Source organism: Homarus americanus, unplaced genomic scaffold, assembly GCF_018991925.1.
Source record: "Homarus americanus isolate GMGI-L3 unplaced genomic scaffold, GMGI_Hamer_2.0 scaffold36734, whole genome shotgun sequence".
Taxonomy (NCBI): domain Eukaryota; kingdom Metazoa; phylum Arthropoda; class Malacostraca; order Decapoda; family Nephropidae; genus Homarus; species Homarus americanus.
This window is the reverse complement of record NW_024733126.1, coordinates 11,454,810-11,526,898: the sequence shown is the minus strand read 5'-3', so window position 1 is coordinate 11,526,898 and position 72,089 is coordinate 11,454,810. Positions and strand designations below refer to the sequence as shown.

At 38.2% G+C, this 72,089-nt stretch overlaps 1 protein-coding gene across 1 annotated transcript; it reads left to right on the top strand.

Annotated features, from left to right (window-relative positions):
• The first annotated feature begins 23,262 nt into the window (after positions 1-23,262).
• On the top strand, positions 23,263-59,804 carry LOC121869354 (homeobox protein Hox-B4-like). The gene is made up of 3 exons (XM_042370686.1): positions 23,263-24,571; positions 54,115-54,135; positions 54,756-59,804. The coding sequence occupies exons 1-3, from the start codon at positions 24,073-24,075 to the stop codon at positions 55,331-55,333; spliced, it is 1,098 nt and encodes a 365-aa protein (XP_042226620.1). The 5' UTR covers positions 23,263-24,072; the 3' UTR covers positions 55,334-59,804.
• Positions 59,805-72,089: the final 12,285 nt, after the last annotated feature.

The window sequence follows — 72,089 nt, the reverse complement described above, 5'->3', positions numbered from 1 at the left end:
CCTCCGTTCCAAGATTCCTGATTCCCAGATTCCCAGAGTGCCGTCACGTCCGGCCTCTGTATTGGACAGATCCTCAGGGAGTGCCAATTAGGGTGCCAGCGAGGACCGAGGGAGGGCCAGTCCTTCCTAATATGGCGGTAATTGAAGCGGATCGTTCCCTCCTTGAGGTGGCCAGAGCAGTCGTGGATGGGGAGATTTGACATGGAGGAGGCAGGCTGGTCGAGTTTAAGGAGACGTGTAGTTGGGGAGTTGGTGGGGGTGTTTAGTTGACGAGGATGTGGGGACGTGTTGTTGGGGAGATGGTAGGGGTGTATAGTTGACGAGGATGTGGGGACGTGTTGTTGGGGAGATGGTAGGGGTGTATAGTTGACGAGGATGTGGGGACGTGTTGTTGGGGAGATGGTAGGGGTGTATAGTTGACGAGGAGGTGGGGATATGTTGGTGGGGATATGTTGCTGGGGAGATGGTAGGGGTGTATAGTTGACGAGGATGTGGGGATATGTTGCTGGGGAGATGGTAGGGGTGTATAGTTGACGAGGATGTGGGGACGTGTTGTTGGGGAGATGGTAGGGGCGTATAGTTGACGAGGAGGTGGGAATTTGTGGTTGGGAGAGGTGGTGAGGATGTGAGGCTTACAAGGGGATGAGGACGTGTAGTTGACGAGGTGTTTGGGACGTGTGATTGCTGTGTCGATGGTAACTTAAACGTGCTGGGGAGTTGTGGATGACATTGCATTTGGGATTTACTCCACAACATCATGCGGTTATCAAAGCAGCTGGTATGGCATGATCATTTTCGTAAATAAATAAATAAATAAATAAATAAACACACACACACACAATAATAACAGGAAGAAATAAAAAAAAATAAAAAATAAAAATATTTCCTCATAACTAAAATTTTAAATAAGTTAAACCTTGCAATGCCAGAGTAAAAAAAATTATATATATATATATATATATATATATATATATATATATATATATATATATATATATATATATATATATATATATATATATATATATATATATATATATATATATATATATATATATATATATATATATATATATCCTTAGTTTCTAATTCGTAAAAGTGTTATTATCCTATGAATATATTACGTGAATAATGGTGATATTTGGTGCTCGTAATGGCGGTGTTATCAAGCGAAATAAAAGATTTAATTACTGTAATAATTTATTTGGTTTATTTCTACATTCCTTGCAATATTTAAATACCTTATGCATAGATACATTTTCCTTTTATGTATTATCTCAACCGTTTATTAAGTGAACAGATAGAAATGAATAAAAAATAAAGAGGAAAATAAACTAAAAATTGTATTCACAGAGAAAATCAAATGTAACGTATTGTGTTTTTATTGCCCTTATAAACTACAAATAGTAACACGTGTTGGTGATTCATAGACATAGCTCCATTCTTACACCAGTTTAAATTTATTTTGTTAGCACGTTGTCTCGGGATGTAGTTCGTGATCGTTTTTTGTGTGTGTTTTAAATGTATGTGTGTGTTTTTTTTTTTGGGGGTAATTGTTCTGCTCACTGTTGGTGTTAATTTTATTCGTGTCTTTTATTTTGTTCTAAAATTTTAATTCTTCTCGATAACTGTTTTTTATCCCCCTCTGTTACACTCGCACTCTTCTTTGACACACTCTGAACTCCCACACTACCAGCCTTTCTCTTCTATGGTTCTCTCACACTCTCCATCACCCCCTCCCCCCTGCTATCAGACATACCTCCTCACTTTTCTCTAGCACTCACACACACACACACATCCCTCCATCACCCTCCCAGCTACTCCTACACTCTATACTTTTACCCTCCCTGCTATCACACACACACACTCTCCCTTCCCACCTCTCCATGGTACTCATACACCCCTCCATCACCCTCCCGTGCCTCCTGCCCCCTTAGTCCCTCCTCTTCTCCACCTCCCAGGCTGAACACTACACTAATATTTACACTTAAAGAGCCGGGCCGGAGACACACTATGATGGATCAGGGTCGACAGTGAACGCTTCGGCTTTCACTGACGCCCGCGTTACAAATTGGCGATGGAAGTACCCCGGCCTCCAGATGATGGAAGAGGTCTCGTCTTGAACCCTCTGATGCCCTGCTGTACTCTGCTTAAGGGCTGGTGGTACTTAGCATACTCTTGGGTTGAATTTGAGGCTATATATATATCGGTTGAGTCTTAACCTGTTTGTATTTCATTCTTAAGATTTATGTGAGCTGATTCTGAAGTTGAATCCTAGTTTATTCATGGAACAAATCTTGGTAATTGATATATGATTCTATGCGTATCCACGGGTTGAATTTTTTAACCTAATTTTGAGTTCATATAATTACTAGGGATTTGTCTTAATAATGTATGACCGAGTTTATTAACGTACTTGAATCGATTTTCTTCAACATAATTATGAACCAATGTTAAGGTAATTAATTCTCAGTACACTATTGATTTAAAGTCTCACTTGTAAGAATTTTATGCCCCGTTGCCTAATATAGACAGTGTTTGAGTCTTAACATAGTAATGGTCTTAATATATTCCTCGTTTTGTTCTATTTTTCTTTTCATAGGACGCTCGACTATTAAGGCTTCATTTAAACACTTGTGATGCATTCCTGGATCATATTTACCCACTTGAAGGTTAAAGTGCAATAAATTATCCTGACACTTCAAGTCACTGTGAGTAGATAACCGTCTTGATTATGTGAAGTTGGTGGAGATAAAAGTGAACGCTGGAGACATGAGCGCAAGTGTTGGCAGGCGGGCAGAGATACATCTATATATCACTTTTAAAGAAATGTGAATCTCGTAAATTTTAATTGTGCATGACTATAAAGTATGAATTAATTTAGGATATGAGTTTAAAGACCTTAGTTGTTATAGCACAGTAATGACTTATACTATAAACATTTTTATATATTATAATGGGAAATAAACACAATGAAAGTATATTATTGTTCATATTTGTTATACAAGTATGCTGTACTGTACTCAAAAGGATTTTTCGCGCACACACACATGAAACGTTCAACCTACCACCCACCACACACACACACACGAAACGCCCTACCTCACCCATCCACCACCACACACACACACACACACACTCTCATCATTAGATAGCCCGGCTCTAATTTGTGTATGTCAGTAACAACTACTTAACGAACCGTAAAATCGTGGGTTGGCTCTCAGCTGACACTATATGATGGAGTGCGTCACCGAGAAGACCTCACAGCACCCTCGACCTTGCCTCACCCTCCCAACTTATCCTCCACGAGATGTGTCCAAGACTGGACATTGTACAGGGGTATGTGTGGAACTGTACATGAACACTCTGTACAAACTGACATAATGACAAGACAGGAACAGGTTTATGTGTAAAACAGCAGATATGTAAGTTTTCTTCACTGAGATATGTACACACTTGAAATATATGGAACAAATGCACAATAAAACTGTCTACAGATAAGTGTGTCTTCGTGAGATACACGAGGCTGAACTATATTGAATTTTGGTTTGGTTCATGTTGTCTTCTTCATTAAACAAAGTAATAAAAATCAGAGTAAAGATAAGGTTTAGTTCGTGGTGATTTTTCAACATAATATTTTTGCGTTTCCTATTGTCCTGTTTGTTTACATGGATCAGCTGATTCATCATTCGAGAGCGGGAGAATTATTTTTTCTCGCACTACCGGTACGGTTGTTTTTGTTGCCAAAACGTTGTCCTACGGCGGTGTTCTTTTTATTTTGTCACTGGCGAGTTGTCCTACCTGCCTCCCCCTCCCCCCGGGCGGCAGATCAGAGGAGAGATGTTATCACAGCCACACCTGGGCCACACCGCATCTATATGTACTATCGTATTGTACCATAAGTCACTGTTATGACCTAGAGACACCGATCCTCTACCTTGTAATAAACGTTGTGAGGCTTGTATTGACTTATTGTTTGTTTTATCAAGGTAGATATTTATATATAGCGTGTGTGATTATTTTGCATACGGAACACACACACACACAAATGCGCACACACATACACACACATCAACACAAATGCGCGCGCGCACACACACATACACACAAATGCGCATACACACTACACACACATCAACACAAATGCGCGCACACACACACACACACACACCTTCAACATCACAACCACACAGTCCGACCCAAGATGACCTGAGTAAGCTGATCCACATGACAAAAACGATCATGCCCCATCACCCACATTGAACTCTAGCTGTCTCGCCTCACTCCCCTCCCCAGGACTTCTGAACTCCGTGTGGGTGACCCGACTATGACCTGGCTTGCTCACTGTTACTGTACCTCGCCTCTCCTCCCAGGGGCGTCTGACCTGCCTCTACTCACGCCCATGTGTTAATGAGGTTTTAATGACCCTGGTCGTGTCAGGGACAGGTGTGAGCGAAGGCTAGATGATGGTGGTGGTAAAGGAGGGTGGGTAGTAGGGTAGTAGTTGTGGTAGTGGGGGGTGGTGGTGGTTGTGGTAGGGAAGGTTGGATGACACACACACACACACACACACACACACACACACACGAAAAAGTCAAATTACACGGTGAATGTAACCGCGTCCTTAAAATATGCAAGCACAACAAGTGGTTAGACTCAGTAACGAGTATATTAGCTAGACTCTCCCCAACCTCACGAGAGCGGATATCCGGTTATCCAAACAAGCCAGTTTACCTGTGAATTATATCATCGTTCCTGTCTTAAAAGTGACGTCACGATCCGGATCCTCTCACACACACACACACACACACACACACACACCATCTGCTTTTGACCCGAACGGTGCTTGAGAATAAGGAATAAGCACCTGTAATGCTTCCTATTATAAGGACGATAGTTTCTACTAAGATGATAGGGAGAAAAAAGGTCCTATTGATGTTTTTAATTTAGTTTATTTAAGTTCCTTCCCGACCTACTCACGTCACTGCATCTTCAGTCCGTCTCTGCCTCCAACTGACTATTTACCACTAACCTAACCTAACTGATGATCAACTCTTGGTAACCCTTCTTCGTCTTTAGTGATTTTATGGATATATGGTTATTATATAATGACATAGAATACTTGATTACCCAACTTAGATAATGGCAGCTGTTATTGATCATTATATATACCAGGTAATGAAGATAATTTGATAAGGTGTTATTTATATTTTACCCACATGGTGATTGTGGGTATAATTGTAACTATTTAAAGTTGTTTACATAATATAATATAAACAGAAACAAAGTGTAATATAATCTCAACATGAAGTAACAGATCTTAGTTTAATCCCTTAATATTTTGTTGTTGAGAGACTTGTGTATATCTCTATATTGTTTAGTGTTGATGACAAGTGTATTAATACGCTAAAATACGCGCTTATCGCCTTCGTTATCGAGTATAGAAAAACATACTTCATTAGTGGGATAAATTTCTCTTAATTCAAACAAGAGAGAACAAAACCTCTTAAATTTGAATTATTTATGACTAGTGTAATTGCTAACTTATTATATGTGTTTAAGATCTTAGCTGTTGAGAAGGCGCATTAAGGCTTATACCATCAACATTATTTACTGTGCCTGTGGTGAACCTGGGGATGTACTTTATGTGCTAAGTACTCTCGAGTGTTTTAATAGGAACTTCTGTAATATAGCAATCTGAGTGTGGGAAGTTTATAATTTATGTGAACTTATATATTATTTAGCATAAGTCTTACGTTTCATAATTATCTGGACTATGTTATATTAATTTAATTATACAAGCAATTAAACCTTGTACTCAGGGTACAATGCTACTCTATCACAGTAACATAGTTCCCTCGAAGTATATATAACATCAAGAGGTATATTACAGCGGTTCATGAGCGTGTAATTGGACAGCGCTTTGTGCTGACGTACATTCGAACACATCAGCTTAATTATCGGAACAGTTTAGCATATCAACTTGCATGATAAAATTGCACTGCTTCCTCAAGTAAATAAAATACCAGGAATACTTCATATCAACAACTATTACCACACAACACTGTACCTTAATACAGCTAAATAATATCATACATTTAACGTCCAGCCGAATTATGTAATACATCAATATGCTTAAGTAAAGTTTCAACAGTGTAGAGTATCAATGGGCAATCGTAAAACGGAACATACAGGCATATCTGATATTCGTAAAGCGAGACAGGGTCCAATACACTCTCACACTACACCACTGTATTATTATAAGTCTTTATGAGGAAAAACGTGTCGACAAAACCTCCTTGTCTTTGTAACTCTTTATATATCCTTCCAAAGAGGAAATGGGAGAGGATGGAAGCGGTTAAAAAGGTCATTGATAATTATTGTGATTATGTCTCTTTCTTCTAGCTTGTTTATGTGTGCGTGTGTGTGTAAGAGAGAAGGGCCCCGAAAAAGCTGTTAAGTTGTTTGATAGTGTAATCTTCTGGATATAAGTGGATACCCGAGGCAAATTTCATGCATAAAGAAGATATGACTTAAGAAATGACTGGAATATGATAGGGAAGGTAAAGAGGAGTGTGGGCTGATAGTGTAGTGCGTTATGAGGGTCTCTCTCTCTCTCTCTCTCTCTCTCTCTCTCTCAAGCAGCTGATCTTTATTGGCTATTATTCCCAATTGACGGACGTAGGTGAGTGCCTTTCTTACTCCTACAAAAATCTATTCTTGTTCCGTATGAATCATTGGTACTTGAAATGTGATCACGTCGATAACTCAGGGTATAGTAGTTCAAGCACTATTCTCTCTCTCTCTCTCTCTCTCTTTATCTCTCTCTCTCTCTCTCTCTCTCTCTCTTTTTATCTGTGTGTGTGTGTGTGCGTGTGTGTGTGTGTGTGAGGTGAGTAGAATTGTGTGTACGTGATACTGATCAGGTTTTTTCTTCACCACGAGTCCAGTGACCATGTCAGGTCACTCTATCCCTCATTGGTTCACAGCAAGAGATGGTTACCTCTCCTCTTCTCCCCACCCCTCTCCTCTCCTTCCACCCCCTCCCCCCCCACACCGGTACCTTTACTCCCTGGTGTTTATGAGTATATCCCTCCCCTCTCCTCCCCCCCTCCCCTCCCCGCTACCGATACTTTACTCCGTGTTATTGATAAAGAGAGAGAGAGAGCGAGAGACACTCCATAACAAAACCTGGTCCCTCACCCACTAAATCAGGGGCAGGAAGCGGTGTGTTGGTTGCTGTTAATCAGCAGTTTGGTTCCGAGGATGTTGTGAACAGCCGTGATACACCGTCCTCAGGTACGCTAATGACAGTCTTGTCTGTATACCTCAGGTTCCTCTTTGTTTTGTTTCTCAAAGAGGTCATAAAATGTTATTCGCGAATTACAAGCACTGAGGTTTGACTGGTACTTTTTTGCGCACGTGCGTGCGTGTCGGTCTGTGGTAAAGTTTCTTAAATTGATGTGCCACAGTTTATATACTTTTGTAATTAATATCAAACTAGTTTTTGGGTGGGAACGGAGACAGACCGGGTCACCCACACGGAGTTTCGTTGCGTCAATCTTTTCCGGACGGCCAGATGAAACAGGTCTTCAGCCGTCAGTCATAACAGAGTGGCGCTGGACGGCGGTTCATTGCCTGTCTTGTCAGAATGTTCGCTGACGGTCAGGAAGACGTCAGGATGTTGAAGTTTTTCTAATATTTGCGGATCGTCAGAGAGGATTGTGATTTGTCATATTTTTTATTGCATTTTGGTGATTATCAGAAAATGTCATAATTCTTCAGTTTTCATTAGTCAGTTAATTTCAGAAAACATCGTAATTTTCTCTTTACTCTTCGCTTAAATCTGAGAGGTCCAAAAACTTCACATTTTTTAGAATTTATTGAAATAATAATTATCTGATGGACAAAGTATTTCCTATAGTGTTCGTGCGATATTAATATTATAAGCAATTGCCCTAATTTTATAGTTTTTCGTAAGTGAAAGATTATGAAAATATTGATACTCTCATGGCATAAAAATCCTTGATATATGATTGGTCTAAAGTGTATGAGTGAATAAATCATTAAGTTAATATTTACGTAGAAAAACAATTTGTTGATCTCAGATAATTTCGTCAATAATTATCATGTCTCTTAACTATCGATTCCCTAACCACTTACCATAATATAAATTAATAATAAGATTTCTAACACTAAACAAAAGCCAACCTATTACGACATTTTACACGGTAACCAAATTTACTTATAATAAAACCAATCCTCAATAAATAAATGTGTCTGTAACATGAACCAGATAGCATTTAATTCTTTTATTTTTCCGTTATAATTCCCTTTACTAATATCATAAATTCTCCTTGTAAATAAAAATTCCTGTAACTTTAACCTAAGAGCAATTCATTCTTTTTTTTTTCCATACGATTGAAACAAAAACTAGTCCGGCCTTGTATTGATAGCTGGCATCGACTGGTTTTAATTAACTACTAACGGTAACATCCACCAAGATATATATATGTGACGTAAGTAAGATTGATTATATTTATCAAGTACCTCGAGTGCATCAGTGAGGAAGGATGTTGTGAATTAGTCTTGCTTGTGTATCATAATTTCTTTCGTGTAGTAGTTTTATTTGTGTTGATTTGACGTTCCTGAGTTAATGCATAATTAATAAGTAAAAAAATAAATAAAATAAAATAAAAGAGAAAAAACAAATGAAAGAATATGAAACTAAAAGAACTAGAAAAAGGAATAGAGGAGGAAGAAAAATAACCAAAAGAAAAAAGTAAGAAGAAGAATATTAAGAGAAAGAAAAGACAAAAATTAAAAAAAAAAAGAAGACCCACTAATATACTGTGTACTTCCTCCACATTCCAGCAATCGAGAAGGACATCATATCACATCTCGCTCTTAAACCGATTAATTCTAAAAGTTACAAAAAAAAAATATTCAAACATCTGTTTTACATATATGAGGAATGCAACCTTAATGGCTCACTATACCAATCAAGAGAAGATGAGGCTGGTGTTATGACGTGTTTCCGAAAGATGCTAGAGGGAGACCTATGACTTCTTGGGACAACCCTTTACTAATAACGAGAGGAACAGAAACATCTCCGTATTATATCACTCTTGTCCTCCCTCTCTACATCTATATATATTAACACAAACATTATCCCCGTATACTAAATGACTAGATTTACGGGATAAATCTTACTGTAAAAATGACAGACCAGTAAACAAAAGACTCGTGTTGAGGATTCCAGGAGAGTCAGTGTCCTCCATAGCACCTGGGCTCTGGCAGAAGGCTGGTATAAAAGTGGACCAGCTGCCGTTGTAACTCTTCTCTTCTCCCTCCCACCCGTACCCTACCACCCGTACCCTACCACCCGTACCCTCCCACCCGTACTCTCGCCACCCGTACCCTCCCACCCGTACCCTACCACCCGTACTCTCGCCACCATACTGGACCAACACCTCAGTCATATATAATCCCATCTCTTCATGTAAAATAGACCTCATTGTCATCCACCTCACCTGTCCTGTTGTTTATGACCAGTTCGTGACCTTAATGTAAAGAGTCATTAAATAGCTTGTTTAATTTCACAGATGCGTTTATCCTTGCCGATCTATCTTCAACACGGAAAATAATAGACAGTAATGCATATTTATATGTTATACTTGAACACTGATGTCCATCTTGTTATTCAAACCTTTATATTAATTGTGAAGTTATATACTGAATGATAAAGATATAAAGTATTTTTTGGTTCACCTAAAGATTATCCACTCCAGCTTATGTCAACTGAAGATTAACCACCTTAACACTAACTTAACCTAACCTAACCTAATCTAACGTAATCTAACACTAACCTAATCTAACACTAACCTAACCTAACACTAACTTAACCTAACCCCCCCAAAAAATAGGGTTTGGATGGTTAATTTTTAAATGAAATAAACTGGGATGGAAATTCTTTACCTGATCCGTAATTGTGTTGTTATTATATTGCACACTGAAGAAGATCACTGATGTATCCAGGTGACCTTGAACTTTCACCTATACCTTCCTCCTAAGTGGCCAGGGTTAATGAGTCACTGTCGAGGGTGTACAGACATTACCCGGAAATAGTGAAAATCAGTGAATTTAGTGATTATGACCATGTTCTGTGTGGACTAACTAATTGACTGACTAACTAACTGATTGTCCGAATTAACTGACTGATTACACGACTGACAAACACATGAGACGTTGCCTTCAATGCCCCCCATCCCTTCTTTTTCAGAGATGCGTAATTTATGCTCTGATTACCGGGTACTGTACTATTTCTTTATGGTAGTTGGATGTATAGACGAAGTCAGTTAATCACAGTCAGAGTTACCAGCATATAACCTCATCTTACAGCTCAATTCCTCAGCAAAATTATAATCGGTCATCCAGACGCACCCGCACCCCTTCCCCCCACACACACGACACTCGTTTGATCACACTCTACAGATGTACCGGAAATATTCAGACAAGTAGTTCGTCTTCTGTGATAACCTCTCCATTCACCCTCTTTCTCCCCCCAGCCATGTGCTAAGTTACAGAGTTGTGGTATCAAACAGGAGGCAGCTCTGTGATCCCGCGAGGCAGGAAGACCACGACACAGATAAGGTAAAGAGCGCAATAGGAAGGTTAATGATGATTGATATAGCAAACTGTCTTGTAGTTACTGGACGAGAGTGATGGGAAAGACTCGTGCACACTCATAATTATAGATACAGTATATATATATATATATATATATATATATATATATATATATATATATATATATATATATATATATATATGTCTGTGTGTATATATTTCACACACGCACACACACACAGTCACAGTCACACAGTCACACACAGTCACACACACAGTCACAGTCATACAGTCACACACACACAGTCACACACAGTCACACACACACACACACACACACACACACACACACACACACACACACACACACACACACACACACACACACACACACACACACACATACACACACACACACACACACACACACACAATCATCCATTTACCTGTAAGGAATATTGCTGTTAATGTGAGGTATAGATTAATGTCTTCAACACATACACCTGTAATTTTGTTGTCACAGCACTTAATGTTGTCAAGAGTGAAAACATAAATTATTTGGGTAATGCTACACTTCCTCTTTTTCTAACACACACACACACACACACACACACACACACACACACACACACACACACACACACATCCACACCCATTCACTATCCCTAACACACTCACACCCACTACCTACCACAAAATCACACAAAAGCAAACACATCCATACACCAACACATTCCAATCCCTCATAAAAGATACCCAATTAAGGGAGATTTTTTTTCCAGAATAAACTACTGCCACACGAGGAAGTAGTTTAAGACACGCGGCAGTAAAAAATAGGTCATACAAGAGCGAGTCAATAAGATGCTTAGGACAGGTGAGATGAGACATGGGACAGGTGAGACTACAGAGGTGGGTCTTAAGTGAGAAAGTGGGTTATAGGTGAAGGAGATGGGTGAGTGGGTTGGTGGGTTACAGGTGGGAAGATGGGATGCAGGTTAGGAAGGAAGGAGGAGGTTAGCGGGTGGGTTACTACAGGTGGGTTGATGGGTCTTAAGTAGGAAAGTGGGATACGAGTCAGGGGAAAGGAGTAGATGGGTGAGTGGGTGGGTGGGCTACAGAGGTTATTTAGATAGTGGGTTATCGAGATGAGTGGGTTATCTCAGTATGTGGAGGTTGAGGTAAGGTGGTGGTTGAGAGAGAGAGAGAGAGAGAGAGAGAGAGAGAGAGAGAGACGGGCAGGAGGAAAGCGTAAGAGAGAGGAAGAGGGAGGGAAGGTGGCTTAGGAATGAAGAAAGGGCAGAAAAGGGAGATGACGTGAAAGAGGGAGGGAGAGAGTAAAGGAAAGGTAAATAAAAGAGGGAAAGGAATGAGGGAGAAAGGTACGGGAGGGTGAGAGAGAGAGAGGGAGGGAAGAGAGAATTATGATATGGAAGGAAGTGTATGCGAGAGAGATAGAGAGGGGAGGGGGGGACAGAACGAGGGAGTGAGAGAGGGAGGGTAGGTAATGACTCAGCACAACACCTACACAGAGGGGGCAGGTGTTGACGCTGGACATTGATCAGCCTCCCATCACTTCATAGCATTTGTTATATTGAGTATCATCTACACGTAATATAGCACTGAGCTGTTGGAGACGACAGGTGGGAGAAAATTACACACAAAATAAACGAATTATGAACACAGCAATAAGGAAAAAATTCGAAAATAAGCAAAACAAAATTATTATTTCGATAATAAAAACGAAGATTCTACAATCATTGAAAGTGTTTGTAATAATAATAATAATAATAATAGTAATAATAATAATAGGGTAACTCATTTAACGAGCGGTTGTAACCACTATTTTACACAGCACACTTCCGTTTTCTCTGCACTGACATCATCAACGCAAAAAAATAAACAAAAGAAATTCACTGTTGTTAAACGAATAAGGGGGAGAGAGAGAGAGAGAGAGAGAGAGAGAGAGAGATAAAACTCCCTGTGGTGGTGTAGTAGATGGGATGGTAGGTAGGTAGGTTAGGTTAGGTAGGTGGGTGGGGATGGGTTCACGGCCTCTCCTACATATCATTTGTATTCATCTTGAGGCCACTTAGACCTCCTCAAAAAATGCCCTGGTTTATCATCCTCTTCTTCATCTTATCATCACCATCATTCAGACTTGTTTCGGATGATGTTCCTGATTCCTCCCACCTTTTACTCTCACCCCTTGATAAATTATTCTTTAAATGACAAAGACTGTGATTTTAGGGGATGAGAGAGAGAGAGGGAGAGAAAGAGAGAGAAAAAAAAGAGAGAGAAGAGAGAGAAGTATAGGTGGGCGACTCCTGTCTTTTAACTAACTTCCTTGAGCGTTTACTTGTGAGAAATTGAGCAGGTGATCGAGGAACTTCGAACGCTTTTATCTGTGGCGTCTCTGAGGCGAGGGAGGAGGAGGAGGGGGTAGAAGAAGAGGAGGAGGGGCAGAAGAGGAGGAGGAGGAGGAGGAGGGGAGATGAATCCTCACCTTGCAGGGAACAAAGACACTCTTCATCAGCACACAACAGTCAAATTTCACCAAGCTGTTAGTGAGGAGCTCTGTCCGGGCCGTCCAGCTCTCGCCGGCTGGTGAAGTGTGCCCCAGTGTTGATTTGTGTCGGTGAGGGAGTGGTGAGGTGGTGTTAGGGGTGAGGGAGTGTTGGGAGGGGTGAGGGAGTGTTGGGAGGGGTGAGGGAGTGTTGGGAGTGGTGAGGGAGTGTTGGGAGTGGTGAGGGAGTGTTGGGAGTGGTAAAGGAGTGTTGGTAGTGGTGAATGAGTGTTGATGTGTTAGTGGTGAGGGAGTGTTGGGAGTGGTGAGGAGTGTTGGTAGTGGTGAGGGAGTTTGGTAGTGGTGAGGGTGTGTTGGCAGTGGTGAGGGAGTGTTGGTAGTGGTGAGGGAGTGTTGGTAGTGGTGAGGGAGTGTTGGTAGTGGTGAAGGAGTGTTGGTAATGATGAGGGGGTGTTGGTAGTGGTGAGGGAGTGTTGGTAATGATGAAGTGTTGGTAGTGATGAGGGAGTGTTGGTAGTGGCGAGGGAGTGTTGGTAGTGGTGAGGGAGTTGTGACGACCTAGTATATAAGATGGTACTATGTGGTAATTTCTATGTGATCGAAAATTTTGTTGGTGATAGTGGTGGTTAAGGATATTGTGGTGGTGATGATGTTGGTGGTTGTTGTTGTGGTGGTGGTGGTGGGGATGATGGTGGTAGTTTTTGTGGTGATGACTCGATAGCCTATGGATGATGGGATTAGAGGTAGTGGTGGTTTGTAGTGGTGATGGTGGTGTTTTGTTTTGATGGTGATAGTGTGATGGTGGCAGTAAGGAACTAACTGTGTGGTGCGGACTGTGTGCTACGAGTGTACTAAATATGATGATTAATGGTTGTGGGATAGTGATGGCAGTTGTGGTCACGGTGAGGAACACTCGTGGGTGGTATAGTGAAGCTGTTACACTGTTGTTATGATGGCGGTATGGATGGTGTTGCTCTTGAAATAATACAAAATAGTGATACAGTGAATAGAAGACCAATGTATCATTTTCAATATAACACTGAAATGATTAAACCTTTTGCAACCCAATAGTATGATGAAAAGAGAGGGAAGAAAATATTGATAGAGTTACAATGTTAGTTTATTCCTTGTTCTTTCATCATTATACGTGATCTGTGTTTACTGCTGCCATCACCATACTCATGAGGTCTCTTCTGAATGGTGCTTTGTATTGCCATCGCCAGTATTAATGTTGCAGTCGTCATGAAGGATGTTTTGAATGGTGTCTCACGTCGTGGCAATCGTGGTGTAGTGTATCTGTAATGGTGAGTCTGTGTTGAGTCAATGATATGAATTGTTTTGGTAGTGTCAGAGAGAAGGGGTTGGATAACGTGTTGTGTGTGTGTGTGTGTGTGTATAGTAATAGTAACAGTAGTACCTGTAGAGTGTGTGTGTGTGTGTATAGTAGTAGTATTTACAGTAGTAGTATGTGTTTGCGTGTGTGTGCGCGCGTGCGTGTGTGTATGTGCTTGTGTATAGTAGTAGTATTAACAGTAGTATGTGTGTGTGTGTGTGTGTAGTATTAACAATAGTAGTAGCAGTAACAGTAGTAGTAGCAGTATCAGTAGTAGTGTATATGCGTATGTGTGTACGTGCAGACCACCAAATCGGCGTAACACCCAGTTGTTGAAGACCAGTGGGTGTACGAGCGAGGCGTACGAATTACCATGTAAGAGCTGAGTGTACGAGAATAGTGTTTAAATTACTATATAACAGTGTAGCGTGTGAAATACTATATAATAGGCTACTGTGTGAAGACTATACCAGAATATATTGTGTGAATAGTGTGAATATCGGGTTAAGAAAGAACTGTAACATCATAAATATATCAAGAACAGAAAGTCCTTGTGATAATCGTGTGGATGTGCTAAGGTATAGGGAGTTAACATGGAGTGACTTTTAACGTGTACAGCGCCAGTGAAGCGTCCATAATGTACAGTATAATGCATTCCTACGGGCGTCTGGTGACTATGGGACTAGGAGATGATGGTGAGCTGGTAGGGTAAGTGACGTTACAATTCATATTTCTTTTTTCTTTTTTTTTATATATAGGTTTTGTTCTGTATGTTTAACGCCACTTCTGTGTGAGGAGAATAAAGTCACGAATTGAGACCTGTAAAATAAATACGAATCTTGTCAATAATGCGGGATTTTAATGACCGATAAACAATGATGTAAAGGAGTACGATCATGTTCCAAGTTTGATATGATTTAGTACAGAACGGAGATACTGTATGTTAAGCATATAATGACTACACGAGTTAATATACTTCGAGTGAAACGTAGAAAAAGAAGATAATGATCATAATGATATGTTAAATGGAAGATGTGCATAAATTAATGCGTCGTTTGACTAATTAATATAACATGATGCATAAATAGAACTTGAGTAAATTATGTCAGAAAAAGGAAGAAATATATGTAAGGATAAAGGGTGTGTTTTGTTTTGAGAAAATACAATAAAAAATAAAGAAAAACAGCAGTGTAGAGGGCAGAGCAAAGCAACATAGGGGAGGCTGAACATCACATCCCCCTCTCGATAAGTCATCTTAAAGGGGGGGAGGTTCGCCACGACCTCCTCCCCTCAAGACAATGGTGATTGCCTAATGGCCAACCCACGTCTTCTGATAAGCCAATCAACAATCAGACCGTCCTGGGTGAGCTGTACGTACTCATTCAAGTGCATACAGATGAATGGGTCTGGGCTCGGCCGTGGCATCATTAGTAATGCTGCTGTTGATGTGTGGGCCGTGTAAAACCAATAAAGACTGATATTATCTCTACGTCACATTTATATTATTACCCTGTAGGTAAGGTAGGTCTTGTATAGTGGCTCTGTTTGTTATGGTTGTAGTTATTTGTTTGTGACAAGGTTTTGTTTGTGCTCTTGTGTAATATATAGTAGTTTACAATATTCAGTATAAGCACTGTACGAGTGTATTACCTAGAATATAAATACACACACACACATATATATATATATATATATATATATATATATATATATATATATATATATATATATATATATATATATATATATATATATATATATTCGTACAGTGCTTATACCTCACTATCCTGCGTCACAGACTTCAGCAACAACAACACTAGTTCCTCACCTCACCAACCTTCATCAAGGACTCAAATGACACCAAAAGACACATTATATTCCTTACAGTCTTCCTGACTTCTTCAACAAGAGAAAACACAAAGAACACATATTCCTTCTTGAGCGCCCCCTTCTTTAGCGGCTTCTACAAGAGGGGCCGCAGAAGTTGCCCTTGCGGTGAGTGGAGGGGCGTGAAGTGGCCCCGCACGCTCAGTGATTACAGACCGCTGCTGCCGCCCGCCTCGTAGTAAATACTCAGATCCTCTCATTTCCCCCCTATGTAAAATACTGGTCCCTGTCGTGGTTTATTGTCTACTACTGGGAATAATACAGACGAAGGTGTTTTTGGATAGTGGAAAATTGGTGTGTTTCTTTTGGTCTCTACATCTTAAGGCTGGATTGTGGACTTTGTTTTTGTTGTCATAAATATCATCGGGGTAGGTAAAAGTATGATAACCTTGTTAGTCATTAAATTTGTGATGTCACATATATTAAGGATTACTGTATATATGAGTAAGTTTTCTTTATCTATTTATTTCTCAGTTATTATTTATATACATGTTGATATTAAAATTTCTATATTACGAATAAAACTTATTGACAATATTCTTTGTGGATACTTTTTTGCTTTGTATTCATAATATCATTGAACTTTGAACCCACTGCAATATTATTGGTAGAAACAGAAAACAATTTACCACATATAACACTTACTTCTCTTCATGGTTATTTATATATAAACGATTCTGTAGCAACACACACGAAATACAGGTTATTTAAAAAAAGTTCGAATACTGTAAAGGATTTCAATTTTATTTATATTTCTCATTTAAATTATGTAAATGTAAAAATACTAAAAATGGACAGACATCAGAAAAAATAATGAATTTTTGTTTAGAATGAAGAAAATTCTATTCTTTTCTCAAATAATTAGGGATGAGAAGATAATGATAGATACATTAATCGACACTTAGAAGGATAATAGATCTAGATGCAGAGAAAAAGTTAATGCTGGGTAAATCAAATAAAAAGTTGTAGTCTCGGAGATAAACAAAATCTTAAGAATATTCCTAAAGATGACCTGAAATTCCTTAGACTGGAGGACCGTGGTCGCCAACCCTCAGAATTGGTTGATTTAGATATAAATTATTCTTATAATATGGCTGATAATTACTACTGTATTTCGGTAAAGAATAATTACAATATAATTTCACTATCGGTCATTTCCATAGACCTTAAAACTACTCTCTAAGGGGTTAGGTTAGGTTAGATTAGGTTAGATTGAGAATATTTTAAATTACAACTAATATAAGATTAATTTTCCACGGATTCATATATATTAATTAACGTTACCAAATGACTGTCTATTGAGCAATATTAGTTGAGTGACAATAAAAAGCACACAATTCTCAATTCCACAAAATACTCGGGAAACTGAATCAATAAAAAAAAAATTGCCATCATATAACAATGCTACGTACATACAATCAATTAGGTTACGTAAATATGATTGTAAATTAAGTGAAATTTTTTTATCAAGGGCATCATTAAGCTGTTTGGTTAATTTCCCGTTAAAATATAGAACCAGTGAAAAATATATATTTCAACAGATTTATGAGAGTAATTAGTAACGAGATATGTGTTTGGATCAAGCAATATCATAAGCATTAATATTATTATTATTATTATTATTATTATTATTATTATTATTATTATTATTAGCCGGATATTTATTTGTTAACATATATTCATACTTTTAGTAAATTTTTCCTTTGTTTATCCTGTGTTGTGGCTGTTCTCACACAGTTATCATCATACTTCACCTTTGCTAATTACTATTTCCCGTTGTCAAATGCCGAGTCATCTTCAGGCTATGAATTTTTGATGAAGTCTTTTCTGTTATAAGTTTATTTTTAAAGAGGCTATTGAGGATGTTGTAATGATGCAATATGAATACAACTGATGGTGTTTTCTTTTCACACACACACACACACACACACACACACACACAAAACATTATCGTGTCCCTCATTGATATAATTTTCTTTTGTATGTTTTTGTCAACAGTTCTATAACCATTTTTTCTCATCTAGATATAACAAACAAAAAGTGGTACAGTATATCTCTGACCTTATACAATTATCTCCCACTTGTGTAATTTGTTCAATATAATGATAATCCCCAAAATAGAATAATTTCTTAATAATAACAAGCTCATTTATATATATACATTAGTATATTATAATTATTCAAGTTATGTTATATTTAGTGCTATTAAATTCTTCATTAAAATTACTATACGTATGTGTTGTTTTGATAAGATAAAATAAGAGTGAATATTCTCTATTGAAATTTAATATGTAAATTTTTCATATTAATTTCTGAAAAGTATTATAGAAACAAGTCATTCAATCATTTTCTTTTCACAATTATCTATCTATTTACTATTTTATAATTATTATTTTTACAAAACTTTCTGACAAACATATATAGCGTCGTTCTAAGCTAATAATAATCCAGAAATATCAAGACAATGTAATATTAAATGGTTCTACAGAAGGCGACGTAATTACTATCAGAGTGTCGCAGCTGTTGGAACACAGACCCCACCGCCTCCCTTATGACCAAGTCCGCTAACTGCAAAAAACACAACAATACTCGACTTTCTTTACCAATAGTCGGCTTTTGTTGTGGGTATTATCTCTGTTTTCTTGGGGGTTTTTCCTTGTTTTTGTGTTTTATGTTCTTAGTAAGGTTCTGATTTTAGTGTATATAAATTTGGTTTTCATTATATAATTACTGTTTTACCATTTTAATTTTTTTAATTTTGGTATTTCTATTTATTTCATATATGGTAAATGGTCTTTAGATTCTTCTTTTATGTGCATTAATTACTTTACCAACTGTTAATTATTTTTTATGCAGTCTCTTTTAAGTTGTTGATGCCATAATTAACGGTAATTATCATCTCTTAAAATTACAGTAACGGATTAAGTTTCACTCTTAGGAGATTATCGTTATTGTCACCTGATGAAAGAAATTAAATGAAATTCAACTTATGAGCAAAATTATTTTCTTTTTAAAAACATCAATATTATAATCATAGTAAAATATATTGTTTTCATTATCATCCTTATTTTCATCATCATAATTATCATCTTTATTATTATGCCAGCAATGTTTATAAGTGATTATTGACTCGCCATTATGTTTATCATTATATACAGTAGAGGCAGCGCCATAGTTGCCACCATCCTCAACATCTTAGTTCAATCTATTAAAACAATATCTTACCGTGATAACGCACGTCATGTACATCGCCTTCATCATCACCAACATACTGAGATACAAAAATATTCTGGTAGTGAGTATTAAGTCTTCTAAAAACCTTTTGGTCTCCTTACGAAAAACTGATGTACACCCTCTGTATAGTTCAAAATTTTTGGGCAACAGATTAAATAATTAGTTTTATTTTATATCAAATTAAAAAAATCTACGCAGTTTTCTAAGAAGAAAAACACCAGAAAGTTTTATTTTTTTTTTCATTTTAGCAGAAATACAAATACAGTTTTCGATTTATTTGATGTTTTAATTTGATGGTTTAGTTATATGTAAACTAAATTCTTAACTACATTTTAATTGTTTCCATAACTATGATAACAATAACTCTGTTGTACTATTTCTATAATTATCACAGAGTATTAAGTAAATAGTAAATATGTATAGCTTTCCATTGTCTTTTCAAGTAAGTTATAAACACCTACATTAAATTTATTCATATCTTCCCCTTTTTTTAAATTCAATACAAATCAATGCTTGGAAATTTACTCAAGTTTCTATTAAATCCTGCAAAAATATATTGTGGATTAAAATAATATATATATGAAAACTGGATAAAAAATCTTATATCTTGGCCAACAAGGTTGTCGTAATGATAATAATAATAATAATAATAATAATAAAAATAATAATAATAATAATAATAATAATAAAAAAATAATAATAATAATAATCATATATTCAAACAATTAATATCTCGTAAGGTCAGTGTATGATGCATATATATATATATATATATATATATATATATATATATATGCAAGTCACCAAAAACTGTCAGCCTTTGTATTATCCCACAAACTACATCACATCTAAAGTAACAATAACAAGGCGTTAGAAGTGAAAAATCAAACTTCAATTTACAATTTATTTCTGAATATCAACAAGAGTTACACTGAGAAAATAACAACATTTCATGATAGTACTTTATATATTCTAGCTAAAATATTTAGTAAAATTCTATACTTCAGTGATTATACAAATATAAATATATCGATAATCACGATTTCACTAAGTAACAACTCTATAATATTAACATAACATAAGACTACATATTCAGCACTTCAAAAAATCTGTAAATCTGTATATAATGCTCCAATAAACAGTAAATCTAATGTACTCATACTATGGTTAACGTGAAGCGCAAGACCAAAGAAAAAATACACCTTAAATTACCATATTTCAACAAACAGGAAAATTAATCAATTCACGAAACCTCAAATATCGAAGCATAAATTGTAGCTCTAAATATAAAACTCGAGCGTAAACATCAAGGAACAGCGAATTCCTCCTCCTCTTCCTCCTGCTCCTTGAGAAAACACAAACTCGGAGATAATCGTAGAGTAAGAGAGCGACGAAAAGTAATCAACTTAACAGAAAGTAATCACAGTACCGCTGAGACGAACTTATCGACCTCCTTGGTAATAAATAGCTCACTTGGTGTAACGAGTCATTAAGGTAATTTCTTCAAGCATCTCCCTCTCTCACTGTCTCTCTATCTCTCTCCTGGAGGTGTTTAAAAGTCATTAGAGGCGACACATGTTCTAAGGGGACACTAATTTTTTTTATTATTCTTCTGAGACGACACGTTCTAATCTGTACTAATATTTTTGTCTCTACAATAAATGAGTATGGTGTTTGTTATTTTGTCTAGTTCATCTTGAAGGGTGTTGTTATTCTCGTATGTTTAGATATGTCACAACGGATTTTTAAACAATAATGAAATATAAATTAATGTTTTTCTATAATCACAAAGATATTCAGTTCCTATTGAATTTATATACGAATAATAATCACTTACACTCGCGTTCACAGTTCCATTAAAAATTTTCAAAACATTGTACAGAAAAATAATCTTATTTATATTCGTATCATGATGGCCTTCCAAAGTTATTCTGAACTCACTTCTCTGCCGATGGAGTAAAAAAAAAAGCGCCGTTTTTACTGACTTACATAGGGAATGGATAAAAGGAGTGACGGAGAGAAAGAGAGATAAGAGTTAAGTAAATCACAAGGAAAGTGACTATGTTGAGGGTGGGACTCGGAGCCAAACTATATATGATTAGAATGAAGAGGTGAGTTTAGGAGGAGGAAAACCAAGGGGGGGAGGAAGCGAACGAGGTGTGTTTTTCTCATTATTATCTGTCCCTGAACCTCGTGAACAGCTGTACAGGTGAGTTATGTAAATGTTGAAGTTCTAAGTGGAGGAGGAACAGGGGAAGAGTCGTTGAACAATACCAGAAGGACAACGAGGAGTAGTGATCAATAGGAGATTATCGACGTGGTTTGGAGGTACAAGTCTGAGCTAATTGGCAGGTATGCAGGAGGACCAGTCAACTTCCGACCGTGGGTGTCTAATGCCACTTGCGGTAATCTGAAACTTGGCTGAGCGACATTGTCCGGTCCAACCAGCTAGCCAACTACCACCACTCCACCACGCTGTCGACCCGCCCCCGCCCGCCGCACACCCTCACTCAGTCACACACACACACACACACACACACACTTCCCCCTCACAGCTGTTGTAACAATTTGCCAAAGCCATATATTATGCAAAATGAGCCAAAACCACGAATTATGCAAAGTTTGTGCGACAATTTTGCATTGAGCAACATCTTCTGAAGCGGTAAAGAGTTCTCGTGTGTTGTCTGTGTGTGTCTTTTTGTACAGGCGGGAATTACAGGGTTTGAATGATATAATTATGAAATGGCGTTTGTGTCACAGTTTTTCGCATTGGATAACGTCTGTTGAAGCGGTATAGTGTTATAAATAAGGTGTATGGTAAACAGTAACCAGGGAAATATCCTCTTAGAATATAGGATGACCTTAAATTAGGGTTATAAATTATTAATCCTCACATCTATTAATTTGTTTGCATAGTATTGAAATATATCATCCAGGGATACGTGCTAAAAATACAATACAAGTCACGATCCCGACGATCATCATTAAACGCGGTGTTTAATAAAATATTATCCAATTAGCCGATATAATATCTCCGTACACTAGTGCAAAATTACCTCGTGTTTTTAAGACAGGTCATAAAGAAAAATTAACACGTCCTCCACTTCCGAGAGTAATTATTTACATTATCATTATATCACTCGGCCACCATACATATATATTTCAGCGAAGGTTCACTTGAAACTTTTAACAATATTCATTATCATGCGCCGTAAATAAACAACCAGTAATTTCCTTCATTAAAATTTTCGGCACACACACACACACACACATACACACACACACACACACACACACACACGGGAGGTGAGGCGGTTGCAAGAGATGCACTGTGTCGGCGGCCTGGTGGTGGACACACTCGGGACGTGACGAAGGTATGTGGGGAAACACTCGCCGATACAATCGGTTAATTTTTCTCACTAGCGAGTCTCGAGGGAGTTCCGCGGGTCGGGGACGAGGAGAGAGGCGGCGGCGGCCACAGGTGAGGTACCGGCAGCCCCTCCTACTCCTGTTCCGTCGCTTACACCACTCGCGCGCTCTCCCACCGCCCTCTGTCACTTCGCTAATTGTATCGGTGAGGGACGGACGGACGGACGGACGGATGAGCCGTCGCACACACACCCACATATACACACAGGCAAGTCCTGGTTGGTGATACTCCAGTGGCTGATGCCGTGACGAGAGTGACGTGTCCTCCCTCCAGTGTGACGCAGCCAGGACACAACCAGCAGCAGTCACCGCTGCACCTCGGCGACGGACGCGTCGGGCTAAATTGGTCCAAGTGCTCCCGTCGTCAACAGAAGACCAAGTGTGGCCAATGGCGGCTGCAGGCAGACCAAGTAAACCCACTTGAGTGGCGGATCCAACAGTGGGGTGGGGGGCCAATCATCGCCCGCGCACACACACACTCGTCTTAAGTAAGAAGAGGAGGGGGGAGGGGGCATGTTAACCCTTGCCTGGAGGTGCGCAGTGGCAGTGCGCAGGTCACACACACACATGGGGCCCGGCCGGCAGTAAATCAACGCCAATCATCGTCTGGCTGTTGGACGAAGCACACGTGAACAGAGGCCATCGATCAGTGCAGTGAGTGAGCCTTGTGAGAGTGGGTGTTAGGGCAGGTGGTGGTGCCCTCAGCCTCGCCCAGGTGCCCGCCCCCCGGGTCCTACAGCTGCTGCTGCCCCGTCGTCAGGAGAACTCCACCCCCGGGCTCAGTGCTTATCGGGGACTTGTGGCGATCGGTCGGGTGGTCGGGTCGGGACGCGCGCAGAGCCCGACCAGCCCTGGTGGTTCGTTCTCTCAATTCATTAATCATGGTGACGTAGCCAGCGCGGGTCACACGGAGCCCCTCGTATTGGTGCTCGCAGGTCACGTGGTATGCTAATTGTCGGTGCTAGGAGGAGTCAAAACCAACGATCGAGGCACTGCTCACAAGTAATATTATTTGGGTCCAAATCACCAAAAATTAATGACGATGAGTTCGTTTTTGATGAACTCGGGCCCGTACGTGGACCCCAAGTTCCCTCCGCCGGAGGAGTACAGCCAGAACTCTTACATCCCGCCCCAGAGTGATTACTACAACCCTGCCCAACACTACCCTTACCATGGCATGCATCAGGCTGGTATGCAGTATGGGCGCGATGCCATGCAGTACAACCATGCAGGCTATTATCAGCAGGCGTGCGTCATGCCCCAGCATCAGCCCATGGCTGCCCACATCAGCCCCCAGATAGCGCCTTGCCACAGCCCCCTACAGCAACACCAAGTGCCGCCGCGTTCCCCGGTGGCCTCACCAGACCCCTCAGCGGGTGGCACGGGTGGAGGCGGTAGCATGGGCGCTCAAATGGCACAACACATGGGTGCAGGAGGCGTGGAAGGCTCACCAGAGGAGACAGTCACGGAGCTGGACGCCAACGGCCAGCCCGTCATCTACCCCTGGATGAAGAAGATTCACGTCGCCGGGTCAGGTAAGCCTTCACTAAATACAATGCACACTGTTAGTCTTGTTCGTCATTTTCAAAGAAGAAAAAATACCCCTTAAAGTAGTGATCAGTCCCCTCCCCTTTTCCTTCCCCCTGCTTAAAAAAAATATTTCCCCATTAAATATCTAACAACGATAAAAAAGAAGAAAAAAATATCAACACTTCTTCAGGAGATTTCAATACCGCCCGCGTGAGGTCCTCACGCTAAGCCCGCGAGCTACTGGTCTCCGCCTTCCCTCGCCTTCCCAGCGCCAGCCAGCGTCGAGTAGCCAACCAGCCCATCCAAGCAACAAACATCCGAGTGCCATAAACCATACAACGTGTACCCTTCCTCCTCCTCCTCCCCCCTCCTTAGCCGTGTCGACCTCTCGTGTTCTCGCTACCCTTAAGGAAGGATTCTCGAATTACCAACGAGCCGTGAGACGCATCACATCACGTGTGGGGCGTCACACCTCCTGGCCTCAGCTCCCCCACGGTCTCTCGCCCTTGGGAAATAAAAGTATTAGATACTGTGCAGGAAAGAATGTTTAAGGGGGAGAGTTGTGCTCGGTGTATCTTGGTTATGCTCAGTGTACAGTTAGTGTAACATTTAGTTAAGTATTCGTGTAATGACGACTCATTATGGTGTAATGACGGTGTTGAAGCATTCATATTTAAACAAAAACATTTACAAAAATATCTGTTCGTCCCACAAATACCAAAAGAAAACACAGTTGCATGCTTGTTACTACAACAGAAAGTAAATTTGTTTGCTCTTAAAACTAAAGATCAAACGGTAGAAACCAAGACCTCATTAAGATGTTTGCACGCGAAGGTTATATGGTAGCCCAAACAGGACTCAGACAGACGACCCTCGTGAAGTGTGTTTGTTTACTTCTGATCTTCTGTAATGCCAGGATATTTTTCACTTCCATTCATCCTTCAGCAGCCCGCAGCCCTGCGTAGAGTGACGAATACAAACATGGCCTTATATGCTTGTTAAAAACCAATATGTACACATTTACTAAATAGACAGTCAGTAGTGGGATGTATTATTGTTATGTGTGGCGTTTACCAGGCAGCGTTAACAAAAGACAATATTATTCTGTAGGAGTAAAATATCTCTTTCCTCGGCTAGGACAGCAAAACTACTTGTTGCTCCTTATTTACACCTTCCTGTAGATAAAAATAATAACAATACTACAGATAATGGGTAATAGAAACTATATGGTAGGTTGAGGAAATCCAACACGTATACCTTGTGATTTGAGGTAGTAAATAGCCCAGGTGAGGAAGATGAAACGCTTATATTAGTAGGCAAAAGGAATGTAATCGTTACTTATTTACGAGCCAAGACAGGACAGCAAGAGGTTGTGTTAGTAGTAGTGGTGGTAGTGGTGGTGGTAGTTCATGAGAGGGTTGAGGACCTTACAGTAAACACACACATTATGTCTTCCCGAGTATTATCTTTCTCTCAATGTTTTCTGTGTTTATCTCTGTTTCTTTTGTGCTTGTGTTTATCTGTCTGTCTGTCTGTCTCTATTCGTTTCTCTGTGTACTTGTCTTTATCACTTTATATCTGTGTCTGTCTTTGTTTCTGTATTTCGTTCTGTGTTTATTTACTTTTTTATCTCTTCATTTGTTTGTTGTGTCCGTTCATTTATTATGATTATCCCTCTATTCTTATTATTTTCTTCATTCGCCATCCATCAAGTCATCTTATTTATCCATTTATCTTTTCTTTTCTCATAAGCTTCTATGTTTAACTCTACCAGGGACCATAGAACAGACAAGAAATTACCCAGATATTAAATGGTTAATAATTTAAATACTGACATAATCTTTCGATGGCCTGTATATTCCTATACACGTTCCCCATTAAGAAAATTCTGCATAATTGTTTTTCTATTTTTGACATTTTATTTATTTTCAAGATCCATAAATCGTCTCAGTAAACTTATCTTCATATATAAAATTAAATGAACGATGAAATAATCTCCATATAATGAATCTAAAGAGAAATAAAGATGAATTAGTTTTTTAATATAGTTATGAAGCCCTGAATTTTTTTGAAATATAATAAGACTATAATTAGAGCTAACGTTACCAAATAGGTTTCATTACATTTTCCTATCCCAAAGCACCTTCAATAAATTATGAATCCTGAGAACCAATGCCAGATTTCTGATACAGATTATAGAATATGTTCAAAGGGACCATAATATCATGTGATCTAAAGAGTGAAATTAAATGAAATTCTGAGGTTTTAAGGCTAGTTAATATGGCACTTTAGTACAAATTACCAGTGTGATATAAAACGATGTGGTTAAACCTTTCTAAAGTATTTGAACCATTAGGGAGTGATATAGTTGAGTAATTACCTAAATATCCTGTAAGAGATATGTGATCTTCCTGTTTGTCAGTTTGTTTGTCTTTCTACATCTTTAGCTTTCATTGTTGTTTTTATTGTATTTTTGCCTCTCTTCTGTTTTTCGCCCTCTTTAGCATGTCCATCTTTTTTCTTTTGCTTTTTTGTACGGTTTCATCTTTTTCTTCACATACATGCATTCATTTATATCCCTTTCTATCTTGCTACTTATCTATTAATCTATCTACATCACCTGTCTCTCTCTCACACATCAAAACCCAACCCAAATCAACTCCACTACCTGAGGAATACGATCACCAAACGGTTTAATTAAAAGTTTTTTTAGAGCTTGTATATACGTAATAGTGTCATTAAAGCTTCTTCTTCTTAATAATAATAATAATAATATTATTATTATATTTATTCAATTAATTAATTTATTTATTTATTTATTTTATTTATTTGTTTAATTATTTATTTATTTATTGCTTTTAAGTCTATTCTCCGTCCACCACCTTCCCCCTTGCCACCACCAGGTCAGCTCTGACGAATGCCGAGATCTAAACATTGGTAATAGGTATTTGTCTTTCCGTAGCCCCTCTCTCTCTGCCTCTCTGGGAGATCCAAAGATTAGCGTTGTACCATCCACCGTTTATGGACCAACTAAGCACTTAGATGGGACGGCGTGCCATGTATACAGTCACAGAGTCTATGGACCAACCGCGAACCGATGTAGGAGGTCCAACTGGATTTCTGGGACAGTCGAAAATTCCTTGAGTGTTTCTGTGTCGTCTCTTTCTCCCTGTGTTTACGTTCTCGGTTACCTGTCTGTCTGTCTGTCTGTCTGTCTCTCTCTATGGGTCTCAGTCATTGGCAAAATATATTCTTACCATGTGAGCATAATATACTTCAGAACTAGACAGTATTATGTATCACTCATCCATATAGAATTCTTGAGTTAATGAAATATATCTCTTGTGTTTGGGGGAATAATTTATTGATAACGATAATTTAATACGATTTTTTGAGGGTTTACGACATTTAATAAAGGTTTTAGTATATAGTAAGAGTGAGGTAAACATAAACTATATATGAGTAACATCATTAGTTTATTACAAACCTATTTTTTTTTCTTAATTTTCCTTATCTAAACTAAGTTACTTAACCTATCATAACATAAAATAGCCTAACCTAACCTATTTAACCCAACCTAACCAAACCTAATGTAATCTTAACCTATCCTAACCCAACCCAACCTATCCCAACCCAACCCAACCCAACCCAACCCAACCCAACCTAACACAACCACAACCAAAGCTAACCTAACCTAACATCTCAAAATAACTAAAACAATATTTAGTATCGTTAAATTAAAAAGAAAGATTTAAGATAAAACAATTATTCTTACTGTTGATAAACTAATATTCTACCTTCGACTGACAACAACAACAACAACAATCCATATCTCGCACAAGACTCTATATGGAGTTTGAGAGCTTAGTTGGTGGATTAAAGACACAGTGATGGATAACCTACGTGTGTGATGTGGATATCATTTATATTTAATGAAAGACACTATGAATTCAATTACCAACTGGATAATATACATAAATACGATAACGACAGACAGACAGACAGAGACAGACAGATACAAATACTTTCAGAGACAAACAGACAGACAGAGATACAAATAATTTTACACACACACACACACACACACACACACACAAAAGCATCTTCCCTCGTCCCTGTCGTGGTTAGAGCGCCAAGGGTCCGACCCCGGCCGTACACACATCCGTCACTCTGTCCACATCTTGCCGTTCGTCACCAAGAATCTGCCTCATCCAGCTCCAGCCACTAAACCTGTTCCCATCTGTTTACGACTATATTAGGCTGCTTAGGGCTACGACAATCATTACAGAGAACACGTCGTAAAACCTAATGACGATGGCCTGAGGAGCGTACCAAAATAATTCGACGCGATTTTTCTGAGAGGTTGCTGCTACCATGTTCTGGAGTCAAGGTTTGGGTTGGGATTACTATTTTTTTTTTTTGGGGGTGATCTGATTACAGGTGTTGTAATCTGTCGTCGATTACAGTTTGGTGAGGGTTAGGATTTTGTCGTTGAGATGCGATTACAGGTGTGTGTTGTAATCTGTCACCGATTACAGTTTGGTGAGGGTTAGGATTTTGTCGTTGAGATACGATTACAGGTGTGTGTATTGTAGTAACCTGTCGCCGATTACAGGTTGGTGAGGGTTAGGATTTCGCCGGTGAGATCCGATTATAAGTGTAGTAATTTGTTGCCGATTGGAGATGGTCATTCTATGGATCTGTCGTTGAGACCCGATTACAGGTGTTCATTACGGAAATTTATACGATAGGATCCTATTTGATATTAACAATACCGATCTAATATTAATAGTACTGAATCCTATGTTTCAGGTATAATGTTGACATTTCCAGTTTACGATAGATATATATCTGATTTCATCTTGACATATCCGATTTATTATTAATATTTCCAATTTAATATGGATTGTACCGATTTAATATTTCCAATTTAATGTTAACATATCCGATAAAACATTAACGTTACTGATTTAATTATATAATTTGAGGTATAATTTTAATTCATTATTTACATTATCGCTTTAGTATTAACACTTCTGATTCAATAGATACATTTTGTCGAAGGAAGAAAGACTTTCTATAAAACTGCATTAAATATCACTGGGAATCCATTACAGATGTATGGTAATATTCTTGTTGCCGAACACGAAATGCAAATGTAAGAGATGTGAATAATTTACCCTCGATATTACATAATTCCTGAATATAACAAAAAACGTGTCGTCTAAGGATTTTTATTGACAATTACAAAGAATATGTAGTCGAGTTGCAAATATACATGTTTAGTATGATGCTCTGTCGTCGTCGTTAAATTAGAGGTGTTTAGGAAGGTGTTATCGAGATCACAGGTGCTTTATATGATAAGCTAGTGTCATCGTGATGGCTCTACAGGTTCATGGTAATGTCGTGGATAAATGGATATCATTGAGAATGCAGTAGTCCTGAGTGAGAGAGATATGCTGAATAATATTGCATGTTGTTTATACTCTCTCTCCCGCAACATGTAACGACACTCGCCTGATTGTGTTTATCCAGAAATGTTTAATGACATTATTTCTTTGTAAATGTTTGTTTGTTTACATATTCTTATCGTTTTACTTTTCATCTTCTTAATCCCATGATCACTGTCTATTTATTTAATAGTATTATATAATCCAAGAAATATTAAGGTAATTTGTTTACTAGTATTTGAGGTTTGACGAGAAAAGGAGTTTGTTATTAATATAAATCAATTATTTAACGTCTTTTATACAGATTTAACACCGATATTAATTTAGTGTTCATGTAAAGGATTTTCACGAATCGAAAATCTGATGGCCTTGAGTGTGTGTACTTTAAGTTCATCACCAAATAATTTTTAAAATGCATCTTATGACCTTAAGATCAACATAGAATACCTTAATTCTCTTAAATTACTTCTGAAAATTTATTCATATTTTTTTTCGTTTACAAATTTTGTGAGCTCCTGACTGATATAACATCCCTACATCGTTCATTAAAATTCCTAAGGAAATCACTTTATCATTAGCATGCAACAGTCGCCAGAGACACATCCTGTAATGCAATATTCCCGTCAACACTTATAATCCACAATCACTCGCCACTAGTGTATTAAAGACCTCTCAGCTCACGGTGACAACCTCGCCAGCGACTCACTTCCTCCCTTGGTCGCGACTGTTGCTGAAACAACGTCTTACGGTGCAAATAGACGTGTTTCTCATGATCGATGTGACTGCCAATCAGATAGCTGCGTCATTAGCATAAGTATGAATACACCGCGTCGAGCGATCTCTCCTGCGGCGGCGGATACCAGCAGAGGAGGGGAGGGAAGAGCTCTGGTGTGATGGTGGTGGTGGATGGTAGTGTGTGGTGGAGAGGATGAAGGGTGGTGGATGGCGGCAGTGGATGGTGCACAGGAGGAGGAGGAGTGGTGGATAGTTAGGAGGAGTGGATGTGAAGATAGGAAGAACTATTAGTTGTGAAGTGGTTGTGGAAAGGGCAGGAAAGGTATTTCTAGTGATATGTTAGATGATGGAGAAGATGTGAGGGAGGAACTTAATCTTGGTGGATAGATTACGAAGGTAGCGATATGGTACTTGTTGGGGAATGGTTGGGAGGGAAGAGGATAGTAATAGTGGAAGTGATGGGAGATGAATGATGGTAAGGGAGGAGACGGTGATAGATGATAGAAGAACCGTATATGACTACTGTTGATGGGTGCTTGAAGGATGAAGAGTGTCGCGGTCTGGATGATACGGAGGATGACAAACAAGAAATTTTGGAGGATGTGAAGACAAGAGGGGAGAGATACTATAAGTAGTGTGTAGAAGGATGAGGACGGCTGGTGAGATATTCTGGTCCAGGATGTTAGGATGGAAGGCTGTGGAGGATAGATGTAGGTGAAGATGGAGTCAATGGATCCTGGAAACTAGGTTGATAAGTAGATAACGATGGTATTAACATCCTGTAGTGGTGGATGTGGGCTGTCGTGATGGTGAATGACCTAAACACTACAACCAGCATTAAAGTGAAAAAAAAAATTAATGAAATTTTGATGTTAAGTTCGAGGGTTTCAATGTAGTGTTCTCCGTGGGCGCATATTCATTACCAGTTCCTCGTCAAGGTTACCAAAACCACACTATGCAGGTGAAGGCTAGAACGAATTAGTGTACAGTGCCATTACTTTTATGCTCCGCAATGTGTTGTGTCGCGGTGGTGGAGCTGTGGTCACGACGCACCATTTAACACATCCTTGAATTATATATATATATATATATATATATATATATATATATATATATATATATATATATATATATATATATATATATATATATATATATATATATATATATATATATATATATCTATATATATATACTGATAATTTTGGGGGAATACAAATAACACATTGAAAAATATCATTCATGAACTATTCCTATGATAATAAACTATGTAAATCATAAGTGATCGGTAAATAGCATTCTTGAAAGTGGTCTCCCCCCTACACTACCCAACACACCCACCAAGCGTCTGCCTGTCCTCATCCTGATGATATACGTGATGGCAGAGTCTCACAAACACACCGTCACTGCTTCCTCAACCATCAAGGAAATCCACTAGGCATTAGTGCACCTGTGGACGTCATCACCCGTTAAACACTTACACAGTTTGTACCGCACAATATACAGGTTTAATGAGGTGTGAGTACAGGTGGTATGGTTCATTAACTACATTACTCTATAAACTGGATTTTTTTAGGGAGTGAAGAGTGATGGGTGGGAGATACTGCTTGAGAGACGCGATTTAGCATGCCTGCCGAGGTTGATGTAATGTATACGGGAAGAGAGTGGGGTGAGAGGGGTACATGTAAGGCAAGTAGTTTATTGAATTTAGTATATATGATAAACACAACACACATGAGGTACAGTACTGCCAGCCTCTACCCCCCTCTTGTACAATAATGAGAATCTAGTGTACTATGATTCCTGATGCTGGAACTGTCTTTTTTAATTAATAATCGAGTTTTGTGAGAATTCTAAGTAACTAATCGTAGGCATATGTTGTTAAGATTATTATAGTGGTTACTAAAATATGTGAACAAGCAATGATTCATTAACGTCTAATAATATGGGTTAATGTCTGTGTGTAATATTGCATTTACTCCTATAGATAGTTATCAAAACCATTATATTTATTTTGTTCGTATTTTTCATCATACGAACTTCTCTTGAGGGTGGTGATAGTGGTGACGGTGGTGATGGTGGTTATGGTGTTGGTGGGAAATTTCTTTTATGCAATCTTACCGAGACGTGACATTGAGAGAGAAGCACTGCAGTAGGAGCTGTGTGTTATTTAAAACTCTGAAAGTTCCCTCGAGGGGTTGAGTAACGCCGACGCGAGGCAACAGTTTGCGGTTTAAGCAGTTTCAAGAAGGGACATTACTTGTGGACGCTTGGTGGTCACGGTGTACCGCAAGGATGACGCTGAGTCCGCGACACAACTAACTGTGGATTATTTATCTATTGAAGGTGATGGGGGAGGGTGAAGGCGGCAAGGTTGATGGGGTAGGGTGAAGTGGGATCACGGTTGATGGGGTGGGTGAAAGGGAGTCAGGGTTGATGGGGAGATATAGAAGGGGTCATTGTGGCGGGTGGGGCTATGTTCGGATTATGTCTATCTGTCTATAGTGTAGTTTGAGGATTGTATCTCCATGGCTATGGACAAGGAAGAGTTTGCGAGGACCGGCGTTTGTGCTCAACTAAAATTCTATTTAACGTGTGGGGTGAGGAGTAGACATCCAACTTCTGTCTATAAAAGAGAGGCAGGAGGAACCGAGTGAGGTTTGTGTTGTGCTGGGCTCCATCTGTCTTGCGAGATGAGAGGTAATTGTCAGTTGACTTTCTTTTGCGATGAAAAATTACCTGAGCTGTGAGTATAAGAGTGGAGAGACCTGCATTTTGTGAAGGTGTCATTGTACGTAATGCAACAGGTAGGAAAAATTTAATCATCCAAGATAATAGCCAGTGGACGGGAGGTTCAACGTTTCTCTATAATACAATATGTAAGAAAGTACTGTGTATTGCGTGAACTACATACTCTATAAAATGCAGTCACCACTTGATGCTATCTGCAGTTCGTTTATTGAACTTGAATACTACCATTATTGTTATTATTATTGTCCTTATCTCCTTCCCACAAGCTATCAAACGACAGTAATTTAGTGACACGTCAGACTCTGCCATGTAAACAAGAGGAACTTTTATAACCTCGTGTGGGAGATAACGTTGATATTATAATTGTATGGTTGTGCTGCCTCATTAGTAAACATATGGCAACTTGTGTTGTAAATATAGACGTTTGGGTTCATGGTATTATTTTTGTAATATGAGAGAGATATTACAGATCACATCTATTGTACTGTAGTCTACCTTAAGATATAAATATTTCTATCAAACTTATATCATACACATGTGCATCTGTGCTACACGTGTGATCTAAATTAGTTGATACATCTGGCCAATTTAAGCTTCGTAAATAAGACTCGTGCCAATATGCCGTCCAGGTCGGCGTGAGACTACTGAAAGCCGGGCTCAGCTATCACTAATATTTACTGAGCTGCGTCCACACGCCTGTGTTAACACACTACCTTCCCCACATGTATACCTCGACACACACACACATACACACACACACACACACACACACGCACCACTAACTATACGTGTACACACACACAAGCGCTCACACAACAAACGACACACACAGTGACATATATACACATATACATACACATGTAAATATTAAAAATATATGACAAAAAACCCTGTAGACATTTATAAAGGTAACCACTAGATACTCGTCTGTTGTACACATAAAATTGAACTTGATCAAGGTATCAAACTTCAGCATCACCAAATACTGCACTAGTAGAAAAACTTAAACTATTATTTACTGATTAGATCATATTTTGAGTGCCAATCACAATAAGAATAACATCTTGCAGGTATAAATTCAGAATTTCTTGCATTTTCCACAAATTGCCACAATTACCATAAAATGCTAAAAACTATAATCCAAAATGTTGAACAACAACTGGAGCCAAACAAATAAGAAAATCTTTCCATTTGGTGCCTCAAACTAGCCGCTGACGCCTGATAGTGGCACCAGCGGGTCACAGTGCCATAATCACAGGCACTACATCATCCGCCTTCTCCAAGCACTCGACGAGGGGCCGCCATCAGCTCTCCTGCCACGGGTCGTCTTATCCCCAGCTGTCATGTGGACTCTGCATCACCTCAAGTGCTCCTCAAATAAATCACTCAAGGAATTGTAAACTCGTCGATTAGGATGATTTACCGAGGGCGAGGCTACTAGTGTGGGGGTCCCGGCCGGCCACAAGGGGGCAAAGACCCGGTTTCTTATACGTTTATGAGCTAATATTTTTCCTTTTTAATTAGCAATGTGAGAATACATCTAAGTAGTATACTTGAGCTACAGTGCAAGACTGGCAGCCACTATGCCGTCCAATTTGTTCTGATACTTGACTGTAACTAGATATACTGTCTTTCGGAAGGGATTTTTGAAGGTCAGATCCCAATCTCGTGCCATAAATGGTGCTCGGGACAAATTTCAACTGTGATTCTTACAAATGGCTTGAAAAAGGTTTGCATTATCTGAATTATTAAAATCTCTTTCGTTGTGCGGCTTTTAACTCGACATAAGAGTGTTGTGAAGTAAACATCTCCGTCTTTACCGTTAGTGTTACTTGCCTGGGTGAGTACGAGGGACGGCCTCTCCGTTATTAAGAATGTGTATCTTTAGACTCCCACAAGTAGTCGTTCATAGCTTTGTTTACGAGGCGGTGAGCCCTTCCCTCTTATTACGTCTCCACACACCGGTAGCTGCGCCTTGTGTTTCCTGGTGAGAACATCCTGAGACCTGGTCCTCGCCTCCCTCCCGTGTTCTCTCATCCCTTCCCCTCATCTCTTTACAGGTGTCTGGTGGATACATATATTTATACATCAGATCAAGTCATTGTTATCGTCATCATCAACAGAATGTATTGCTACACTGTTGGATGACCTCCCTCGCCTGCTTCCAGAAACTCTACCTTGAACCTTCACTCCCACTGAGCGACTCGTACATTTCCGGATTTTCATTTGTTCACATGCAAATTAGTCTTTTTCTTTGTTGTTTTATCTCCTTAGAATGTTGCTGAGAATTTATTGATCCGTTGTTGATGTATTCTGTTTGCAAGATGATCTGTTCATGATCATTTTAACACCTGAAACGTCACAGCAACATCTTCTTTGGTTTGAGATATTTTATCCATTTCTTTCCCCGTCTGTCGCTCCGTGTTATCCCTAGAATACATCGTTTTATGCATTTGTTTCGTTGTTTGGAGTTTCTGTATCACATTTTCATTCGATGGTCGCGCTTCTCATTTAAAAGCCAATACTTGTAGAACACATATGTATTTGGACAATAATATCTACCTTTTAAGTTGACTGTAATTCTGCCAGACTGCGTTATAGTCGACCATATTCAATTAGTGAGCTCGACCTTATGGTTATTGATGTATATTAAGAAAACTAGTATAATGTCTCTCGTAAGATATCTGGACGAATTCTATAAACACTTCACAGAGAACAATAATATCAGAGCCTAATATTTGCTTCAGGTGGGTTTCATCTTTTAGTGTAGAGAAAACAGGATGTAGTCGTCAAGTACAAACTGGAGTGTTACTCGAGCTGGGTCTTATCCTAGTGGGCGTGTTGACACTCGGCCTCGACTTACGTAGAGTGGCGGGTGTTTACGGGTGATCGGGAGCCATTTAGGATAATGTGTTTTTAATGAGCAACGTGTAAAAACCTCCTCAAGAGACGAACGAAGAGGAGGGAGGGGGGACTTGAGGTGGGGGTCACAATATCTGCCCTCGACACTAATCCTCAAAGCTTACCCTCAACATCTGTCCTCAACACCTGCCCTCACCTCCTGCCCTCAACACCTGCCCTCAACACCTGCCCTCAACACAGGGCCTCAACACAGGGCCTCAATGGTATCCCTCAAATCTTAGCAGTAAATAAGTGAAAAATCTGAACAAATTTCGGAAAAAAGAAAAAGATAATACAGTTGCCCACAGGTATATGTTCTACCCCTCGATGATCTTCCCGAACATGTGGCATCGTCGGGATCATAATCTTACCTTCTTTACAATATTATTACTTATATCATATCACCTAAACTTCCGTCGCCCGTAAATTATCAGAACCTATAGACTGAACAGTAACTAGTGTACAACCTTCGCAGTACAACTCTCATAATCAAATTCTGTTGTGTATAGCTATTTATCTTCATATCTAATTTTCATAGCTCGTGTATGTACTAACCAAGAAGCGGCTAAAGATCTTACTGGTTGAAGCGCAGTAATACATTATAACAACACAGTCAAGATGCACGGTCCCCTTCACTAATGCATTTACAGGGTCTCATCACGTTTAGTGCAGCGTGACAGCCCTGTGTTTGTTTTGAATTCGACAGAAGAAAACTCACAACAGTAAACATACTATGGAATCAAAGTAAAACAATATTAAAACAAAATAAATATCTCAATGCAATGATTTATGGAATGTTTATAAGACAAACCCCTGTAAACGCACTAGGGAAGGGGACTGTACACACACACACATATATCTACCATCATATACAGTGGATACAATCTCAGGAGCGTCGACCCGAGATAGCTTGCCATAAATTATTCCCACATCTGATAGACTAGATATTTTACCTCAATCTGGACGACCCATATGACAAAACGAGGGTTGTGTAGGGAAGCAAAGGACTGAGGAACACAACTAAGAGATACTGGATTATGTGTGTGTGTGTGTGTGTGTGTGTGATGTTATAATGTATTGTTAGTGCACTTCAGCAATTTATAATTCCTCTTTCTCTCCCACTTTGTCTTACTCTTATTTCCTTTTCTCTTTCTGTTTTTGTTGTCTATCATTCCACCATTCTCTCTCCCTAACTCTGTCTCTCTGCTTATCATTCTGTTTCTCTCTCCCTCGGTCTGTCTTATCATTTCCATGGTCTGTATCTCTCCTTCAGTTTATCTCTCATTCCTAAAGTCTCTCTCTCTCTCTCTCTCTTTATCTCCCTTAGTATGTCTATTATTCCATCATTCTCACTCCCTCACTGTCTCTCTCCCCCGCACACGCCGCCCACCCAGTAGAAAAACAGATGCGTGGCCGTCGTTTCTTCAGCTTCTTCCAAGACGCTCTGTGTGATTTTCTGCATCGGGAGAGGACAAATGGCCGTGAAAATCTTGAGTGCGTGAAGACAAAGAGGAGGAGCCGTAAAGAAGAGGTGGTTGGCGGTACTTAATTTCCGACGGGATGAATTTATTTCATCACTAAAGGAGTTTGTTCTGCAGGGGAGGGAAGGAAGGATACTTGTTGTGCTGTACCAGTGGTCGTTTCATGATTTTAACTATTTTTTTTTTATACTCCGCATGTTATTTATTCTTGATACAGGAAATCTCATGTTTGTTTTTTTAATTTATTCTATTTCCGATACTAAAAATGTAAATTAGTTTCAAAACGGCATATTAATTCTTAATTTTAGTGACTCGTGTGAATTTTTATCTGAAATTAGTGTTGAATTTTGTGATGTTTATATTTGTGTTGTTTTGTGATGGTCTATTCTGTAAACCTCAAAAGTCAGATATTAATTCTGGTTGGATGCTGTTACCCGAAGGACTTTAAATTACCATCAGAAATGATAATTACTAGCTATTATCACAGCCTTTATATAAACTGTCCATGGCAACCCCTGGACCTGTTATGTCTTACTGTCAGAGGTCAAATGCTAAGGTCACAGCTTAAAGAACGGCACCATCTAGCAACATGAGATGTCATTTCGCTACGACTGCAATCAAGTTTATATTTGTGTCAAGTATATAGTTAAATACTGGGTCCCATATGCCTGACTGTCCATTTGGTACAGCGTCGATACAACCCATTACACTAAGCCACTGAACGCAGAGGCAGCCTGGTTAGCATGGCACTCGAATGCCCTCCACTTCTCAACAGTAGAATCAGGTTTCAATTTACAGCTGGGTGGAGAGGGGGGAAGTGGGCGTCCTAGTAAACGTAATAGCGACCTTAAGGGCTATTAATTGGTAAAATAATCTATTAATGATATTTGAAGTTATTCTGATTCTTTCTGTGAATTATAATATTTTCGTGTCTTCTCGTTGCTATATTTATCTCGCGTTATTGATTTATCTGTTTGAAACAAATTAATTCAGTCGAGTCGTTAGGTGTGTTATAAACTAAATATAGAACAAGGTAAGATGCAGACGTCACGCCAAGCTGAAGTAATAATTCATAGACATAATGAAGACCAGCTAAAAATCCTCCTCCTTTTCTCTCTCCATCTGTTTCTGTCTTTTATTCATTTGTATGACTGTCACTCTTTTGTTCTTTCTTTCCCCCTTTTTCCTGTCCTTCGCTTCCTCTTTCCTTCCTCCTCCTCTCTTATCATCCTTCTCTAACTCTTCTCTTTCTCTCATCATCGAGCATTACGTATGTTTTTCTTCTTCACATTTGAACTTCCCTTTTTGACAACAACATTAAGTCTTCTCCTATTTGCTTAATATTAAAACCCGGGACGAACTACCACCATTATAAGCCAAGATACTAAAGAACCTTTACTGGATTGTCCTTCCAATCTTGCCCGAATCCTCCGCTTATTCATTTTCCTCTAATCTTTATCTGGTTTTCTAATCCCCCGAATCAGTTTTACCTTTCAGTTCTCTTTCGAATCTATGTCATACCCGAATCTCCGCCTTTCTTATAATTATCCAATCTTTTCCTCCTTTGAATTCTTGTTTTATTTTAGTTGTCCTGAATTATTGTCTTCCTAATCTTCTGATCCACACTACTCACCTCCAGTTATAGGTACCAGGATACGCTCGCTTCAACACACATTCACACATTACCTGAGTTACACCTGCAATTACTCCCTCCCCCAATGACATCACCTCTCTCTCTCTCCCTCCCTCCTTCCCTCCCTCCCTCCCCACTTCCTCCCCGATCCTGTTTTGTCTTTTAAATTACTGTGCAAATGATCTAAGATGACCCGGATGAGAAATGGAGAGAGAGAGAGAGAGAGAACTTTGATATCGTAATGTAATGGCGATGAAAGCGAACGGAGAGAGTCAGGAGGAGAGAAATGAGAGAACTAGTGAAAGAGAAACCAGAGATGGGGGGAAGCAGGTCCTACACATATCTCTCGTCCCCCTTGAAGACCGTCACTACCGACACACACCCTCCCAGCCCCTGACTTGTTGAGTGGAGATGAGTTCGTCTCCTCCGTGTTTACTGTGCGCTTGTGTTAAGGTCCAAGATGAGAGAAAGAGAGAGGTAGAAAGGGTAGGAAAAGAGAGAGAGAAAAGGGGGGGGGACAACCATAGAGAGAGAGAGAGAGAGAGAGAGAGAGAGAGAGAGAGAGAGAGAGAGAGAGACGGAGAGACACAGACAGATAAGCAAAGAAAAACAAATTCAAGTAAGGTATAGAGAGGAGAGGGATGAGAGACAAGTAGGCAGAGACAAAGATAAACAATAAAAAAGAGAAAAAGTGACAGGCAAAGAAACGGAAAAAAATGGATAGAGAGAAAGAGAACGAATACGGAGTTAGCTTGGTAAATAACCCCACAAAAGAGAGAGAGAGAGAAGAGAGAGAGATGTCAGAATGTATATATACAGACAGCGTCGGCTTTTAACCACAGAAGGAACGCGATACTTGCTACTCGTCCTCTTAATATATTTATTTACTCTAGTATTTATGCATCTTCCAAGGAGAAAGAAGAAGAAGAAGAGAGAGAGAGAGAGAGAGAGAGAGAGAGCCACATGTCAACACCCACTAAATTGCCCTCCTACATCAAAGGCGTATGGTCTATGATATATTTCTCACCTCAGACTAAAAAATTGAGAGAAATATAAACTTCATGATCGAAAGTTACATTGGTAGGGAGTGTTCTCATGCCCAGAATGATTTTGTTGACTGTTGTGTTAAATTACAGACGCAAGAGGAGAACTAAAATTATTATCCCCTTTGTTTCACGGAGTGGTGCTAGTATACGGAGCTTCAAGCACCTTATGAGATGTGTGGAGCTGATGAGTAATGAGGAGAAGGAGGGGGAAGAGGAAGAGTAGGAGGAGTAGTAGGAAGAGCAGTAGCAGCAGGAGGAGCAGGAGGAGGAGGAGAAGCAGCAGTAGTGGCAGGAGAAGAAGTAGTAGCAGTAGTAGCAAGTGCGAGATGAAGATGAAGAAGGAGCGAGTGTTTCATGGGAAGCTGACCCGTGATATCATTAACTCTTTGACGTGGAGAACTGCAGCAGTATATCCTGTTGACAAGATAATCACGGTGATGATCCTGTGATTGTTTTGCCAGGCTGACGTTTAGTAGTGAGAGAGAGAGAGAGAGAGAGAGAATGTGTGTGTATGTGTGTGTGTGTGGGAGAGACAAAGTATGTGCGTGTGTGTGTGTGTGTGTGTGTTTATGAGAGAGACAGAGTGTGTGTGCACGTGTGAGAGCTTTCCTTCTCTTGTCCCCAGAAGTCCATAACCTCTACTGGGGTGATGGGAGGCAGGGAACGATGGGAATGGGGGCAATGGTGATGACGTTCCCCTCAGTTAACTCTTATGTTACAGTAGATTAAGCCTTGAGGAACAGGTATGATGAAAGGAGATAATTTTTCCCCTTGTTAGTGTTGTCTTTTAGCATCAATTAGGTCACTGAACTTTGGTGAGTTAATTATATAAATTCTTAGTTATTAGATTGGTGATTAATAGATTCGAACAAAATATTCACTGTTTAATAAATATAAGATCCTGTGAATATTAGGCACCCTAGATTATTTGTTTGTTGGTTAGGTTAGGTTAGGTTTGGTTGTTTAATCATCAGGCAATATAGACACAGGTATTTAATCTTCACGTGATCCGATACACTAATACTTCCTGTAAAAGCTGTGAGAGTAATCAAGTAAAAAGACCCAGAGTGAGGCTGACGAGAACAACCCTGAACAAACACCCCAACCGACGCCTCTGCTTCTGTTTGTAAATATTTCTCAGCTCCCGTTTACTGCCAACCTCTTATTTACAAAAGGAGTTTAGTTAAGAATATATATACCTGTAAATGTTGAAGAGGTTTATACATCGCGGCCTTTAGTAACTTTTGGAAATTTGTGTTGTAATTAATTTTGTCTTATGTTGTTTTTCCTTAACCTGAGACTTAAGTTTCTTGATGTTGTTGTTATTACCTGGTCGAGATTACACCATTATGACTGACTATTAACATAACATTATTTCTATTTTCTCGAGTAAAAGTGTCTATTTTTTAGCGTTTTCATATTGAGACAGTTTATGAGTTAAATTAAAAGTATATATTGAGAGAATTTACATTTATAAACTAAACAGGAGTAATAATAATAATTTATCCGATTGTTTTGAAGGTTAGGTTTCTTGAAAATTCCTCCGATAAACACAACTGTAATCTAATACTGGGTAGTATTGTACAATAAGATGGGGGTGCTGTGGCCGAGTAGATACAAGACTTGCCTCCTGTACTAAGGGTTTCTGGTTCGTTCCAGGGACACTCTTAGTCCACCCAGCTGTTAATGGGTCTCTAATTTTACTGTTGGGAAGTGAAGGCGGTCGTCTGCCGTGCCGACTGAGCTGTTTCCTTGCGAGACTAAGGCTTAATATTATCTTGTGCTATATCCACACGGTGTATAGAAAACACAGCGAGTCATTTTAAATAGTTTGAATATTTTACACATTAAAGCTATTATTATAAGTAACACAAAAGGATAACAGTACCTGGTCGTGGTTGGATCCTCAAAAGTTGTCTACAATGGCTTCAGTTTCACTACATATAATAAATATAGACTATAATTAATAATGCATTTTTTTAAATAATGCAGCAATTTTCTATTCACAAATAAATTTGAGATTAATCTGTTAAAATTCAGCAAATTAATCATGTTAGATACAGCAGAAGTAGTTTAGCCTTATCGTACCTAATTAACCGTAAATAATCTAAATTAGTGACAAAATTATACCCGGATATTTTTCTTTATTGGATCGTGACATCAAGATATACCAAACATGTAAATGAAACAAACACCACTCAAGAAAATGATAAACAACACATTTTAACCCGAATGATAACTTGTACTTTCAAGAGTTTCTTCCTTGTTAAAACTATACATTATTCTCAAAGGTGATAATAGCCTTCAGTCACATAACATAAACCAATCTAAGGATAACAGGTTCGTAATGTTTTATTTGTAATGTTAATGTCTCAAAATGTTTATGTAATTTATAACATTTGTATATAGTAATTAAGAAAAATATTAATAGATAAGCAGAAATAATATAAATTGTAAAGAATAATGAAAATAGTATAATAGGTGATGAAAGATAGACCACGAGAATGGGGATAGATAAGTGTATATGAACGAATAAAATAAATAGGATGAGGGAGAAATCAAAGAAGGAAAGAGAAGATAGAGAACAGAACGGAAGAATGAAAGCAAAGAGTAAGATGGAAAGAAACAGAGATGTAAACACAGAAACAAAACGAAAGAAACACAAATAAAGAGAAAAAGAATGAAAGCGAGAAACAGAAGACGTATATGGAAACAGCAAGAGAGAAAGAGAGAGAGAGAAGGTAGAGGGGAGGCGGACGCCATTTTGTCGGAGTGGCTGGCTGTAGGGATATCGGGCAGGCGTGGAGGAAGGGGAGGGGGGGGGCAGGAGTAGTAGTCGGCAGGGAGAGCTACCACTCTTCCCTCACTCACTCTCTCACACTGCTTCTCCTTTCTCACATTCGCTTCGTTATTCACAGAGGAAAAATAATCAAATTTTTTTCCCCGTTCATTGGCTTCCTTCTCGAATATTTTCCTATTGGCTTCACTGGGAAAATTTTAGGAGGGAAAATCGAATAAAATTAAATAAATAATATACAAAAATAGGATTATATTGTTTTTTGTTTTATTATTGGTTTAATTTACGTGACCAAATGAAAACAGTGTAATAAATAAATGCGTTTTAGTCGCCCATCTAGAAACTATAATGGAAAAAATACAGCGACGCATTTACACACACACACACACACACACCTATGTATCACTCACATTATCATTTTATTCATTTCCTCCTTAGTTCCAAATTTTCTTCCATAGGTCAATCGAATTATCCTACCAAGTAAAAAGTAAAAATATATATAATTGTCTTATAACTAAACGTGTATATCAACTAACTCCCTTCAGTAACACGTTCTCTTAATGTCTTGTAGTTGATTGTATCTCGCCAGACAATTTGTACGTGATGCAAAAAATGTAAGAACTAGTTATCAGGATCTAATTATTTTAAGAACATATGAAGAACTCGTTATGAAGAACTCGTTATGAAGAACTCGTTATGAAGAACTCGTTTTGAAAAATTTGCTTGAATAACTCGTTATGGATAACTCGTTTTTAGGGACGTGTTATTAAGAATTCGCTTGAATAACTCGTTATTAGAACTCGTTATGTGGAACTCGCTATTAAATTTCGTTATAAAGAACTTATGAAGAACTTTTATTAAGGACTCGTTATGAAGAACTTGTTATAAGGAACTCGTTATGTAAGAACTCGTTATGAAGAACTTGTTATAAGGAACTCGTTATTAGGAACTCGGTATGAAGAACACGTTATGAAGAACTTATTATAAGGAACTCGTTATGAAGAACTTGTTATAAGGAATTCGTTATTTGGAACTCGGTATGAAGAACTCGTTATTAACACACTACTATCACTAACTCTGGACACTGAGATATTAATATTACCATCGGTCGTGATTGTGAATTTAACTTAAAATATATTACCGACAGTCGACAACTTAAGTATTACCAGAATATTGACCTTAAGACTCTTACTTACAAATAAATCCCTTTCAGTCCAGAATTTTAGGAACTGAATTGAAGAGGAAAAAAAAGGCATGTACAATTTCTAAAGTAAATAGTTAATTATGTTAACTATAATTTATCATATTGCTTTGAATTTTGAGTATAAGGTTGTTTATAGTTAATTAATCCTTCTTCGAATTAATGGTAAAATTAGGAATTAAAAAAAAATACATAAAAATTGACACCATTGCCTAAAATTTTAATAATATCTTTTGATTTTGTTAATGTAACGTTATCAGTACAGTCTCCTTTGCTTTTCCGCTTGCCAGTAAGGTACAAGCATTCTTGTTCTTGTCAGGGAGGGAGATAAGATCAGTGTTAAGCGTTTATATGCTAAATAGCCCGCCTCTGATACATAGTGTGTTTCATCATGCAGGTTGTGTTAGGACCTCAGAGTGCCTCCACACACATGCTAACACACACACTCGGTTTATCTTCTTTATTTAACAATCTTTTAAAACTTTTTGTCTTTATTATTATTTTCATTGGATTGGATGAAGGATCTTATTTATATATTATTTAATTTATTCATTTGCTTATACATCTATTCATTTATCGATTTAATTAGGCGATACAAGGTAAGTGACACTACGATTAATAGGAATTTTATGTCATTCTATCAACTAATCTATATATCTAATCCTCTTTTTTTATGGTTTATATTCCTGGCCAATACTTGTCAATTACTATCATACTAATACCAATCTATAATTCTCTCTGTCTCTCTGTTCTGTCTGTCGGTCGAGTTTCTCTTCATCTATCTCTCTCTGTCAGCCTACATATACGTGTGATGTACTCATGTTATTTACTCTATCTATACATGTTCTGAGAGTAAATCGTATTCGCTTTAGTTTTTGCTGTTAGTAGTTAAGATTCTTTTAAGATTTTTTTTTTCGTAAGACGTGGGTATGAAATAAGGACATTAGATTCGAGGTAAATGCGTTAGGTGCGTTGTTTGGACGTTAAGTACTTGGAAGGGGTGAGGAGTGTGTTGTGAGCGGCTAAATGTGTCTTGTGTGTATGTACAGTGAGACTCAAACAGCAGGGGGTGTGTAGGAGTTGACTGCTTGCTAAGTGAGATGTGTATGTGACAAGTGCTCTCAGTGTTTCGTTACGTATGCTGTGAGTGTGTTTGGTTATGTGAATCCAATGACCCAGCGTCTGTGAAGCTTAGAGCATTCAGTCTCCCGTCATTCTTCACCCTCCGACGGCCGCCATGACGCCTCTATATTGTACTCTGGTGGACAAAAGACGCACCTCGAAACAAAACATACTAAGAGGAGGTAAACACACGAACGATACATCAACGATCTCGCTTTATTTCGTACAATTTTTCTTTTTTAAGTTATCTTTTCTAAGACATGAGGGATTAATGGACTCGATGCTTCATGGTCATGGCAGCTGATGCACTTCAAGAGCTAAACTAATAAGAATAACAAAATAACAAAGACACACGCACGCACGCACGCACACACACACACATACATAATCTCTTATCACCTATAAACAGTACTTAGAGACACCGTTACTTTTCTCACTATCAAACTTTTAAAATTATTTCTTCTTAGTCATTGAATTTAAATGAGAATTTTTACGTTGAATTCCTCCGCTTAAGTGAGTACAAGACGACAAGTCTTAATTTACCTTAGTCTTATATTATATAATTTTGATTTTATTTTCCTCACCATCTCTGTGCAGCATAAATACTTAAGACCTCTTAAAGTGATTTCAAAAACACAATGTGGATTCGTTTTCGTTATGAAAATTTCAAAAGAATTCGCAGACGATCAAAATTTGCCAGCGATCTCGTAAGCAGGCATTTTGGGGGTATAATATCTACACTGGACACGAGGACACAAATAAATTAATTAAAACATAAAGACACCTGTAAATTATTATTCCATTACTGTGTTTACTTTTCAATAACACACCCAAACACACTAGACTTTTTTGTTAACGACACAGCAAACTGTAATTATTGTTTTTGTATTAGGTTAGGTGGTTCAGCGGGCAGTACCTTAAAGAACACTTAACTAAATCGTACTTTCTACAACAGTCACCATCTTCTACCTTTAATATTTAACAGTTGTTGTCTGGTAATATGAACCGACTACGTACGTGCCATAAGACCATTAAATGTTGAAGTACAGATATACATTATAACAAGAGCATTATACTTGTAAAAATCGACAGGAATTTAGCCACAGGGCGATTAAAAGGACGAGATTAGCTGCACACCTGTCTATTAATATTTAGTTGACGTATATTGAACCCTTTTATACAAGTGGGTAAACTCCTCACGCTCACGGGGTCTGACACAAAGAGAATTTGATCCTTCCCCCAAAAAATTTCATCCACGTCTCGTCATCATTAATAACTCATATTTACAATCAGTATTCTGGTTCCATAGGTTGCAGGTGTATCTCAACGTCCTAAGACATAGTAATGGTGTCAATTAAGTAGGCAAATCTGTACAAATAGTGTTAGAGAGATTTAGTTTTATAACACCTGGAGAACTGTTTATTTACCTATTAATTTGTCCTTATATTTTTTTGATTAATCATATGTCTTTGTTGATTGATTTAATTGTATCTTTTTATCCACTAATTAATATATTCATTTAATCTATATGTTTATCAAATTATTTGTCTATGTATCTACCTATTTAATTCACCCCTTCTTATATATTCATCCATGTCATTTTATCTATCGAATTAATGATCTATTTATCGACTTATTCATACGAACATCTACCTAGTCTAAATATTCAGTATTTCATTAAGATATGGCAAAAAATTGACGAGTTTATTAGCGTTACGACAAAATTTTATCTCAAGGGATTCGGCAGATGTTTAGCAGTTCTCTCATGTTTACTTTGATAATAAACACTTCATTAAGTATCATTAACATCTACGTCATCATGCGTTCTTGACTATATCTCCAGCGCGCTTGTCTTTACTAAATCGCTTGGTGTTGTGTTTTTCTATATTAATTATATTTTACTATTGTGAGTTTTATGACACGTATTCGGTGGCAGTGTAAGTATATAGAGAATTTAATTACAATTGTGAGTTTTTTAAGAAAATAGTTTGAACCATAAGTTTTTTTTTATACGTGATAGCGCCGTGAGTTTAATAAATCAATTATCACTGAATATTAAAAAGAAATTTTTTTTAAAAATCCAATCTTTCCAAATAAATCCCGAAACAATACAAATATGTTAATAAATTTCATAGGAATGTGGGATTATTTTAATAAATCCCTTAGCGGAGGGATTTTTAGCTAAATGATCATTATATATCGAACAATCCTATAATCTTTGCTGCCGAAAATTTCTCATTGTAGTAAAGTGATATACATATATATGAGTTTTTCATTATCTTGATTGTAAAGAATTTCCTGAGATATAATGTCATGTGTTTTAGGGACAATATCGGCCTCAAGACGTTGTAGGGTTTTGGGGAATAGGAAGAGTTGTATGTATGTTTAGGAATCTTCGAAAATAAGTGTGTGTTTAATGTAGAGTAAAATTTTGCCAAACTATCCGAGGTTATTCATTTATTGACAAAAAGAGAATGAGAGAACAGAGATGAACGCTGTATTTAGTTATCTACTGATATTCACGATACTAAAGTCAATTATTTAGAAAAGATTTTGTAGATTCCACTAATATTAAACGGCCATATAAACATCTTCTCCAGATTAATTCTATACAGGAGTTTATCGTTAAGTATGATCATTAATACACCTTTATCACACTTCACATACTTTTGTTATTGGTGTACATATTACAACACTGATAGGGTAGTATGCGCTCCATGAGAAAATTTTCCGAAAGATTTTATGACCAATGAGAACTTCCCTTACTGCATTTTCGGTGTTGTGATTGGTAGTGGACGTTGCTTGAGTGTCTGGTATTCTCCTGAGATGAATATTGTTTTTCTGTTGTCTTAATTGAATTCTTTTAGGGGATTGTATTTATATTTTTCTAAGTGTTATTCCCTCTTACTAGATCCTTCCTCTTGGATCTTATCGTATTCCTTTCAATTCAGCTCCTTCTTGTGTGTGTTTTGATTCGTATTTACTGAACCTCTTTCCTCTATAGAGAATATATATAAGAGGTTATTAGTTTTAGCCCCTCTGCTCGGTGTCAACCTCTGCAAACTTTGTCTCTCCTTGACTTTATGATATATTACTGCGCTTCAACAACTAAGGTCTTCAAGTGTGTACTCTAGGTATCAACTCTAGATATCAACACCAGAAAAGTAGGACAAATACACCTCCTGCAATTGTCTTCTCACTACCATTATCAGACACTGTATTATATTATTTTTATCGTTACAGTTAAGGTGTATTTTGTATGACTGAATGCAGAAATTTTAACTCTATTGTATATGTAAAATTACAATTCTATTAATATAATCTGACCTTCATTAAGAGTTATAAAAAGTAAAAATACATACAATTTCGAAATGTATTAAAATTACTCATGATTATTTGTGAGGTTTTGAGCGTTGACGATTTTAAAAGCTTCCCAAATATTCATCTAATCCAAGGTTATATCACATCAATTTTGCTAAGGGGAATATTAAAATCTATATATCTTAGCCCTATATAACAGAAGGCAGATATATACTAACATGAGACACTACCCTGTTAAAATTCAGAGCCAATTTCAAGGGCCTGGACGTATTGAATAAAACAATTAAAAGTTTCTGTCCGTCGTTAGGAGCATTCGTGCATGCGTCCGTCTGAATTGTTAACGCCATAAGTTTAAAACACAAGACGAATATCAACGTTGAAACCAAATAAGTAGAAACAACGCATCATTACCTAAGACGAGGCTGACAATCGGTATTTTTCTCCTTATTTCAGGGACTTATGACCATATCTAGCGGCCTCTATAGACTCAGGTCCTCGCGTTACGGTGATCGGGTGAGGGACTTAAAATTACAGGTCCTAATAATGACATTTTGGGGAATTATAGCACTATATAGCAGTTTTGACCCTTAAACTTAACCCTCTATAGAGTCAATGGGGATCTGAATGGACTAAACCTTTTAATGATTTATTTTAAGGGATCAAGTGCCCTATCTAACGGTTTATTCACTTATATATTTCCTCCGGTGGGGATCTGAAGTTACTGAATTTATACTCCCCTTGTTTTTACTAGGGTTGGAAGGCCACATATTGTTATTCCCCCGCCATCAACCAAGGAGACATATCCCTGTGTGTTTACCTAAAATACGCGCTTAAAGACTTTAGTTGCTGATGCGTAGTAATACATTATAACATTAATATACGGCCGTCCTTTTTGGTTTACGAAATTTAAATAGAAAAAAGACAGTCTGCTTAAAGACCTTAGATAAATGAAAATACGCAGACATTATTGGAAAGTATTTAAGAAAACGCCTGATTATAGGTATTTATAGCTCCATGTTATAAGATGCTTTATATGGTAATTATTATTTTCTTTGTAGTTATTAGCCATGTATTATCTGATTTACATATTTGTATTATAGGGTTTTTATTACAAAAACTGTGAAACTTTATTTATCTGAATATAATTATGAAAGTACAATCAGAGGCATTTACAACAGAAAATAGTACACTAATGTTTGTTTTTTAAATCTCTTTGTACTGGCGATAAAAAACAAATAAAATAGATTTAAAACAGGACAACAATTCATTTATTTCGACAGAGAACACAAGATTAACTGAGTATTAAAATATATGAAAAGTAAATATAAAAATAATCCATTCTGAAAAGATACAAATGAACGAGGTTTAGTAGAGGGAAGGAATAAACAAGTTGCAAATAAAAGGATTTGAATAAACGTTAGAAAAAAAAATAAATAAATAAATAAAAAAAAAAAAAAAAAAAAAATATATATATATATATATATATATATATATATATATATATATATATATATATATATATATATATATATATATATATATATATATATATATATATACATATATATATATATTTCATGTAAAACCACAATGAAAACGTGGATAAGATAAATCTTGATAAAATCACACGGGAAAATGGAAACAACGGAGTTGTTTTAAGGAAAATCCATCATCAATTATTTTCACTAGATATCACAACATATAAGTTCTATTTTACACAAGGTACACATGTTTCATATAGGTAGAACATACAACAATAAAAATAATAATTAATCGATGGATAATACAATAAACTGATAATAACTCCAAACTAGATAAGATAACACAGATAAAACTTGTAACTGAAGCAACTTGAAGATATTGACGTCACTTTGGGTAATATATGAACATGAAGCAAAGTTTTGGTACATGAAGGAATGTAATTTTTCTCAAGCAAATAGAAACAAAAAAATATGAGCCAATATCAACATACATTAGCTTTATTATTATTTTTCTATTTTGTATTACTATTATCATCAATGTTGTAGTAGTAGTAGTATTAATAGTAGTAGTAGTACCATACACCAATTTCATCACATATAAAACGCATAAACAATCTAACCGTAACAAAAATATCGCAAACATTAACAAAACCCAGTCAAAATATTCGACTTAAATTGAAAAAAATAAATAAACTTTGAAAAAAATATAAATATAATCGATGTATAGTGAAAATATTAAACCAATTCTAAATAAATAATTGACGATTCTCAAGTAAGTTTCAACAGTGTGTCACAAGCTTGTAAGATAGACAGACAGCGCGAGGTTGACCTTTGTTGATGAAAAAGAAAATTTTTATTACAGATAATATGTTGACAGAGTGAAAACCTTTGAGGGAAAAGTTGCCATAATATTTGTTTTTTTTTTGTAAATTTAGGTGATCTTTGTGAATTAAAACGTCGTCCCTTGTAAATTTAGGGATTTCCTGTATATTTAGGTGTTCCCTAGAAATAGATATGTTCCCCTTAAATTTAGGTGGTCACTGTAAATGGAGGTGTTCCCTTTAAATCTTGGTGTTCTTTTTAAAATTAAATACTTCCTGTAAAAGAGATGTAAACGTTAAAATTTAGGTGTACACTGTAAATGGAGGTGTTCCCTTTAAAATTAATTGCTCCCTGTAAATGAGATGTTTTCCTTTAAATTTCACTATTCCCTACAAATTAAAGCACCTTGTTGTCTTGACTTTTGAGTGTGGCTTTGTTGTGTTGACTTTTGCTTGCTTAATGAATGCGCTTTTATATATATATTATTACCACTTGTTTTTCTTATTATGTAACTATTTTATTTTCGAGAAAATGTTATATGAAAAATTGTGTTTGTTTTATCCTTTTGTTTTTTTATACTTAGCTTTGGTGTTTTATAAATACGAAATGTGTGTTTTCTCGATGAATCGATTTTGGATATGTTGATGATTTGAACATTCAGTATATTTCAAAGATTCATTACTCTTGTTTGTTTGTTTGTGTGTGTGTGTGTGTGTGTGTGTGTGTGTGTGTGTGTGTGTGTGTATGTTCTACTGCATGAAATTCTGCTTTATGTGTTTTGACTGTTGTTTTATTATGTATGTGTGTGAGTTGATAATTAATTTTAAATACTCTTGCCTAGATATTGATTTTGTGCCTTAGAATGCACAATACCATTACCATACATATAAACAATGTATATTATTCTATTTATAACATACTAATATACATATTTAGACTTATTATACACTTTTAAAACTCAAGTTATAGAATACAAGGAAGATTTCCCAAGTATTAATAGCATGTGTTGTTTATAATACAGTAATTCAGACACAACCCAAAGAACTGAATACAAACGCACGCCTACTAGCTGGGTGTAATTCAGACACAACCCAAAGAACTGAATACAAACGCACGCCTACTAGCTGGGTGATGGAGAAATTAGATTAGTTTTACTAGTTCAGATTAGGTGATGGTAGCTGTGGTCCTACTAGTTCAATATATGTTAATTTGAATTTAGGTTTTGCTAGTTTAGATTCGAGTTAGGTTCAAAGAAATAAGTTTTTGCTAGTTAGGTTTTTTGCAAGGAAGAGGAAGAAGGTTTTGCTTGTTTAGGTTCAAGAAAATAAGTTTTGCTAGTTAGGTTCAAGGAAGGTGGTTTTGCTAGTTAGGTTCAAGGAAGGAGGTTTTGTAAGTTAGGATCAAGACAATAGGTTTTTGCTAGTTAGGTTCAAGCAAGGATAGGTTCAAGTTAGTAGGTTTTTATAGTTCAGTTTTAAGTGAGAAGAGGTTTAGCTGATGAGAAAACTGACTTATTTAGAATTTTAATCGCTAAACAAATTGGAGTTTAAGGTTTTGTTTTGTGGATGGTTAAAGTTAGGATAAGTTAGGACTGTTCCCTTATTATCCTGTCAATATTGATTCTAAATGTTAGGTACTTTTAGATTTAGTCTATTCAGCACCTGTAACCGACAAACACACTCACAAACGCAAACACACAGACGCAAACGTACCCACTTACATACACCAACACAGTCACTTACACACACACTAATACAGTCACTTACACACACACAAACACACACACAACATTCATACTTCCCAAGCTCACCTATGCCTCCCCCACCTGGTCTTCCTCCCTAAATGCCACACAACGTAAGAAGAAAAGTGCAAAAGAGGGCATGCAAGATTATTCTCGCCCCTTCCTACTCCACATATCAAGAAGCGCTCAACACACTGACCCTTTCGACTCTCACTGACCATCACCACGACCTCATCTGCAAATTTGGTAAGAAGCTTCTACACCATCCTCGACACCGGCTCCGACTACCACCTGAGATCCCTAGCCCGAGAATTGCTGTTCGACACCACAACCGCATCCAGCCCATACGTGCACGAACTGATCGCTATAAGAACAGCCCAGTCCCAACCATTGTAAAAATTATCAATAAATTGTAATAGACCAGTGTATTCACTCCCAGTAAACACTACTCCGTGCACTGTCACTATGTTGAAATGCACTGTAGTTTGAGCTTTTCCCTTCCTAGTTATTATATATCTTATTTATATCACTTACGTTACTTGTATATTATTTGTAATTCGAAACCCATTCCCCAAATATGTAACTGTATATTTTCAGCCTTCTGGCTGCCAAGTTCTTTCAATAAACCGTTAATTATTATTATTATTATTATTATTACACACACACACACACACACTTCTGCTCACAAACATACCCACTTACACACTTAAAACACATCCACTTACACACAACAACACAGTCATTTACACACACGCAAATACATTCATTTACAAACACACCCATTAACACACACACACACACACACACACACACTTATCTGAAGCTGAGTCACCCAACCTTGAACGGGGCTGTAAGTGAAATAATAATAATAATAATAATAATAATAATAATAATAATAATAATAATAATAATAATAATAATAATAAATTATAATAATAATAATAAGCCTGTTTTAATGTTAGTCTCAGGTACACCTTCTTACCTGAGACTATAATATAAGGATCCAAAATTTCCGGAAAAAACAAAACTCCATATAATTTTCGCATTCTTTTTACTCTCTTTGCAGAAGGAGCGGGGACGTTGTTCGGTAAGTGAATCTTATTTTCGTAATTTATCATTTACCAACTGGAAGAGGAAAACAGAAGGATTTGGGTATTTTGGTTAGGTTAGGTTAGGACGTTATTGTTTATAATATATCTGCAGGATGTACAAGTTTATTTTTAGCTAGCCAAAGGAATAATGCTTTTTTATATCATTATTATATTTGACAATTTACAAGTCTATAAATGTGAAACTTTAAGATTATATAGAAAATGGGATAGAATAAATAGATTGGCTGGAGAACTCTGCCAGTGATGACCCGCACTTACAGCCCCGTCCAAGGAAATCCTGTCCAATTAGTGGTTTTCACAAGACTTGCCCATTAATGTCCTAGGATCACAGAGTAGAGAAAGAATCTTACCCCCTCCCCCCCCTTCCTTTATCCCTGGTCTCATGGGGCGTAGGATTCCAGCCGAGGGTCCTGTAATGGTCGCCTCGTGTCTGATATCCTCACGGGGGGAGCCTAGGTTAGTTGTGTTTTTTTTCGGATGGGGGGGGGGGGGGTCATGGTTGCCAGAAGCGTCACGGGAAATTTTTTTAATTCTTTGTCTTCTTTTTGCCTTTTCATTGTATCCATAAGTTAGTTTGTTTTGTTATTCTTTGCAGCAAATGGTCAGTTCCAGCCGGGGTGTGAACCTAAACGGCAGCGGACGGCCTACACCAGACACCAAATACTGGAGTTGGAGAAGGAGTTCCACTTCAACCGCTACCTGACGCGGCGACGGAGGATAGAGATCGCCCACTCGCTGTGTCTCTCAGAGCGACAGATCAAAATCTGGTTCCAGAACCGGAGGATGAAATGGAAAAAGGACAACAAATTACCCAACACCAAGAACGTGAGGAGAAAGACCAACCCCGCGGGCGTCACCACCACCGTGACGCCCAAGAATCAGCAACAGAACCAGAGTCAGACCCAGAACACCACCCAGAACCCCGCCACACAAGACCAGCAGCACACCCAACAGCAGCAGCAACAACAACAGACAGCACAACAGCAAGCAGCACAACAACAGGCGGCGCAGCAGCAACAACAGCAGCAGCAGGGCACCCCGCACCCGGGAGCCGGCCACCCTCCTGGCTACCCGCACATGGGAGGAGGCATGATGCCACCTGGCCTGACGCCCATCTCAGCACCGTACCCTCACGGAGCCATGAAGCCTGACTATGGCCTCACCACGCTATAAGGCTGGCCAGCGTGGCCCGCCTGGGGTGCCCCGCCCAGCACCTCCTCCCCAAGTAGCTTTACCTGCTCTAGTGTACTCCTGACTCTCCCGGCTTAGTCCTGATGCTGCTGCTGCTCTGATGCTGCTGTTGCTGCTGCTGTTGCTGCTGTTGTCCTGCACGACCTCCTCTCAGCCCAGAGCCATTCCTTGCCCCCCTACCCCACTCCCCATCCTACTCCTCCCTGCTCCTGTAGTGGCGGCGGTGGCCAGCCGGCGGGCGGCCCCCGTGTTGTGGCGTACAAATAACGAGGCTTGGCCCGCCCATACCTGCCGGTGGAGCCCGACGTTCGGGTGTTTGCTCGGCCCTGGCTCATCAGTCGCCGCCCAAGATTGTGAAAGAAATGATACTTATCTCAGGGTTGTGTGTGTTTGTGCTGCTTAGAGTTATACACAAGCCTCGTGGACCGCTATGGTGTGGCCACAGTGCACCCTTGGCCACAGTGCACCCTTGGCCATTGTGCACCCTTTGGCCACTGTGCACCTCTAATACCAACCTTTTGAACTCTCCTTTTTTTGTTTTAATTTTTGTTTATCTCCTAAGGACAAATTGGTACGTAGAGATATTTTCAGAGAAATTAAATAAAGATATAAAAAGTGAGACTTATAGAATCCGCTTTCGGAGAGATAGCAATAGTAATGTTTCCCCCTCGAGTATATTGTACGTAGAGTGTTCCAAAGAAAATAATAAAAAACTGACAAAAACAATAAATTAATATTGAACATCACATGGAGTGGAGCGTCAAGATCTCGGAGTCGACTTTACACGAGTCTAAACCCAAAGAACCTCAGATGATCAAAATGTTAAATAAAGAACCCGAAGTGAACCCCTAAAAATAACAAAACAAAACCCAGATTTGTTTTAACTTGGCGTAGGCTTTTGAAAGGGTACACGCGCACGCACACACACACACACACGACACAGGGAAGGTGGTGTTGGGGGAGAGTGTATTTTCCATGACGTTGCAACTCACCAGTTTCTCACGCCTCGCTGGACTAACTTGCAAGTGATAATCCTACTTCAAAGGCCATAGAATTTTAACATATAACTAGTCCGAAGGGTGAGCGTAGGAGGTGAGGGATTTATGCTCTCTTTCTCTACACTACGACTGATACTCCATAATCCTTCACTTCATATTACTCTCAGTACTCCCTAATCTTTCTCTGCTCCTTCCTAATCCCTATCTCCCCTCCTCTCTCTTAATGTCTCTCTGTCTGTCTCTGTCTCTCCCCCTCCCTCTCTACTACTGTTATTTCCCCAGTACCTCCTCTAACACTACTAACGGCATCCCCCTCCTCAGTGCCCCACGTCTTCACTACACCGTACTTCCCTAGTACTTCCGCCTACACCACTTATAAACTTACCAAATTTCTGTGTTCAAATTAGCGGTATAAACGTGAAGAAAAAATACAGTCCCAGTGTCGGAGTGAACATAAAAGGGCGTTGGCTAAACCAGTGTTCCCGTGACCTGTTGAGCTCGCGACCTGACCCCCTGACCTGAGATGACCTTCGCCTCTCCCTGCTTGTAAAAAGGAGTTTGGAGTTTACTGCCGGTGGTGGGTTGGTGTTTATGGCTCCCAGGAGGGTATTTAGGTCCGGAGGTGAACTGTGTCATTGTGTGGTAAAGATTGTATACGACCTCTAGGTAGGGTTTCACTCACTCTGTGTTCGCGTGGTATGTGAGTACTGAACGCCTGGAATTTATCCCTTTCTTGAATATTGAAGATAGTGTTGTATGCATGTTCTTACACACGCAAGCACACACACACACACACACACACCAACACTCACACCCACCCACAAACATACACACTCACACGCACCCACACGCACATAATCCATAAATAACTCATGAAAGAGCACCATAAAATACAAGCAACTGAATGAGGTTGAGTCAACTTACTGTGGCGTGATTTTAGTGAACTACAGAAACATTACTGTGTGTTAGTGAAGGCGTCGTCAGTACGTCAAGTAAGAGTCGGAAAACAGGGTATATTACTAAGACTTTCGTTCTTATGTGCCTCACACTCTCTCAAATAAACCAGGGTGGGAGTTCGCTGTTGTTGATAATGTTAAAAAAATCTAAATGTAAAAAAAAGGAAAATAGGTTAAGAATTTTAAATAGTCACGCAGTTATAGTTGCTGTAATGTTTCGTGGAATTACGTATTATTTTTGGGGTTTGTTTTGTAGGGAGTTATTTCTTGGGTCATATATGAACCTCAAAATATAGATGTAGAATTTTTTTACCTTCCCTTAAGCATACGAAAAGTTGACTGAACCTCACCAGTGTAATTGAGAACTAATTACGAATAAAAATCTTTCATGAAATCGAGAACAAAAAATAAATAAAGCACAGAACAAAAAACAAATTAAAAACACAGCAATATATTATAAATAACATTGTAATAATAAAAAATAAATATGGTAATCAGAAGAATTTGTTCAGTTTTATAAGCTGTCGTCATGATAATGGTCTTTGTGTCAGAATATTGTCAAGATCGATCAGTTAAACTTGTCGGATTTAATTAACCCGATGTTAAGTGATCATTGCCCTTCAGCTTGATTAACACTTTACTCCCTGGGTAATTCACCTTTAAAGATATGAATGATAAATACAAGCTTTAATATTCCTTTGTTTACATACATGAAAAAATATTCCTCTTTCTTATACGATTATATACTGTCTAAAATACCACAAATACACAAAACCTAAAAACATACAAAAAGAAACACTCTTCAACCCAATACTGTCAATTTCCTCCAATAATGAGACTTGTCAAACTGAAAGTGTACAAATTAACAAAACTTTTTTTTCATTTATAAGGCTCACTAAACACATTTCGTTCCTATAATATGACTATCAAGGTATGAGTGTACGTACAAAGGACAAGTACAACAAAGTACTCTGGGTGGTCTCCGAGGCTGTGACGCTCCCGCTGAGTGTGAGGTGTAGAGGTGATAGCAGTCGTGTCCGTGTACATGATATACTGTACCCAGAAGCATAGCATCAAACTATTGTAATCAAAATATATTTCAGTCTTACATTGGTCATCTTTACGTGTATGATATTATTGTTTATCTTCTTTTTTTCTTTACGGGTTAATTCCTTCGTCTGTCTCTCTCTTTCATTGCATTCATCTTTATTGGTTTATATTTAATTTCATTGATCATAGATCTATCTCTCTCTCTCTTGTATTTGTGAATAAAAATCAACTATATCAATTCGTTATCATCGTTAACTTTTATTTTTATTGTTGTTTTTATTTCTTATTATATTTCCCAGTGTACAGAAATGAATACTCACTATTTATGATGTATACAAGTGTTTGTTTTTAGAAAGATGAAGAAAAAAATTCAAAATGGTAATATATATGTATAATACCACTATAATTATTGGCTCCTATTATTAATTATAATAGTTAAGGGTAAATAATACAAATTTCTTAATCTGGTTACTTGAGACTGGTGAAGAAAGTGGCTACTATTAAAGTATTTCCTTTGAGTCAGAACGTCACGGCGGCGGTGGTGATGTTCATTGTAAACAGAGTTATTTAAAGAAGAACTTGTTATACGCGACGGACGATGAATAACAAGAACAGAAACCAATAAAATATATGCCTGACGTTGCAAATGTTCTGATGTGGAGGAGGAGATGATGTGTGTGTGTGTGTGTGTAAAAAGTTTAGGAGAGAGTTGTACCTGGACTCTCCCTCAGCAGTTTTTTATACCTGTAAACATGGCGACTGTATTGTTCATCTCCCGTGACTTGGAGACTTAGAACAGGAGTCTGTCTGTCTCTTTATCTCTCTCACCCTGACAACTTGAAGCATTTACTGGATCAACATTTAACACCTGCTTCCATATTAGCATCAATATTTATTCAATTTACTGATTTCTAAAATTATATAAAGAGTTATTTGATTATCTTGTTAGCGTCATGTGATCTATTTGACGAAGGCGCTGCAGGTGTGGCGTTGTTATCCATTAGATGCTTGAGTGACGGTGAGGGAACACTTGTACATGAACGGGGGTCTTAATATAAAGTTTATGCTCAACATACTGCGTATTGTGGTGCTGATGGAGTGTGTGTGTGTGTGAGCCTTCGGCCTTACAGTGAGTGAGGAGGTTGATAATCCACTTTTGTTTAGCCCTGTGAGTTAAATGATATTTTTGGTTTATATATTTGTACATAATGTTTCATTCTCTATCTGTCTGTCTCTCTTTCTCTCCGTCTGTCTCTCTTTCTCCGTCTCCCTCTCTCGTTTATTATTGATATTATATGTGCGTGTGTATGTCCTCTCTATATAATTCTCGTCTTCTTCACACTGTACCTATAATGAATACTATTTATGTTATATATGTATAGCTTAGGGAAACCTTTTTTTGTAATTTGTATTATTATCCCATTTAACACTGTAGGACCGAAGGCTTACAGCTCCTTTTTTGTAATTTGTATTATTATCCCATTTAACACTGTAGGACCGAAGGCTTACAGCTCCGAGCATCACATCGTAATACCAAGACACTGAACAAATGATGAATATATTGAACACTGACATATTAAATGTTATGATTTTCATTGAGATACATTTGTAGATAGTGTGTGAATCCACATAGGTCGATTATTGTAAAGTTTTGAATAAACCGCTAGAGAAATTAATTTGTATGTTGTATCCTTCTGATGTTTTGGTGTTTATTATTGCTGGTGATGAATGGACAGGTAAACGTATTTAAAAGTGATATACGTTTCTTAACTTCATTAAAGCTGTTACTCACTCACAACCACACACATACACGCAGTAGTCGACGCCAAGCAGCGAGAACTAGGGTGAATATCCAATTTGAAAGTCATTGATTAAAGGAATCTTTCTGAATGTCTAAGCGTCAAGGATCACGAGGTAAATCATTCATACATGTAAACCAGCATATATGTGCGTGTACGTACGTGTGCGCGTGTTATTAATAATGCAGTAATGGTACTTGTTTCCTTGCTAATGTAGAAATAAAAAAATGATCATCGTTGTCCTTGAAAAAAAATGTAAAAAGAAGAAATATATAGACAAAAATACACAAAAACGAATATAAAAAGAACCAACAAAACTGTCCCAATAAAGCTAAAGAATAAGAGATTAAAATATGAAAATTATTAAATACAACAAATTAAAAAACAAAGGGAAACAAACGAAACAAAATAAATAGCAAATAAAAAAAAGGAAGAAAACAGTTAGGGTAAATGAATAAAAATGAATAAGAAAAATAATCTACCCGTATATATAATAAAAATAGTTGTATAAAAAAGTAAAAAAAAATAATATGCATAAAAAATTGAACATGTAAAAAGTCACCTATGAAAAATTAGACTTAAGAAAAAAATCATCACACGGATTAAAAATTTAAGACAGGTGTATAAATAGACACAGCGGGTGAGTGACGTGGAGGGAGGAACACCCCAGCCTTCAGTGTCCTCCTGTAGATGGTGTTGCATGTGACTTGGTAATTAAGTGTCTAAAGGTGATAAAAAGTGATGTTTTTCAGGATTGATATCACTAAAGAGAGGTTTGTGTGTGTGTGTGTGTGTGTGTGTGCGTATGTATATGTGTATGCGCGTGACTGCCTCTCTCTCTCTCTCTCTCTGTGTCTGTCTGTCTTTCTCTGTGTGGCTATGGCTGTTGTCGCTGCCTTCCATACATTAAACACCAAGACTCTTACGTGTGTGCCTGCGTGTGTGTCTGTCTCCTGGCAGATATGTTACCAGATACCTTTTATCAAAACACAACAGTTTCATTAAGATCTCGTGCTGGAGGTGACCACACGCCTCTCTCTTTCACCTTGTAGACTCAACTGCATATTGTCCTAAATAAGATGCTTATTTAGTTACTGCATAATCGGACTATAGTGAAAATAAGGAATGGCCTGAACGCACGCACACACAGCTTGCCTGAGCACCAGTGGATCTAAACGACACCAACCAGCACAGTCCAACACCTTCACAAGACACCAACAGTCTCATTAATCGACGCTTATGTCTGTCTCTCTCTCTGTCTCTCACTTTCTTATGGAACCCACGAGTCAAAGGAGACTTTCGGAAATCCCTTCCCGATTTTTTTCCCCTCCCCTCCGTCTCTTAGGACCTTAGAATTCCAGAGAGGCAGCGGCAAATACATCTGGAGGTGAGGGAGGGGCAGCCACCGCCAGCATTACGTCCGCTAATCCCACAAGATGTCGACAAGATTGGCCCCATGCGCCCTCCTGACAAATGCCTTCTGGAACCCCGGGACTAAGGGCAGTGGTGGTGGTAGTGGTAGGGGCAGTGGTGGTGGTAGTGGTGGGGTCACTGGTGGTGGTGTGGGGCAGTGGTGGTGGTGGGTGCAGTGGTGGTGGTAGTGGTGGGGGTGGGGCAGGGTGGTGGTGGTGGTGGGGCAGTGGTAGTGGTGGGTGGTGGTGGTGGTGGCAGTGGTGGTGGTGGTGGCAGTGGTGGCAGTGGTGGTGGCATTGGTGGTGGTAGGGGGTGGCGGTAGTGGTAAGGGCAGGGGCAGTGGTGGTGGTGGTGATGGTGGTAAGGGGTGGTGGTGGTGGTGATGGTGGTAGGGGTGGTGGTGATGGTGGTAGGGGGTGGTGGTGGTAGTGATAGTGGTTATAATGGTGAAGATTAGGGTTATGGAGAAGTCATTGCTGTTGCTGGTGGATGTGTGTTGATGTTTTTTCGCTGGTAGTGATGCTCCTTATTGCAGTAATAGTGGTATGTACAATGCGAAGTTAGATGATAAGCTAAAGAGATGATATGTTAGGTTAGGTTAGATTAGGTTAGGTTAGGTTAGGTTATCGATAAATTAGAATATGAATTAGTCTTGTCTTAGTTGTTGAAAGTCAAGGCATAAAGTGTAAGAGAGTTTTGACAAGATCGTATTTAACAAAATTTGAAAAGGGTCTATATAAAACGTGTTATTTTTTTGGTAACAGAACAGAACACTTAAGATGAAAACTGTTGAAAGAAAGAATGAGCTGGTATGAAAACGAATATACACGAAAATACAGAAATAAATTAGTCAAATCTTCCTTAGAGTAGACGTTAAAAATAAATATGTAAGAGTTGAAGACCTTAAGTTTGTTTACTTTAAGCTAAAAGATCTAGACCACGGTAGAGATGGAAGACCTGAAGACAACAGTAAAATCACTGAGTTGTTTGGATCCGATATTGACTACTAGAGAGTAAACTGAAATAAGATAACTGCCATAAGACTTACCCTCCCCCACCTTAAACGTATTCATGTATTATCAATCCAAAATTACCTTTTGAGTTTCTCTTCTCAAACTGGCCTGGCATTCTCCTCGTATACCCTCTTCCGCCACGTCGAGTCAAGATCCATTGCATTTTTCACAGAGTTCTCATTCTAATCTACTACTACCTATGTAGACTAACTTACCGACCTCGACAGATTGACCCCCCCCCCTCACTCACAGACGCAGATTCGATTACAATACCCTCGGAAGATGGTAAATTCATCAACAAATGAAGAAAACAGATGTATGAAACGAGGTGATAGAAATGTAGAACGAGAAAGCATTGTAATAGGAGTAACGGCCCCGCGTGAAAGAGACAGATAACGTGTGTGAGTGTGTGTGTGTGTATTAAGTCGAGAGCATAGCGGCTAGAGTAATTAACCCCAAAGTTGAAAATCGTACTGTATCACATTGCCTATTTTATCACCAGGAGGATCATCTACACAGCATACATTTATCGGGATGGAAATGAGGAGTAATGATTTAGTTAATTGCGTGGGTTTAGATTTTAAGTCTAGTGGATAAGCAAATGCACAGTTAGGGATACAGTAGGAATAGGGAGGCTAGTATGATAAACAAATATTGAGGAGTGTGGAGTAAGGAGGAAACCCAAACAAAAAATAGAGAGGGAATAGATTTAAATCAATGTCTAGGTGTGTGAAGGAAGAGTGAGTGGGAAGTGTGTCTGAAATCTGAGAAGCAGATGTATGAGAAGGTTTTGAGAGTAAAGGATTATGTATGTAAGATGGTGTTTAGTGGGATAATAGGCTTGTGAGAGCGTTTTGAGTAGGGTTACCAGGATGCGAGAGGCTTGTATCTGAGGAGTAGGTGTATAGGCATGTGAGAGGGTTTCGAGTTGGGTAATCCGGATATGAGAGGTGTACTAGTGAGGGGGTACATGTAAATGAGGCATAAAGAGGCAGAAGATTGAAGCAAATAGAAGAAAAAAAATCACTAAAACAAAATCACATTTCAGCCATGCAAAAATACATATAAAAGTTGTTGGTGATGATTACACACAGTCAATATATCACCTTACTAGCAGCCCCATGACACTCAGCAGCGACTCCCAGGGAAAAAATAAATATGAAAGATCGAAAAGTTGGATTACATATGTTTTATGGTTTGTAAGTATTAGTATACCGTGTGTACTAAAACATTGTTGATATGTAGGAAAGCTGCGTTTATATTATACCTTCAGACCATTGCAGGGATGGTAACATAATATTTTATAAAAAGAAAGGTTTCATGATTTTTTTTTAAAGCGGCGCCAGCATACGAGGGTGGCGGTGTTCTTTCATAAGGGTGTAGGTTGTAGGGTACAGGCGAAGGGAACAACAGAGGGTATGAGGAGGAGGGGGTGAGGGAGGAGGAGGGGGTGAGGGAGGAGGATGGGAGGAGAGGTGTAGGAGGAGAAGGAGGACGAAGGGGAGGAGGGTTAGGGAGGGAGGAGGAGGGGAGGAGGCGGAGGTTGGGGAGGAGGAGGGGTTAGGAGGAGGAGGGTTGGGGAGGAGGAGGAGGGAGGAGGAGGGTTAGGGAGGAGGGGAGGAGGGAGGAGGAGGAAGGAGGAGGAGGAGGAGGAGGAGATTGATGTCAAGTGTTACCCCGATGGGAGAAACACCTGGCTTGGGCCTGCACACCTGCCAGGAATCACATATGACGGTCGTAACCCAATAGCATCAACATGGTTCCGGGTGTCTGATGACTTACCATGATATGACTGGTTCTCCACCCCCCCACCATTTCCTAATATTCTGAGTTCATTACTATACTTAAAATTATGTTCTTACAACTACTGCGCGTTTTCGTTTTATCTATAAGCACACCTGCATTAATATCATTTTCATTACCTGTGAACCTGAGATTGGGTAAGACACTTCATCTTTCCTGGTGTTCATACGAGTGTACTTAATATCATGTTCCTCCATATATCAGGACGGAGGCCATTTTCAACACCTATGAACATAAGATTAGGTAAATTACTTCACTGAATTTAAGTCTTAGCTCTATACCCCTTCCACGGTACCCTGAGCGTTTTACCTCCCCCCGGGCTGCGTGTGTATAAGTGTGTATATTTATCGACCTTTTATGATAAATATGTAACATTTTCTAACACTCTCTCCCAAGTACTATGCCTTGAAATCATTTGCCCTTTGATAGTTCAGATATTTAACATTATTTTAGATAATAACAGGTCTGCTTACCAACTGTGAATACATTTAGTTTGAAATTTCTATGAACCAATCAGCTTTTAGTATAGAAGAGGGGCGTGGCTTTAATGATTTAGACCAATGCTTTTCAACCATTTTCAGAGTGTGTCACCCTTGGGAAGCTCTTTCACGAACTAGGGCACCCCATTAGGAGGCCGACCAAACATGCTATACGCAGGCATCAGAACACATAAAACCACCATCACAATACTCATGGTACAGCCTCCTCTCTCGTGCACGAGCTTCTAGAAATTTAAAATTTTCTCGCTATTCCAGATTCCACAAAAAATAATGCCGAGACGTCACCTTTCAGGGATAAAATATCATCAGGGGTATTAAAAAATAGGGCCCCCACACTTCACACTCTGACGACAGCAATCTACTTGAAAACTTTTTTTTTAATTTAAACAATACTTTTTATTATTGCCGTTTTAACTTTTTATCCACACACCACTCTGGAGTTTTCGTTATTTCTTTAATATTAATAATTAGTTTATCAAACGTAAATTGCACACAATTAAGGCAATCGTGTTTTTAGTCATTTAGATAAACAGTTTCCGAGATAGTCGGAGTGTGAAGGTCGCAAGCTCCACCATCGCCAGCGACGATGGCCCCCTACCATCTTTTTGTTACAGAGTAAAGAAGAAAAACTTACATTATGGCAACTAGTTACTGGCATCTGCGACTATACAAAATGCTCTTTGGCACATAACACTGCCGCCGTATCACCTGATGATTTGGTTTGCCTATACTGGAGGTAAATCTTGTCTTAGCCAAAAAAATAAAAAATAAAAAAACAGAAACGGATTGTCTGGGTTACCCCCCACCCAACCAGCCGAGTCACCCCTGTTGAAAAGCACTGATTTAGACTATTGCGTCGTCCGTATATACAATAAGCTCAACATGACTCATTTCAATACACGGGACTATGTTAGAAATCCAAACACATGTAATGACTAAAATTGCTAATATCCGCTTGTGTTTCCTTTACCACCAATACCCACAATATGCTTTATAGTTGAAGAAAACGACAATTGAAACTCAAGTAAGAAGTTCCGTTATGTTTTCAGGCTTTCAAGAGGCAGTGTTTAATGAGTCGGTAATATGGTGTGTTTCTGGTGTTGGTTGTGACACTGACTACCGCAGGAGCCGAAGTGTCATAGAGGATAAACTAAGTGATCGATCTTTCTCTCTATCTTCCCTAATTTAGTTACCATTATCTTACTGATCGTTAATCTTAGTTTCTGCTCTACTCTGCCTTAACTCCGAGCCTATCTTTATTCCGTCTTCTTACTCTTCCCATTCGCTTCTTTCATTCCCATTTTTGCATTATCATTCTTCTGCAACTTATATATTTCTTTACCTTTTCTTTCTCTATTGTATCCAAATTTCGTTACAAGTATTTCCTCTCTTAGTCTTCATTCCATCTCTCCCTCACCCCCTTATTCCTTTCATTCGCACCCTCTCTTCACCTTTCAAACTCTTCCTTTTCTTCCCTCTCTACACCATCTATCACTTTTTCTCTTTTCAAAATATTCTCACATTTCTTATCTTGTATTCTCCCCTATTTACAACAAATATATCCTCCCTCTTCCTATGATCTCCTTTTTTATTCCCCCCTTCATCCCTCTCCCTCCCTCCATTTTCATCCACACCTCATTCAACCCTCTCTTCCTCCCTACCACCCCCATCTCAACCCCTCCCTCCCTCCCTCCTTCATTCAGCCCCTCACTTCCTTCTCTCCTTCCCTACCTCTCCAACGTCACCTTCTGCATCACCGCCACTTTGCAACAAGCCCGACATAATTGGCCAATACCTGGTGGGGTTCGGACGACCCATCATTATCACAATGAGCACAAATGAGGACAAAACTCTCCCCCAGACAAATGGTTACGTCTGTGCCGCTCTAATGACGGGCCTGAACAGTATTTCTCATGTTCTCTGATTTCTCTCAGAGATAATGACAGAGAAGGAAGAACTTTGTCATATTTGGTGAAGGTTTCGTTGATGCACAAAGGCTGCCTTCTGCGGTAGTTTGAGAGGATGTATGTCCTTGTTTACACTTAGAGATGTTGTGTCTCACGTCTGTATGTCTTCTACTTCTTATTCTTCCTCCTCCTTGAGCGTCACCGGAAATCTTTTAGGTACGAAGTAATTAAGCGTTTGTTTGTGTGCAGGAGACGGTCCGTGTCTTCACGTGTATGTTTATTATTATGTTTGTTTATGAGTTCCTTCCTGATTTACTGGTCTTCCTCCATCGTTTCTGAATTATGTCTTCTTTTTTTTAAGAATTTGGGGCCAGAAAGATTTAAATTTGGTAAGTGCTCCTCGTAATGAATCCTGTGATAATTTAATTCGTTATGCAGCTATAATTACCCGCCACTAGTAACTAGTGTGTGTGTGTGTGTGTGCGTGCGTGTGTGTGGTGTGTGTGTGTGTGTGTGTGTGTGTGTGTGAGTGTGTGGTGAGTGTGTGAGTGTGTGTGTGTGTGTGTGTGTGTGTGTGTGTGTGGTGAGTGTGTGTGTGTGTGTGGTGTGTGTGTGTGTGTGTGTGTGAGTGTGTGTGTGTGTGTGTGTGTGTGTGTGGTGTGTGTGTGTGTGTGGTGTGTGTGTGTGTGTGGTGTGTGTGTGTGTGTGTGTGTGGTGAGTGTGTGTGTGTGTGGTGAGTGTGTGTGGTGTGTGGTGTGTGTGTGTGTGTGGTATGGTGTGAGTGTGTGTGTCAGTCAATATAACACATCACCACCCTTATACACCAGAGGTTCCTACAGCATGTAATATGTTTGATCTCCTTGACAAAAGTTCACCAGAGAATACAATCTTTTTAATGTTTCCATGACACTGAAAAATTGTCCGTTTAATTTATTTTCCGGGATGACTGACAGAAAAACTTTTATTTTTCATGTCACATTTGCATATTTTTACACTGAGTTAGAAAGTGTCTGGGGAATTTATGAAAATATTCTTCAATACTAATATATTTTACTTTTCTTGGGTACCTGTTTACTTCTCTTAAGATGATATGATTGTATTAGTAGTTATGTATAGTAAAGTTTCCATAAATGATATACTCACCTCTTGAAACATCCCCAGTACAATAGGAGCAGTGAAATGAACATCAGACTGGTGTCTCTCAATAAATTCAATAACAATTCGAGTCTTTTATTCTTTTAGATTGATTATTATATTAGTAATACTAAATCCTAATATTCACAAGTTATCTTAAAAATCGCTTCTAGATCTACAGTTATTGATTTCTATAATATTTCTGTAATTGAAAGTAATTTTTTCTGATATTATTTTCCTATATTATAATTCATCCTCCATGGAAGAATGTTTGTCTGACTTCTAAAAGGTTAACCCCTACGCCATTAAAAACACCTTCTACAGTAACATCTGAACCCAAAATAAATAAAGAATAGACAATATGTAGAAATTAACATTATGAATTTATAATAAAATAATTTGAAACTCTTTATGAATCCCAGTTATCCTTAAAATACCACTTTGGTCTACATCATTTTCATATCACTCAGTGCAAATACTAGTAATTACCTCTGACAATGAGAAAATACGATATACTACTATAAATAATATTATATACTCGTAGATCTGACAATATCCTCGAATTGTAACTATTGTAGTTTAATACCTATGATAAATATCCTTACACTATAGAGAAAAATAATTCTATAATACTACGATATTATAATTTTGAAAAATCGATAATATTGTAATCCTGCGACAGTGTTCTTACCCTCTAATCGACTTCTATCTCGAATAATTTTAAAGTTTTGATGGACTTTCTCCTTAAGACTTACACGCTTAAAGACCTTTGTTGTTGAAGCGCAGCAATAACGTAACAACGCCAAAGTTGCCTTCTACATTATAACATGGCAGTCCTACAAAAGCATCTATCCATTGCAATACACAAGTATGTTATCAAAAGACACTACATTACAATATTATAATTCGTCGATAGTATCCAGTCACTGTAGCCCAATCATACCAGGACACAGGGTAACAAGTCTCACATACGTCACAACTCAAGCACAAAGAGGGAGGACAACGTGGTGCTCTGTCTGTGACCAAAACACACACAGCTGTCAGGTATCTGTTGTTTTCCACTTTAGCGACTTTACGACCGCAATTTGGATTAATTACTATTTTTACGTCTGGTTCGGTATTGTAACGCCAACACAATGCCGCGGTTTACGAGGGTTTAATAATATGCAGACAGGGATGAGTGTATCGAGGGAGAATATTTTTGCACTTTTTGAGTCTGGTTTTTGTCTAACCTTCAAAGGAAAACGCAAAAAATTCTTATCCATCGGTACTATTCCTCAGAATTTATTTTATTTACTATTCATTTTTCTTGCTTAAGCATTAAGGGCATTTGTTTTTAGAAACCAGACTCTAAATATTTTTTGAAAACCTTTGTAAATCATGTTTCGTAAAATATATAGTATCTTGAAGACCAATATTATATACAACAGTAAACTAATATTAACCAAAATATCGGACCTCCTGGTCAGTCTCTTAAATTTGCCTTTACTGGGGTGACACATGACACGTGTGTGTGTGACGAGGTAACACACGCCCGGCTATGAAATCCTAAATGAGTGTTGCCAGGCAAGTGGACAGACCTTGCCGTCACGAGGATTCGGTAACGTGACACACAAAAAGGCATGTGTATACATTTCCCATAAACCAATGGACACTGTTTTAGAAAGGTTTATTAAAAGTAGTTTATATTTTACCCAGTCGAAGAAATAATATCGTTTTGGTCTGTACAGACACCAAAATATATCACATGATTGCCCTCGTAAAATATAATATACAGATGTGTGTGAGGGAGGATATATATATTTTGGAACCGTTCGTGTAACTTCTAAACCGTTTTCTTGAATTAGATTGGTGTAAAACGTTTTAATAAACCAAAATAAACCTATAATTTAGCAAAACTCTCATTACATGCACCAAGAAATAAATACAACCTTAAGTTTCTTCATAAAATACAAAAACGTAAGACAGGAAGTTTATAAAAAATATCGTCTCGGTAAAGTTTAAGTTCGTTATATATTTCAGTTGCTCTAAAGCCGCCATTATCCCTGTCATTAAATTTAAAACTGACAAGAGTTTCTTTTATCATTATGCATACTAGTGGCTTTGTCTAGTTCACCCCTCCCTCACCCCTACAGTTACCCCACACCCTAACCCCTGAATTTTCCACTCTCTCCCTCACATCCCCACCCTCATCATCCTCTCTCACCCCCTCCCTTCAATTCTCGACACGGGCTTCTGGTTTAATTGGTTGGTTATCGTAAATTCAGTCATTATTCACTTTGTTATCTAATTACATTCATTATCATATCTATTCTTAGATTACATGGTTAATTCACTCCTACTTGAACTTTCTATCAGATCATCACTCTTAAACACTTTTCTTCATTTATATAATTTTCTACACTGTATATTTTTGTATTCATTATTCTTATTTGCTATTTATTTTCTTTTGGATCTAGATTTTTTTTTTTTTTTTTTTTGCTATTTTTATCCTTTGTTCTATCTTTACGACCACGACAAGTCCAGCCAACAACAACACCGAGGACAAAGTAACAAGAGTTGTCGCCAAGTAATGGTCGCGAATAAATAAAATCATTTGCATAATGGAGGTTCCGGGCAGGGCTAAAGCCATAATTACAATTCCTATGCAAAAAGCATAATTCAGGGTAATTACCTGGAAATTACGTTGTTCCATTACCCCTGAACCGGTATTTTGGGGGAGAACCGAGACCCAGGTTGTGTGGCCCAGTTATCTCCCCAAAGTCAGTAGTCAGGGGGAGAAAAAAATAGTGATGTAAATAGGGGTTAATTGGGTGAATGAATAAATGAGGGTTTGCAACTGGGTAGGTAATAGGAAGGTAATGGGGAGGTATTAGGGAGGTAATGGGGGTAATGGGGAGGTAAATAATAGGTATTGGGGAAGTAAAGGTGCAAGTATTAGGGATGTAATAGGGAAGTACTTGGAAGGTAATGAGGTTGGGTAGGAATATCTGTAGGAAAATATAAATAGGGACAAAGAAGACTGTCAGCTGTGATCATAGATATGGATATAAATAAAATATTGATAATTATGGTGAGTGAATAAAGTAAATTTAAAGAAAACACGCAAGCATGCACGCATGCAAGGATCTTTGGAACCAACGAGGACCAGTTGAACCGACGATGACCAGTCAACCCGATGAACCGGTCATTTACTCAACCACCACCATTCAACTAACCACACATCGAATTCTACAGTTACAGATTCGCAAAATGTTCAAAAGAGTGTAAAATGTATAAATGTAAAATAAATTTGTACTTTACTTCAATGAAAATGACTAAAATTGATATCACTTCAGGACAAAAAACCTCTGTAAACTGTGCAGCCATTAGCCAGCACAATTAGTATTTATCCCAATGGCAGTTATTTATAAAAAAAATAGTCCTGTAAACTGCTGTAGCATTTCTGAGTCCTTTAGCAAAAGACTTATGAAGTTTCACGACTCAGTGTCGAGTCTCACCGACGTCGTGCATGAAGAGGTGACGAGTTGCCAAAAAAGTAAAAAAAATCCAACTCCTTTATGAGTATAAAATCTCACTTAAGCACATAATAAATACGTATCATTGGCTTATTTATATTCAACACATTCCAAGGAATGGTTTGATACCATTTTTGTTTTACATTTAACATTAATGCATGCAATTGGAAGCCATTTAATGACAGACAATTTGTAGTCTGTTATTAAATGGCTTCCAATTTAATGTAGTCATTGCATTTGCATGGGTAGAATTAACCCTTACAGTGCTCAGGGCTAGTACACGGAGTCCACTCTTATTGATGCACAAACCCTCAAGGCAAACTCGAATTTTCGTGCATATAATTTTAACTGGAGTGCATTTGTATTGACCAGTAAAACTACAGGAGGTATTTTGGAGAAATTTGTTACATTGCTGCCAAGGAGCTGAAGATTATTTACATTGTTGAGTTTACAAAAACAACACTGTACTTGCTTTTGCGGTAAACCGAGAAAACGTCACACTTGTGTATAAGAAAAAACAAGGCATCCGGACTGATGAAACGAGCAATGGAATGTGAGGAATGAACTTTAAAAAAAAAAAAAAAAAGCGCATTGCATGAAGATATGCATATGTAGTTTCTTCATCCGTAAAAAAAAAGTAAATTTCT

What these genes read in the sequence shown, in the direction of transcription:
- LOC121869354 (XM_042370686.1), top strand. Translation starts at nt 24,073, where the DNA reads ATGACGATGAGTTCGTTTTTGATGAACTCGGGCCCGTACGTGGACCCC. An exon ending in GATTCACGTCGCCGGGTCAG is followed by an intron (nt 24,572 to 54,114) that starts GTAAGCCTTCAC and finishes CTCTCTTTGCAG; the next exon opens with AAGGAGCGGGGACGTTGTTC. An exon ending in AGGAGCGGGGACGTTGTTCG is followed by an intron (nt 54,136 to 54,755) that starts GTAAGTGAATCT and finishes TATTCTTTGCAG; the next exon opens with CAAATGGTCAGTTCCAGCCG.